At 42.7% G+C, this 65,506-nt stretch overlaps 2 protein-coding genes and 1 long non-coding RNA gene across 4 annotated transcripts in view; 1 reads left to right on the top strand and 2 right to left on the bottom strand.

Annotated features, from left to right (window-relative positions):
* The first annotated feature begins 21,269 nt into the window (after positions 1-21,269).
* On the top strand, positions 21,270-52,096 carry FBXO47 (F-box protein 47). Its single transcript, XM_023204286.2, has 11 exons — positions 21,270-21,443; positions 26,049-26,255; positions 27,013-27,183; positions 32,203-32,279; positions 35,092-35,169; positions 38,324-38,432; positions 43,393-43,569; positions 44,847-44,993; positions 45,652-45,794; positions 49,822-49,981; positions 51,255-52,096. Exons 2-11 carry the CDS (start codon positions 26,075-26,077, stop codon positions 51,368-51,370), a joined length of 1,359 nt encoding a protein of 452 aa, XP_023060054.1. The 5' UTR covers positions 21,270-21,443; positions 26,049-26,074; the 3' UTR covers positions 51,371-52,096.
* Positions 52,097-59,878: 7,782 nt separating this feature from the next.
* LOC111537484 lies at positions 59,879-62,227 on the bottom strand. The gene is made up of 2 exons (XR_002730017.2): positions 61,203-62,227; positions 59,879-60,673 (listed from the first exon to the last, which is right to left on the bottom strand). It is a non-coding gene; the product is annotated as an uncharacterized LOC111537484 (long non-coding RNA).
* A 3,101-nt stretch (positions 62,228-65,328) lies between these two features.
* LASP1 (LIM and SH3 protein 1) overlaps positions 65,329-65,506 on the bottom strand; it is a 52,221-nt gene continuing 52,043 nt past the window's right edge. For both annotated transcript variants that reach the window (XM_023204287.1, XM_023204288.1), the window contains one exon: positions 65,329-65,506. This exon is cut by the window's right edge and continues 3,023 nt beyond it. The gene's annotated coding sequence lies outside the window, so the exon portion shown is untranslated.

Below are 65,506 nucleotides of genomic sequence, written 5' to 3'. Positions count from 1 at the left end.
TCTGTCACCCAGGCTGGAGTGCGGTGGCGTGATCTTGGCTCACTGCAAGCTCTGCCTCCTAGGTTCATGCCATTCTCCAGCCTCAGCCTCCCGAGTAGCTGGGACTACAGGCGCCCGCCACCATGCCCAGCTAATTTTTTTTTTTTTTTTTTTTGTATTTTTAGTAGAGATGGGGTTTCCAGGATGGTCTTGATCTACTGACCTCATGATCCGCCTGCCTCGGCCTCCCAAAGTGCTGGGATTACAGGTGTGAGCCACTGTACCCAGCCAGCCAGGAGATCTTAAAAAAAAAAAAAAAGAAGGCCGGGCGTGGTGGCTCAAGCCTGTAATCCCAGCACTTTGGGAGGCCGAGACAGGCGGATCACGAGGTCAGGAGATCGAGACCATCCTGACTAACACGGTGAAACCCCGTCTCTACTAAAAATACAAAAAAATTAGCCGGGCGAGGTGGCCGGCGCCTCTGGTCCCAGCTACTCGGGAGGCTGAGGCAGGAGAATGGCGTGAACCCGGGAGGCGGAGGTTGCAGTGAGCTGAGATCCAGCCACTGCACTCCAGCCTGGGCGACAGAGCAAGACTCCGTCTCAAAAAAAAAAAAAAAAAAAGAAAAATTAAAGCATTATTTGTAATAACAAAATAAGGTAAACAACTCAGACATTCCTCAATAGTAGAATGGATAAATCATGGTACATTCACTTATCAGAATGCCATATATCAGGAACAATTAATAAGTTTTAGCTACATATATCGATATGGAAGACCCTCCATATTCTCACACTGCTATAAAGAACTACCTGAGGCTGGGCGAGGTGGCTCATGCCTGTAATCCCAGCACTTTGTGAGGCCGAGGCGGGTGGATCACCTGAGGCCAGGAGTTCTTGACCAGCCTGACCAACGTGGTGAAACCCCGTCTCTACTGAAAATACAAAATTAGCCAGGCATGGTGGTGCATGCCTATAATTCCAGCTACTCGAGAGGCTGAGGCAAGCGAATCACTTGAACCCTGGAGGCGGAGGTTGCAGTGAGGCGAGATTGCACCACTGCACTCCAGCCTGGGCAACGAGAGAAACTCTGTCTCAAAAAAAAAAAAAAAAAAAAAAAAAACTACCTGAGACGGGATAATATATTTTCAAAAAGAAGTTTAAGTGACTCACAGTTTCACAGGCTGTATACGAAGCATGGCTGGGAGGCCTCAGGAAACTTACAATCATGGCAAAAGGCCAAGGGGAAGCAACTACCTCTTACTGCAGCAGAGCAGGAGAGAGAGAGTAAGCGGGGAGGTGCCACACACGTTTAAACCATCAGATCTTGTGAGAACTCACTCACTATCACAACAAGAGCAAGGAGGAAATCCACCCCCACAATCCAATCACCGACTACCAGGCCAGTCTTCCAATTCCACAGGAGATTTGGGTAGGGACAAAAATCCACACCATATCGGGGGGTCTTGCAAAAATATTGTGAAAATGCAATATTTAATAAAGAAGCAAGCTACAAGAGTATATATACTGTGTGATTCCACTGAAAAAATGTATGAGACAAAATTAAATAATAAACAGATTAGCAATACTCTACAGGAGGTACAAATTATTTTTAGAATGGTTATGGTACTGCATAAGAACAGAAAAATAGACCAATAGAAGAGAATAGAGCCCAGAAAAAACTCTTGCATATTAAGTCAAATAACTTTCAACAAGGATGCTACGGCCTTTCAGTGGGGGAAAGGACAGTCTTGTCAACAAATGGTGTTGGGAAAAACTGGACATCCACATGCAAAAAAAAAAAAAAAAAAAAGAAGAAGTTGGACCCTTACCTTAGTATGTACAAAAAGTAATTAAAAATGGTGGCTCATGCATATAATCCCAGTACCTTGGGAGGCCAAGGTGGGTAGATCACGAGGTCAGGAGTTCGAGACCAGCCAGACCAACATGGTGAAATCCTCTCTCTACTAAAAATACAAAAAAAAAAAAAAAAAAAAATTAGCCAGGCATAGTGGTGCGCACTGTAATCCCAGCTACTCGGGAGGCTGAGGCTGAGAATCACTTGAACCTGGGAGGCAGAGGTTGCAGTGAGCCGAGATTGCACCATTGCACTCCAGCCTGGGCAACAAGAATGAAACTCCATCTCAAAAATAAATTAATTCATTAATTAAACATAGAATTGTCACATCATCCAGTAATTCCTCTTCTGGGTATACACCCAAAAGATGTGAAAGCAGGGACTCTAATGGTATTTGGACATCCATGTTCATAGCACAATTATTCATAATAACCAAGAGAGAGAAGCAACCTGTGTCCATCAACAGATGAATGGATAAACAAAATGTGGTGTGTACATACAATAGAATATTATTTAGCTTTTACATGGAAGAAAATTCTGACACATACTACAACATGGACGAACCTTGACAACTTTATGGTAAGTGAAATAAGCCAGTCACAAAAGGACAAATATTGAATGATTCTAGTTATATGAGGTAGTTGGAGCAGTCAAAATCACAGAGACAGAAAGTAGAATGGGGGGTGCCAGGGACTGGGGAGAGGCAGGATTGGGGAGTTATTGTTCAATGGACACAATGTTTCATTTGGGGAAGATCAAAAAGTTCTGGAGATGGATGGTGGTCATAGTTGCACAGCAATGTGAGTGTACTTAATGTCACAGACCTGTATACTTAAAAATGGTTGGCCAGGTGCGGTGGTTCATGCCGGTAATCCCAGAACTTTGGGAGGCTGAGGCGGGCAGATCACGAGGTCAGGAGATGAAGACCATCCTTGCCAACATGGTGAAACCTCATCTCTACTAAAAATACAAAAATTAGCCAGGTTTGGCGGCGCACGCCTGTAATCCCAGCTACTCGGGAGGCTGAGACAGGAGAATAAATTGAACTCAGGAGGCAGAGGCTGCAGTGAGCCGAGATCACGCCACTGCACTCCAGCCTGGGCGACACAGCGAGGCTCCGTCTCACGAAAAAAAATAAAATAGTTGGGATTACAGGTGTGCACCACCACAATGGCCTAATTTTGTGTTTTTAGTAGAGACAGGGTTTCACCATGTTGGTTAGGTTGGTCTCTTACTCCTGACCTCAGGTGGTCCACCCGCCTCGGTCTCCCAAAGTAGTGGGATTACAGGCGTGAACCATTGCGCCCGGCCATCATGCGTGATTTTGTACGCATGCTATATTTCTGTTAAAATTTTAAGCACCTATATACATATAAATATTAGGAATACAAACACATGTGGTAAAACTATAATTAAAAACAAAGGAATTTAAAAACATGAATTCTGGATAATGGTTACCTCCAAGGAGAGAAAGAAGAGAGGGGACCTAGGAGGGAATCCCAGTGGACTTCAAAGTTCACAGTGATGTCGTTCCTCACGTTTCTTACACTATAAGTGGTGGGGAACACATGAGGGTCCACTGCATCACGATTCTTTATTACTTTGTATATTTTGCAAATATTCTTTTGATCTATTCAATATTTAATACTTTTTTTTGAGACAGGGTCTCACTCTGTCACCCAGACTGGAGTGCAGTGGCGTGAACGTGGCTCACTCTAGCCTCAACCTCCCAGGCTCCAGTGATCCTCCCACCTCACCTTCCCAGGTAGCTGGGACTACAGGTGGGCGCCACCATGCCTGGCTAATTTTTAAATTTTTTGTGGTAACATTTTTGGTTTTGCTGTGTTACCCAGGCTGGTCTCAAACTCCTGGGCTCAATTGATCCTCCCACGTCAGCCTCACAAAGTGCTAGGATTACAGGTATGAGCCACCACACCTGGCCATAAATGTAATTTTAAAAGAAATTCCTAACAATATAGTTTTTTTTTTTTTTCCCAAGTTTGGGCTTTATTTGTAAATCTGGCTCAGTGTCAACACCAAGACCATCTACTTGATTGGACTTGTCTAGACTGCTTCTTTCCTAATGCCTTTATGGTGCTGTGTGATGACCATAACCCTCAGAAAAAATACTTGTGATGGACAATTTCAATACATAGTGAACTATCATTCTTCTTTATGCAAGTGGCTAAAAGGAGAAAATGGCCCCTTTGCAGGTAAAGTTTTGCCAAGGCTCCTCAGGTACCTTGAAGTGTACAAACCGGGCCACTGTGTCCTTTGGCTGTGTGCAGCCCATTAGCTTCCTTGGCCATTTTCCAACGTTAACAAAGGAACAATACATAAAATACAGCCTCAGGCCATACGTAATCCTAGCACTTTGGGAGGCCAAGGAGGGCAGATCACTTGATGCCAGGAGTTCAATACCAGCCTCACCAACATGGTAAAACCCTGTCTCTGCAAAAAACACAAAAATTAACCGGGTGTGGGGATGCATGCCTATAATTCCAGCTACTCGGGAGGCTGAAGCAGGAGAATCACCTGAACCTGGGAGGCAGAAGTTGCAGTGAGCTGAGATCATGTCACTGCACTCCAGCCTGGGTGATGGAACAAGACTCCGTCTCAATAAATAAAGTAAAATAAAATAAAATAAAACCACATAAGTAGCCTGTCCTGTTTGATAATGAAAACATTTTTCTAGGATAAAGTACCAAGTATCTCTACTATTACATCAGAAAGTATATAGGGCTTGTTATCATGGGAGTCCAGAGAGCTGCTTAGCTGAGTCTCCATTGTCACAAAGGCTCGTCAAATTCAAACTTTGACCTCATCTCCAAAAGAGAGCACAACAGTCTCAAAAATGAACAAGAATGAAGATATCCCTATGACTTTATACAATGAAGATACCCATTATACAGCCTTAAGCATATGTCCCAATACCAGCCCACACACTTTCTTTAGTGCTCTGTGAATTAATATTTCATATGTCCTATTATTACCTTATGACTAGCACAGTTATGCTGCAATGTATTCCTTGGTTTGGGATTCTAACTTACTAAATACAAGTATTTTTTAATGTAACACAAAGTTTATAACACTGCTTTGGTGTTTTGTTTTGTAATAGGAGCTTTTAAGACTTTGGGTTGGTTGTCTTTAACTTTGCAATGAAAAAAAAAATTGACAGGACATGGTGGCTCACGCCTGTAATCCCAACACTTTGGGAGGCTAGGACGGGCAGATCACCTGAGGACAGGAGTTCAAGACCAGCTTGGCCAACATGGTAAAACCCCGTCTCTACTAAAAATACAAAAACTGGCCGGGCGCGGTGGCTCAAGCCTGTAATCCCAGCACTTTGGGAGGCCGAGACGGGCGGATCACGAGGTCAGGAGATCAAGACCATCCTGGCTAATACGGTGAAACCCCGTCTCTACTAAAAAATACAAAAAAACTAGCCGGGCGAGGTGGCGGGCGCCTGTAGTCCCAGCTACTCGGGAGGCTGAGGCAGGAGAATGGCGTAAACCCGGGAGGCCGAGCTTGCAGTAAGCTGAGATCCGGCCACTGCACTCCAGCCTGGGCGACAGAGCGAGACTCCGTCTCAAAAAAAAAAAAAATACAAAAACTTAGCCAGGTTTGGTGGCAGCTGCCTGTAATCCCAACTACTCGGGAGACTGAGGTAGGAGAATCGCTTGAACCTGGGAGGCAGAGGTTGCAGTTAGCCAAGATTGCACCACTGCACTCCAGCCTGAGTAACAGAGGGAGACTCAGTCTCAAAAAAAAAAAAAAAAAAAAAAAGGTGGAGAGAGGGGAAGTTCTGGAAATATTCCAAAGCTTTTTCTATCATAACTTAATATTATATTATATTTTTTATGTCTAATTAAATTTGCAGCCAGGTACAGTGACTCACATCTGTAATCCAAGCACTTTGGGATGCTGAGGCAGGAGGATTGCTTGAGCCTATAAGGTCGAGGCTGCAGTGAGCCATGATTTGTGCCACTGTACTCCAGCCTGAGTGACAGAGCAAGACCTTGTCTCCAAAACTAAAAATAATTTTGCTTACACTGAGCATAATATACATATAAATGAAATTTGCATAGTGTGACATATTTCAAGAAATTTATTTATTTATTTATTTGAGACGGGGTCTTGCTATATTGCCCAGGTTTTAATGCAGTGTATTCACAGGCACAATTATGTGCACTATAGCCTAGAACTCCTGGGCTCAAGTCATCCTCCTTTTTCAGCCTCCTGAGTTGCTGGGTCTAGACTACAGGTGCATGCCATTGCTCCCAGCTCTCAAGAAATTTATTTCTTTTCTTTTCTTTTCTTTTCTTTTCTTTTTTTTTTTTTTTTTTTGAGATGGAGCCTTGCTCTGCCGCCCAGGCTGGAGTGCAGTGGCATGATCTTGGCTCACTGCAACCTCCGCCTCCTGGGTTCAAGTGATTCTCCTGCCTCAGCCTCCGGAGTAGCTGGCATTACAGGCGTGCACCACCATGCCTGGCTAATTCTTGTGTTTTTAGTAGAGATGGGGTTTCACCATGTTAGCCAGGCTGGTCTCAAACTCCTAAACTCAGGTGATCTGCCCGCCTGGGCCTCCCAAAGTGTTGGGATTACAGGCATGTGCCACAGTGCCCGGCCTCAAGGAATTTATTTCAATGAAGAATTTTGCCTAAGAAAGTCAGGTAATCTCTTTGGAACTCAGTTTTCTCATCTGTAAAATGAGAGTGTTCTGTGTCAGCTAAAGTGCTTTCCAGTTTTCTACCTTCAGGATTTCCCCCTGCTTCAGTTGAAAAATCATATTGTCATATACAGCTTTCTGCTGCCACCTTCTGGAAAAATTGCAGCACACATTTCTCCTTGAAAATGAGCTCTTCAGTAACAGTTCCTTTGATACTGTGGCTTGTTTACTTAGTAATTTCAGTCAACTAATAAGAATTATAGTTTTCTGGGTTTACCAAGTTTCAGTGTTTTTGATTTTTAAAAAATTCCACATGAGTCAAGCCTGAACTTTGACCATCTGGAAATTAATGTTTTTAGCAGTTTTTCCCACATGGGAGTATTTTTCATACTTGTCTAGTGCTTTCCAACGACTGACTTGCCAAGTCTACTCACACAGAATTTGCTTCAATAAGTGTCTTTGGTGTTGCACTCCTGAGGTCTGATAAGAAGTATTTAGTAGAACATAAGAAGTATTTAATAGGACAGAAAAAATATTTTATTTAAATTATCCTTTTTTTTTTTTTTTGAGATGGAGTTTTGCTCTGTTCCCCAGGCTGGAGTGCAGTGGCACGATCTTGGCTCACTACAACCTCCGCCTCCCAGGTTCAAGTGATTCTCTTGCCTCAGCCCTCTGGAGTAGCTGGGACTACAGGTGCCCATCACCACACCCAACTAATTTCTAATTTTTATTTTGTTTTGTTTTTATTTTTTGAGATGGAGTCTCATTCTGTCACCTAGGCTGGAGTGCTGTGGTACGATCTCAGCTCACTGCAGCCTCTGCCTTCCAAGTTCAAGTGATTCTCCTGCCTCAGCCTCCCAAGTAGCTGGAATTACAGACACGTGCCACCACACCCAGCTAATTTTTGTATTTTTAGTAGAGACTGGGTTGCACCGTGATGACCAGGCTCGTCTCAAACTCCTGACTTCAAGTGATCCACCTACCTCGGCCTCATAAAGTGCCAGGATTACAGGCATGCACCAATGCACCCAGCCATTCTACAGGTTTTGACAAATGTATAATGACACGTATCATAGAGTTCCTTTATAGTATCATACGGAGTATTTTCACTGCCCTAAAAATCCTCTATCTCCCCCTCACCAGCCCCTAGCAACCATTGATCTTTTCACTGTCTCCACAGTTTTGCCTTTTCCAGAATGTCATGTAGTTGGAGTCATACAGTATGTAGCCTTTTCGGATTGGTTTCTTTCACTTAGTAACATGCATTTAGGTTTCCTCCATGTCTCTTCATAGCTTGATAACTCATTTTTTTTTTTAGCACTGAATAATATTCCATTGTCTGAATGTACCACAGTTTATTTGTCCAGTCACCTCCTGAAGGACATCTTGGTTGCTTCCAAGTTTTGACAATTATGAATAAAACTCCTATAAATACCTGTATGCAGGTTTTTGTATAGATAAATTTTCAACTGATTTGGGTAAATACTAACTAGCATGACTTCTGGGTCATATGGTAAGAGTATATTTAGTTTTGTAAGAAACTGCCAAACTAAGCTGGGCATGGTGGCATTTCCTGTAGTCCCAGTTACTTGGGAGGCTGACGTGGGAGGATCGTTTGAGCCCAGGAGTTCCAGGCTGCAGTAAGCTGTAATCACACCACTGCACTCCAGCCTGGTCAACAGAGCAAAATGCTGTCTCAAAAAAAGGAAAAAAAAAAGCTCAGGAGTTCAGGAGTTCGAGACCAGCCTGGGAAACATGGCAAAACTTCATCTCTACAAAAAAACATTTCAAAAAAGAAAAGAAAGAAAAAACAAACTATCTAACAGTCTTCCAGAGTGTCTGTACCATTTTGCATTCCCACCAGCAATGAATGAGGGTTCCTGTCGCTCCATATCCTTCAGCATTTGGTGTTGTCAGTATATCACACTGTAGTTTAAATTTGCAGCCAGGTGCGGTGGCTCACACCTGTAATCCCAGCTGTCTGGGAGGCTGAGGCAGGTGGATCACTTGAGATCAAAAGTTTGAGACCAGCCTGGTCAACATGATGAAGCCCATTCTCTACTAAAAATACAAAAATTAGCCAAGCATGATGGTGGCAGTCGCCTGTAATCCCAGCTACTCAGAAGGCTGAGGCAGGAGAATTGCTTGAATCCGGGAGGCAGAGGTTGCAGTGAGCCAAGATTGCACCACTGCACTCCAGCCTGAGTGACAGAGCAAGACTCTGTCTCAAAAAAAAGCAAAAACAAAACAAAACAAAAACTAACATGAGGCAGTGCACTTCTTTTGAAAGGAGTCAGGAAAAGATTTTGGGAAAATGAGGTAATGCTTACTCATGGCTGTGCTATTTGTCCCTCTGCCTCGTAATTTCCCAGACAAAACTATTAACTGGCTTAGATATCTGAATACACTTATTTATTACCATCTTTCAGTTTATAATGACACCCACTTAAAAATATCCAAAACTACTTTCCAACCCTTCTCTATCTCTTCCATTTGTGGTAAAATAATATACAACAGTGCATAGTTTAAATATTTTTTCTAATGACACAAATAACATAGGCTGGGATAGAGATAGCTTAGAAAACCCAGAAATGCATAAAAGAAAAAAGAACTTAAACCTCCCTTAATCTTGCAGTGCAAAAATAACTACTGCTGACATATTAATAGTGTCATCATCCTTTCCCGTCTCTTATATACTTATATGTACATTTCCCTCATAAAATAGGATAAGACAGCACATATGATTTTATAGTTGACTTTTTAAGATAGCACTTTCCCAGACGAAATTTGATATGATCCAAATGTAATTACACAGACTGGCTTCATGCCAGGATATTGGGGTGGAAAACCTTGGGAAAGTCTTTTACCTCCTTGGGCCTTGGTGCCCTTGTCTGAAAAATAAGGAATTTTTTTCCAACCCTGAAAACCATTCCTCTGCCAAAGCATGTTTTTGGATGAAATCTTGTCACCATGTCACATTCTCATGTGAGACGGCCCCAAGTGCCACATACCCTTAGTTTGTACACACTTTTATTTGTGGTTAGTATATACTTTTTTCTTTTCTTTTCTTGATTTTTTTTTTTTTTTTTTTTTTTTTGAGGCAGGGTCTTGCTCTGCACGGTGGTGTGCTCATAGCTCACTGCAGCCTTGACCCCCAAGCTCAAGCAATCCTTCAGCTTCACCCACCCAAGTAGATGGGACTACAGGTGTGCACCACCATGCCCAGCTAATTTTTGTAGAGATGGGGTTTCACCATGTTGCCCAGGCTGGTCTCTGAGCTCCTGGGCTCAAGTGATCTGCCCACCTCCCAAATATACTGCTGGGCACTGTGGCTCATGCCTGTAATCAGCTGTGGCTTATGCCTGCAATCCCAGAAGTACATTTTTTCTAACTGCCCCATGCAAATCACTTGAATATGCCTTATTATGTTTGCTAGCAACTTTTATGATTCACCTGACTAGTCTTTAAAAATAATGAGTAAAAAGAAAATATTCTGCTGGGTGTGGTGGCTCATGCCTGTAATCTCAGCACTTTGGGAGGCCGAGGTGGGTGGATCATTTGAGGTCCAGAGTTCGAGACCAACCTGGCCAACATGGTGAAACCCCCGTCTCTACCAAAAATACAAAAATTAGCCGGGCATGGTGGTGCACACCTGTAGTCCCAGCTACTCAGGAGGCTGAGAAAGGAGAATCCTTGAACCCGGGAGGTGGAGGTTGCAGTGAACCGAGATTGTGCCATTGTACTCCAGCCTGGGCGGCAGAGTGAAACTCCGTCTCAAAAAAAGAAAAAAGAAAATATCCATCTTTTTAATAAAAACAAGGAGGACAGGCTGGGCGCGGTGGCTCATGCCTGTAATCCCAGCACTTTGGGAGTCTGAGGTGGGCTGATCACGAGGTCAGGAGATCGAGACCATCCTGGCTAACACGGTGAAGCCCTGTCTCTACTAAAAATACAAAAAATTAGCCAGGCATGGTGGTGGGAGCCTGTAGTCCCAGCTACTCAGGAGGCTGAGGCAGGAGAATGGCATGAACCCGGGAGGCAGAGCTTGCAGTGAGCCGAGATCACGCCACTGCACTCCAGCCTGGACGACAGAGTAAGATTCCATCTCAAAAAAAAAAAAAAAAAAAAAACAAGGAAAGGAGGACAAAAAGTTAAAAACCCATCAATTGTTCAGCTTTACTCTTAGTATTTAAATAAGTAAATAAACAAAAATATAGGATGAAGTCACTATATTTCAATTCAATTCAATTTAAACAAGTATAATTTTGTAGGAAAAAGAGAGAAACTTAGGGACCGAAGTAAAGCAGTATCAGTAAAAGATGAGAAATATCTCAGGATAGAGTAAGATTGAGAAACTTGAAGCAAGTCAAGCTAGAAAGGAAACTACTTTGTCTAAGTAAGGAAAGTTAGAAGTAGATTTGTTTTCAATTATATAAAAGACATAAGTCAATTATGTTTCTTCTCTATCAAGAACAGGAAATTGGCTTAAGTTGTTGTTAGATTAATGTAGACATTAAAAGGCTGTTGATCGGCCAGGCATGGTGACTCACGCCTGTAATCCCACCACTTTGGGAGGCTGAGGCAGGCGGATCATGAGGTCAGGAGATCGAGACCATCCTGGCTAACACGGTGAAACTCCGTCTCTACTAAAAATACAAAAAAATTAGCCGGACGTGGTGGCGGGTACCTGTAGTTCCAGCTACTCAGGAGACTGAGGCAGGAGAATGGTGTGAGCCTGGGAGACAGAGCTTGCAGTGAGCTGAGATCGGTCACTACACTCTACCTGGGCAACAGAGCAAGACTCTGCCACAAAAAAAAAAAAAGGCTGTTGATTAAGGGATGGGAAACAGAAGGTAAAATGTATCAAAAACAAAAAATGTGCTTACCTTTTACATGGACTGCTGTCATACCCTAATATCTGCTCCTCCCTTCTTTTTTTCTTTTTTGTTTGTTTTTTTTGTTTGTTTGTTTGTTTTTTTTTTTGTTTGATACAGAGTTTCCTCCACCTCCCAGGCTCAAGCAATTCTGCCTCAGCCTCCTGAGTAGCCGGGATTACAGGTGCTCACCACCACAGCCGGCTAATTTTTGTATTTTTAGTAGAGACAGGGTTTCACCATGTTGGCCAGGCTGGTCTCGAACTCTTGACCTCAAATGATCCACCTGCCTTGGCCTCACGAAGTGCTGGATTACAGGCGTGAGCCACTGCGCCCTGCTCCTCTCTTCCTATATAATAATAGAATCCACCATTTTTTAGCTGGGCACAGGGCCTTCCAAAATATTTTCCCGTTGGTAGTGACCATGTGTGACTAAGTTCTTGTCTTTGAAGTGTATGTGTGTATGTTCTCCTGTCTTTGAAGAGATGTGCATATAATGGCTTGAGCTTAAGCAGCCACCTTGAGCCATGAGGTAGAAGCCACAGGTTGAGGACGCAGCTCAAAAAGATAGAAGGAGCCTGGGTTTCAGATGATTATGGAGCTGTCACACCAGTCCTGACTGCTTATCTCTGGACTTTATATGAGAAAAATAAGCTTCTATCTTGTTTAAAGTACTGTAATTTGGGATTTTCTGTCACTTTCCTATTATAATTTTAAGTGACATATTCTTTTTCCTTTTAATATTTGGTTTATTAAACTCACACATTAAAATCCAAGTTTTCCCTTAAGCTTCCAAATTCAGATTAAAAATCTGAATATTCTATTTATAAATCTAATAAATTTTAACAACCACATTTAGTGGACTTTGAGCCTACTTAGACCTATTTACAATCACATCTCCAAATATTTTAAATTTTATTTGTCTAAAAACTGCATTTTTTGTTTTGTTTTGTTTTTTGTTTTTGAGACAGGGTCTCACTCTGTCACCCAGGCTAGAGTGCAGTGACATGATCATGGCTCACTGCAACCTCTGCTTCCTGGATTTAAGTAATCCTCCCACCTCAGCCTCCCCAATTGCTGGGACCACAGGCACATGCCATTATGCCTGGCTAAATTTTTGTATTCTTTGTGGAGATTATCTTTTTTCAAATATATATAATTTTTTTTTTTAAATTGAGACAGAGTCTCTCTACATCGCCCAGGCTGGTCTCAAACTCCTGGGCTCAAGAGATCTTCCCTCCTCAGCCTCCCAAAGTGCTGGGACTACAGGCGTGAGCCAATGAGACCAGATTTTTTTTTTTTTTTTTTTTTTTTGAGACAGGTTCTCATTCTGTCACCCAGGCTGGAGGGCAGTGGAGCAATCTAAGCTCACTGCAGCCTCCACCTCCTGGGCTCAAGCCCTTCTCTCACATCAGCCTCCTGAATAGCCAGGACTACAGGAACGCAGTTTTTGTTGTTGTTGTTGTTGTTGTTGTTTTTGGAGACAGAGTTTTGCTCTTGTTGCCCAGGCTGGACTACAATGGCACCATCTTGGCTCACTGCAACCTCCACCTCCTGGGTTGAAGCAATTCTCCTGCCTCAGCCTCCCAAGTAGCTGGGATTACAGAGCATGTGCCACCAGGCCTGACTAATATTTTTAATCTTTTGTAGAGACAGGGGTCTCACCACATTGCCCAAGCTGATCTCGAACTCCTGAACTCAAGTGATCCACCTGCCTCATCCTTCCAAAGTGCTAGGATTACAGGCGTGAGCCACTGCACCAGCCAAAACTGCATTTTTATATATACTCTCTTTTTAATTTATTTTTATTTAATTTTTATCCTACTTAACAGATATAATCTCTTTTTAAAAATGCTTTCTTTTTTTTTTTTTTTTTTTTTTTTTTATAGAGTCTCACTCTGTTTCCCAGGCTGGAGTGCTGTGGCGCAATCTCAGTTCACTGCAACCTCTACCTCCCAGGTTCAAGTGATTCTCCTGCCTCAGCCTCCCGAGTACCTGGAATTACAGGCGTGCGACACCATGCCTGGCTAATTTTTGCATTTTTTTTGTTTTAGTAGGAATGGGGTTTCACTATGTTGGCCAGGCTGGTCTCAAACTCCTGACCTCATGTGATTTGCCCACTTCGGCCTCCCAAAGTGCTAGGATTACAGGCCTGAGCCACTGCACCCAGCCTTAAATGCATTTTTTTTTTTTTTTTTTTTTACAGAGTCTTGCTCTGTCACCCAGGCTGGAGTGCAGTGGTGCGATCTCAGCTCACTGCAACCTACACCTACCAGGTTCATGTCATTCTCCTGCCTCAGCCTCCTGAGTAGCTGGGACTATAGGCACCCACCATCACGCCTGGCAAATTTTTTGTGTTTTTAGTAGAGACGGGATTTCACCGTGGTCTCGATCTCCTGACCTCGTAATCTGCCCACCTCAGCTTCCCAAAGTGCTGGGATTACAGGCGTGAGCCACTGCACCCGGCCTTAAATGCATTTTTAATTGTGGTAAAACACATGTAAAATTTACCACCTTAACTATTTTCACATGTACAGTTCAGTGGTATTAAATACATTCATTATGTTGTGCAACCATCACCACATCCTGTCTCCAGAAACTGAAATTCTGTACCCATTAAACAGTAATTCTGGCTAGGGCGCGGTGGCTCATGCCTGTAATTCCAACACTTTGGGAGGCCAAGGCAGGTGGATCATTTGAGCTCAGGAGTTGGAGATCAGCCTGACCAATATGGTGAAACCCCATCTTTACTAAAAATACAAAAATTAGCAGCTGGGCATGGTGGCGCATAACTGTAATCCCAGCTACTTGGGAGGCTGAGGCAGGAGAATCGCTTGAAACCCACAGGTGGAGGTTGCAGTGGGACGAGATCTCACCACTGCACTTCAGTCTGGGCAACAGAGCAATATTCCATACCCTTTCCCACAAAAAAATATTGTTTCAGTCAAAGGAATCTGTGAAATCTCCTTCCCTGGAGGTTTTTTTGTTGTTGTTTTTTAGTTTTGGGGGTTTTTTTTTTGAGAGAGTCTCCCTCTGTCGCCCAGGCTAGAGTGCAGTGGTACAATGTCGGCTCACTGCAACCTACACCTCCCGGGTTCAAGCCATTCTCCTGCCTCAGCCTCCCGAGTAGCAGGGACTACAGATGCATGCCACTACACCTGGCTAATTTTTGTATTTTCAGTACAGACAGCATTTCATCATGTTGACCAGGCTGGTCTCGAACTCCTGACCCTCAAGTGATCCACCCACCTTGGCCTCCCAAAATGCTGGGATTACAGGCATGAGTCATCGTGCCCAGGCTTCCTGGAGTTTTTATAGAATGTTACAGGTAACCAGCTGTTTTTAAATAATTTAGACTAGCTCTCTTCCTACTCTGCAATTTACAGATGAAGATATGATTTTATCACACAGCACCAGACAAAGGTAAAGAAAATTCTATTAATCAGGCTCGGTGGCTCACACCTGTAATCCCAGCACTTTGGGAGGCTGAGTGAGGCAGGTGGATCACCTGAGGTCGGGAGTTTGAGACCAGCCTGACCAACATGGAGAAACTCCATCTACTAAAAATACAAAATTAGCCGGGCATGGTGGCACACGCCTGTAAACCCAGCTACTCGGGAGGCTAAGGCAGGAGAATCGCTTGAACCCGGGAGGTGGAGGTTGCGGTGAGCCAAGATCAGGCCGTTGCACTCCAGCCTGGGCAACAAAAGTGGAACTCTGTCTCAAAAGAAAGAAAAGAAAAGAAAAGAAAAGAAAAGAAAAGAAAAGAAAAGAAAAGAAAATTATATTAAAGACTTTCATGATATAAAATAATAGTTGTATGCTTGTTTTATTAAGTAAAAATAATTGCAACAGATCTTGCCCATGCATGGCATTCACATTTGAAAGTCAGTTTATATTTGAATCCTTGCAAAATTCTGAGGATCAACTAAAACATCAGTATCACGTAGATTTGGGTGTGTGTGTGTGTGTGTGTGTGTGTGTGTATGTTCCCAAGCCAACTAATTCATCACAGTGGAGATTCCACTGTTACTGCCTTCAAAGACCTCACAACCTAACAGGATAACTAAGTCTTGTGCATAATAACCACAATTCAAGCTGAAATAAAGTGCCCAGAGAGAAGTACCAGCAAAAAATGAATGAAGAGTTCAAAAGAGGAAAAACGTTATCTTATTACAGGGATTTTAAAAGATTTCGGATTCCTCAAGGAGGTAGCCTGTGAAATGGCCTAAGTCACTATGTCTCAGACTTTACTGTGGATCTTATTCAAATGCAGATTCCCATTCACTAGCTTTGAGGTGGTATCTGAGAGTCTTCATTTCTAGCAAGCTCTCAGGTTGTTGGTCCAGGAAACTCTCTCTCAGAAGCAAATGCCCAAGGATATTTTAGGATGGGAAAAGGTGAAAGCAGGAAGAAGTGGTAGCTCATGCCTATAATGCCAGCACTTTGGGAGGACAAGACAGGCAGATCGCTTGAGTCCAGCAGTTCGAGACCACCCTGGGCAACAGAGAGAGACTTCATCTCTAAAAAAAATAGAAAAATTACCTGGATGTGGTGGTACACACCTGTAGTCTCAGCTACTTGGGAGGCAGTAGGATTGCTTGAGCCCAGGAGGGGTTGGGGTTGCAGTGAGCCATGATCATGCCACTGTGCTCCAGCCTGGGCACAAAAGGAGATCCTATCTATAAAAAATAAATAAATAAATAAAAGAAAAGGTAGAGTTGGAAGAGACAGCTTTCTGAGCAGAGAAATCAGCATGAACAAAGCCACCAGGGGTGATAATGGGGGCTTCAGTTTAAGGAGATAAGGCTGGAGACCTAAAAATGCAGCCACAACGAGGCAGGCATTGAATGACAAGCTTACATTTAATCAGAGGCATTGAAAGCTCTGGGGCAAGGGAATGATATAATCAGTAACTAAAGCCCTAACATAAATCCCTGTTAACAAAACAAGCTTAACAAATCAACAAATACATGAAGTTAGCTAATTCTGAGCCCATCAGCAAATATTTCTTCAATCTTCATCTGCTGTTTACGAATACAAAATTACGGGGCTGGGCACAGTGGCTCAGGGGCCAGGCATGGTGGCTCATGCTTGTAATCCCAGCACTTTGGGAGGCCGAAGCAAGTGGATCACCTGAGGCCAGGAGTTCAAGACCAGCCTGGCCAACATGGTGAAACCCCGTTTCTACTAAAAATACAAAACTTAGGCTGGGCATGGTAGCTCACGCCTGTAATCCCAGCACTTTGGGAGGCCAAGGCGGGTGGATCACCTGAGGTCAGGAGTTCAAGACCAGCCTGACCAGCATGGTGAAAACCCCGTCTCTACTGAAAATACAAAAATTAGCCAGGCGTGGTTGTGGGCGCCTGTAATCCCAGCTACTTGGGAGGCTGAGGCAGGAGAATCGCTTGAATCTGGGAGGCAGAGGTTGCAGTAAGCCAAGATCGTGCCACTGCATTCCAGCCTGGGCAACAGAGTGAGACTCCCTCCCAAAAATAAAAATAAAAAATAAAAATACAAAACTTAGCTGGGCATGGTGGTGCATGCCTGTAATCCCAGGTACTTGGGAAGCTGAGAAGGGAAAATCGTCTGAGCCCAGGAGGTGGAAGTTGCAGTGAGCCGAGATCGCACCACTGCACTCACTCAAGCCTGGGAGACAGAGCGAGACTTTAAAAAGAAAAAGAAAAAGCTGGGCATGGTGGCTCACGCCTATAATCCCAACACTTTGGGAGGCTGAGGCGGGCAGATCACCTGAGGTCGCGAGTTCAAGACCAGCCTGGCCAATATGATGAAACCCCGTCTCTAATAAAAATACAAAAGTTAGCAGGGCATGGTGGTGAGTGCCTGTAGTCCCAGCTACTTGGGAGGCTGAGGCAGGAGAATCGCTTGAACCTGGCAGACGGAGGTTGCAGTGAGCCAAGATTGTGCCACTGCACTCCAGCCCGGGTGACAGAGCAAGACTCTGTCTCAAAAGAAAAAAAAAGAAAAAAAAGACTTGGAAGGGGCCTGAGCAAGAAGGCGACCCTGATGTTTAAGTTTCCATAGCCTCATGGTAGATCCATCTCTGTACCTGGCATTCTTTTCTATGTGAAGAATACAAAAGAGATATAAGCCATCTCAAGGGGTTTACAGCATCACTTAGGTGAGAAGGCATACTTAACGGATGCAGGGTGTGAATCTTAAAGTGGAACCCAGAGGGAGATTTAGAAAGGAGGGAGGTCATTTTTAACGGGAATTTTAGCACAAAGAGGTAGGGGGTAAATCTACTGAGGAGGAGATACCTCCTCTGCCCCTGCTGGAGTAGCAGGTTTATTTCCTTGGGAAGGAAGGGATTACATTTTATTCAAGTTGGGTGCTCTGAGCATGAGCCATTGGAAGGCCGAAACTGTATTTATCCTGAGCTACCACTGGACCTGGCAGAAAATAGGCATGGATTGAATGTAACAAATGGATGAATGAATAGGTAAGCAATAGATCGTAGAGGACGCTGATGAAATAGCAGAGAGATTTGAGTTTGAGGTGGCTGGCAAGGCAAAGTTATTATGGGTTATTGAAATAGAACATGACAAGGTGGACCTTTACTGCTTGTACATAAATTGGATTGCCAAATCCAGCAGACACCTGCAATGCTCATGTAACAGACACCTTGCTCAACTAGGTGGCACTTGTCACAGAAGGCTACTCTTCATTCTTGAAGCACCCCCGCTTCAGGATTCTGTGACCCCATACTCTCCTGGTTTTTTCCAGTTCACTTTGTTAGATACTCCTTTTCAACCTCATTTGAGATCTTGCCCTCTTCCCAATGTCTGAGTGTCAATATTCCTCTAATGCTCACAATTATATTCCTCTAATCCTTAAATGTGTATCTCCAGCCCAGACATTTTCCTCCAAAAGCACTCTGATTTTTAAATTCAACTGCCTCCTTAACATGACATCTTACACTTGGATGCCTCAGAGAAATCTCAAATTTACCATTTGGAAAATTAATTATCCACTAGAATTCTCTTAATTCTCCACTAGTTGGCCAGGCAAGGTAGCTCACACCTGTAATCTCAGCACTTCACTGAGGTGAGAGGGTTGCTAGAGGCCAGGAGTTCGAGGTTACAGTAAACTATGATTGCACCATTCCACTCCAGCCTGGGCAACAGAGTGAGACCTTGTTCCCAAAAGAAAACAGAAGAAAAACAAACATAAGGCTGGGCACGGTGGCTCACTCCTGTCATCCCAGCACTTTGAGAGGCAGAGGCGGGCAGATCACCTGAAGTCGGGAGTTCGAGACCAGCCTGACTAACATGGAGAAACCCCATCTCTACTAAAAATACAAAATTAGCCAGGCACGGTGGCGCACGCCTATAATCCCAGCTACTTGGGAGGCTGAGGCAGGAGAATCGTTTGAACCTGGGAGGCAGAGGTTGCAGTGAACCATTGCACTCCAGCCTGGGCAACAAGACCGAAACTCCATCAAAAAAATGGGATTAACCTCTACCCATTTATTGAAGTCAGAAACCTGGGAATTATTCCTATCTCCTTCCTTTCCTTTCCTTCCACCTTTATCCAATCTATTAGGTAAATTCAGTTACTTCTACCACCAAAATATATCTCAAACCCATCCCTCACAGCCACCATTCTAGTCCTGCAACATCCTAACAGATCTTACCCTCCACTCCTAGCCTCATTTATTCTCCACATAAAAGCCAGAGCAATATTTTAGTAATGTAAATCAGATCATAGCACTCTCTGCTTAAAACTCTTCAGGGACTTCCCATGACACTTTGAGTAAAATGTAGATTCTCACCACTCAGGATCCTTGTTTCCATTATGTGCATCTGGCCCACTGCCAAGGAGATGATATTTGGTCAAGGACCTCTAATCAATGTTGGAGACAGGGAAAAAAAAGAATTGGCTGCAGCTGGGCGCGGTGGCTCACGCCTGTAATCCCAGCTCTTTGGCAGGCTGAGGTGGGTGGATCACCTGAAGTCAGGAGTTCAAGACCAGCCTGGCCAACATGGTAAAACCCTATCTCTACTAAAAAATACAAAAAATTAGCTGGGCATGGTGGTGGGTGCCTGTAATTCCAACTACTTGGGAGGCTGAGGCAGGAGAATCACTTGAATCTGGGAGGTGGAGGTTGCAGTGAGCCAAAATCGCACCACTGCACTCCAGCCTGGGAAAGAGAGGCAGACTCTATCTCAAAAAATAAAAAGAAAAAAAGAATTGGCTACAAAAGGATACAAAGCCAGGGCTGGGCGCGGTGGCTCACACCTTTAATCCCAACATTTTGGGAGGCAGGCAGACCACTTGAGCCTCTGAGTTTGAGACTAGCCTGGACAACATAGCGAAACCCCATCTCTACTAAAAATACAAAGGTGGTGCGCACCTGTGGTCCCAGCTACTGGGTGGCTAAGGCAGGAGAATCACTTCAACCCGGGAGGCAGAGACTGCAGTGAGCCGAGATCGTGCCACTGCACTCCAGCCTGGGTGACAGAGCAAGACTCTATCTCAAAAAAAAAAAAAAAAAAAAGGTCGAGAGTGGTGGCTCACACCTGTAATCCCAGCACTTTTCAGGGCTGAGGTAGGCAGGTCACCTGAGGTCAGGGGAAAAAAGATACAAAGCCAAAACGGATGAATATTTGTGACTACATAAAATAACAGCATGCCAACTAATCCTAAATTTCCACTCAGTCTTTAAGTAGTTCCTTATATATTTTGTGTTGGGTATAATGTAGAATTGATCTGCAAATGTAGGAGAATCTTTCCCCCATTCCTTCTTCCCTCAGCCCTTCTGACTGGCTCCTTCTCCTCCAATAATTCTCAAATCGTCACATCAAAGGGACCTTGAGGATCAGTCTATCTAAAGTAGCTCTCCGCCAACACACACACACCCCATCATTCTGTCTTATTTCCCCTGTCACGCTGCTCTCACCGGCACTGCTAGCACTCAACATCTGTAGATGCTCTGTCTGTTCATTCTATCTTCCCCATTAGGCTAATAAACTCCATTAAAGCAGGAAACTTATCTGTCTTGTTCTCTGTTCCATTCTTAGGGCCTACTCGTGTGCCTGGCCCAGAGCAGGCTTCAATAAAGTTACAGAATGAATGAAGAAATAAATTAAGGAGAAATTAATCTTCTAGCCAGGAGGGCCTAGCTAGAAAGATTTGTCTTGACTCCATCTTGAGAGGCTGGAGACAGACATCTTCCCTTGATTCCAGACAGATTTATTTAGAGACCGGGAGCGGGGTGTGTGTGTGGGGGTGGGGGGGTCTCCCTAGGTTGCCCAGGCTGGTCTCGAACTCCTGGACTCCAGGAAGCCTCCCGCCTCGGACTCCCAAAGTGTTGGGATTACAGGCGTGAGCCACCGCACCAGCAAGACAGATTTAAAAAGGAATGTCTAGAGGTTTTTTTTCCATCAAAAGGTTTCATGAAACCCCTCGTAACTTGCCCTTCCGGGGTTAGTGCGGGTGGGAGCGACTCAAAAATTGTCTCAAAACTAGGTGAAGGGAAAGGCAGTGGAGCAGAGACGTGGCTCGCCGCGTTCAAGATCTTGGGCTACACCCTCCCCTCCTCCACACCGTAACGGCTCCAGCCCCTTCCTGTCTTCAGCTTGGCGCGAAGGGTGGCTGAGGCCTGAGTTTGGGCTCCAGGAACCTCGCCCTCGTTAATTATTCATGAGAAGGAGGGCACCATGGGAGCTGGCTCTCTTGCTATTGATAAGGGGGCGGTGGGGGGCCGACTTCCCGCTAGGACTCCTGGGAAGATCTACAATATTCATGAGGGAGGCGGGCTTTACGAGAGCTGAGGCTTCTTGCTATTCATGAGGGGGCGGGCCTCCTTCCCGCGTGGGCTTTTGGGAAGATTCTACAATATTCTAGAGGCTAAGGGGACGCTTGGTGGGCAGGGCTGCAGCTCCGGAGCCTACGGGAGTCTGACCTTCCCGTTTCCTGGCGGGAAGATCTTGAGGAGATATTTTCTTTTCTAAACACTAAGAAATTTGAGGATGGTGGGGCAGAACGACTAAGTGCCACTTTCCTGTGACTCTGTAGCCGGAAAAGTGTCAAAATCTGTGGTAAAAGAGGATTTTTTTTCCCCCAGTATTTTATTGCGATAATTTCATCTTTCATGGACTGAAGGGAGCCAAACGTACCCCGTGTGGTTTGATTCTCCTGTTGGCCAGTTTGTCCTTTAGGCTTCCCTAGTTTGCAGCTTTGGAGATGTGTGGGGGCAGCTGCCCGACAGATTGGATGGGGCCCTTCCAAGAGTTTTATGTTAAAACAGAAATCACTGTGAATGTAGTTTTTATCTTAAAGGTGTGGGGGGCGGGGAAGTTCATCCAATTGAGCCTTTCGCACGCGGACGAAGTTAGTGGGACGGAACAGGGGGCATGAAGCATCATTCTATTATTATTATTTGGGGCTGTGATTTTTATTTTCCTGAGGCGTGAGCGGAAACCAAAAATAATTTAGGATTATACCTTTAGAATTTTCACAAAAGCCTGCTTTTTCCCTGCGAAACGCCCAGCTCTGAGTGAGGAAAATAAGGAACTATAAGTGGAGACTTCCGTTTTAAAAGAATTTGGGCTTATCGTTTTTAAATTTGTATTTATATTTATTTTAAACATGTATATAGTTCATAGTTGATACAGTGAAGTCCCGCCTGGTGACAGTCTTTGAAGAGCCCACGGGCCTAAGCCCCGCTTTCCACATTCCTCAGAGAAACAGGACGAAGCCAAGGCCAGATTTATGTTACTGTAATAAAAATGCTTTAAAACGCCTACTGTGTTGGCCGGACGCGGTAGCTCACGCCTGTAATCCCAGCACTTTGGGAGGCCGGGGCGGGCGGATCGCGAGGTTAGGAGATGGAGACCATCCTGGCTGACGTGGTGAAACCCCGTCTCTACTGAAAATACAAAAAATTGGCTGTGCGTGGTGGCGGGCGCCTGTAGTCCCAGCTACTCGGGAGGCTGAGGCAGGAGAGTCGCTTGAACCCGGGAGGCGGAGGTTGCAGTGAGCCGAGATCGCGCCATTGCACTCCTGCCCAGGAGACTGCAAAACGCCATCTCAAAAACAAACTAAATGCCTACTCTGAAAAGTTAAAGTTACAAACAACCTTATGGAGTCAACAAATTAAGATTCTTTTACTTGGTGGAATGACACATAGTCATTAAAATATGATTACTTGTAGAAGAATATTTATTAGCTTGGAAAGAGAAATCATTGAAAAAAGCAGATTGCAAAGTAGTATAATGATCCCTCTTTTTTGTTAAAAAGAAGTATATGTAAAAGGTTGAAATTATATAAAGTGTTTATAAGTGAACTTAATTTTTTCTTCGTTTAGCTGTATTGTGTAAAGTTATTATTTGTGTAATTTTTTTTGTTTTGGTTTTTTTTTTTTTTTTTTTTTTGAGACAGAGTCTCGCTCTGTCACCCAGCCTGGTGTGCAGTGGCGATCTCGGCTCACTGCAACCTCCGCCTCCCAGGTTCAAGCGATTCTCCTGCCTCAGCCTCCGGAGTAGCTGGGACTACAGGTGCGTGCCACCATGCCCGGCTAATTTTTTGTTTTGTTTTGTTTTGTTTTTAGTAGAGAAGGAGTTTCACCGTGTTAACCAGGGTGGACTCGATCTCCTGACCTCGTGATCCACCGGCCTCGGCCTCCCAAAGCGCTGGGATTAAGGCGTGAGCCACCATGCCTGGCCTGTTTGTATTATTTTAATGATAATTTTAAAGTATCTCCTAATTTAAGTGTTCACTGAATTCTGTCCCCAAGCGATGTGGTATGGTTTCAAAGGAGGTTCAGAGTGTACTTTTCACTAAGCACTAAATTTCTTTGTTATGTTTTCAAATGTGTAACCAATTTTAAATTGACGTAAGTTGATATGTAACCTTTCAAGATGAATAAGTAACAATGTTACTTTAGCAATTCTGTAGGAAAGGAGAAAATGCCTTTTGGCCAGATACAATTATATATCTTTGATGAAAATGTCTTAGTTGTTACTTCAGAAACAAGGAGCCTTCTGTTGGAGTTGTAATTATGCGTATATGTATATATATACAAAAGACATTGTTTTCTGAATTAGAACCATAGAGTGACACAAAGTCACTGTGTGGTACACGTGTTGAAATAATTATTTAGTGTAATGGGCGGGCGAGGTGGCTCTCGCCTGTAATCCTAGCACTTCGGGAGGCCAAGGCCGGTGGATCACCTGAGGTCAGCAGTTCCAGACCAGCCTGACCAACATGGTGAAACCCCACCTCTACTAAAAATACAGAAATTAGCCAGGTGTGGTGGCACATGCCTGTAATCCCAGCTACTTGGGAGGCTGAGGCAGGAGAATCACTTGAACCCGGTAGGCGGAGGTTGCGGTAAGCTGAAATCGCATTGTGTCACTGCACTCCAGCCTGGGCAATAGAGCAATAATCCGTCAAAAACAAATTATTTAGTGTAAGTAAATAATCAGTAATTTTAATAAGTTACGTTTAATGAGTTTAAGAAATATTTATCTTTGAAATCAAGTTGCATAGGCCCTTTCTAAGATTCATCAAGGACTATTATTTTTTGTTTGTTTGTTGAAACCAAGTCTCACTCTGTTGCCCCAAGCTGGAGTGCAATGGCATGATCTCAGCTCATTGCAACCTCTGCCTCCCGAATTCAAGCGATTCTCGTGCCTCAGCCTTCAGAGTAGCTGGGCTCACAGCAACCTCCGCCTCCCAGGTTCCAGCAATTCTCCTGCTTCAGCCTCCCAAGTAGCTGGGATTACAGGTGCACACTGCCATCTCTGACTAATTTTTGTATTTTTCGTAGAGATGGAGTTTCACCATGTTGGCCAGGCTGGTCTCAAACTCCTGACCCCAGGTGATCCACCCATCTCCGCCTCACAAAGTGCGGAGATTACAGGCGTGAGTCACCTTTCTCAGCCAGTGACTGTTATTAATAGAAGGTGGAATTGAGGAAAGAATTATTACTATTCATGTATTTATTCTAGTCTTATGAACACACAGTGGCTCATGCCTATAATCCCAGCATTTTGGGAGGCTGAGGTGGGAGGATCACTTGAGCTCAGGAATTCAAGACCAGGTTAGGCAACACAGGCAGACACTGCCTCTACAAAAAATTATTTTCTTTTTTTTTTTTTTTTTTTTTTTTTTTTGAGATGGAGTCTCGCTTTCTCACCCAGGCTGGAGTGCAGTGGCATGGTCTCTGCTCACTGCACTCCACCTCCCGAGTTCATGCCATTCTCCTGACTCAACCTCCTGAGTAGCTGGGACTACAGGCGCCTGCCACTATGCTCGGCTAATTTTTGTATTTTTAGTAGAGATGAGGTTTCACTGTGTTAGCCAGGATGGTCTTAATCTCCTAACCTTGTGATCTGCCCACCTCGGCCTCCCACAGTGCTGGGATTACAGGCATGAGCCACCGTGCCCGGCCAAAAAAAATTTTTTTTTCTTTAGCTGGGCATGGTGGCTCTGTGCCTGTAGTCCCACCTACTCAGGAGGCTGAGACAGGAGGATTGTTTGAGCCCAGGAGTTCAAGGCTGCAATGAGCTCTCAGCATGCCACTGTACTCCAGCCTGGGCAACAGAGCAAGACTGACAAAAAAATAAAAACCAACAAAGAAAAGAAGAAAGACTTTAATTCACTGCTTATTTGAGTACTATACAGCACATAATTGGTAATAGTAATGCCACCTACTTTTTTGTGTTGGGATTACAGACGTGAGCCACCACACCCAGCCTATATTCTTTTAAAAAGTCAAAATATTAATGTAGCTTTAAAATTTCATAGTAGGCCGGGCGCGGTGGCTCAAGCCTGTAATCCCAGCACTTTGGGAGGCCGAGACGGGCGGATCACGAGGTCAGGAGATCGAGACCATCCTGGCTAACACGGTGAAACCCCGTCTCTACTAAAAATACAAAAAACTAGCCGGGCGAGGTGGCGGGCGCCTGTAGTCCCAGCTACTCCGGAGGCTGAGGCAGGAGAATGGCGGGAACCCGGGAGGCGGAGCTTGCAGTGAGCTGAGATCTGGCCACTGCACTCCAGCTCGGGCGACAGAGCAAGACTCCGTCTCAAAAAAAAAAAAAATAAAATAAAAAATAAAATTTCATAGTAATGTTTTTCTATTTCTTTAAAACTGAGTACTGAGTTTTTTTGTTTGAAACAATAAAAAAAGAGATGAAAATAGAAACTTTAAAACTATTTAAATTTTAGCTGTAATAAAGTAAGTGGGGCCAGGCTCAGTGTCTCATGCCTGTAATCCCAGAACTTTGGAAGGCTGAGGAGGGCAGATCACCTGAGGTCAGGAGTTCGAGACCTTCCTGGCCAACATGGCAGAACCCCCCTCTCTACTAAAAATACAAAATTAGCTGAGCATGGTGGTGCTTGACTGTAATCCCAGCTGCTCAAGAGGTTGAGGCAGAAGAACTGCTTGAACCCGGGAGGCGGAGGTTGCAGTAAGCTGAGATTACGCCATTGCACTCCAGCCTGGGCCACAAAGCAAGACTCCGTCTCAAAAAAAAAAAAAAAAAAAAAAAAAACCAAAAATCTTTTGTAAATACGGAGAAACAGCTATTGCATATCATACTATCACCCTCTTTGTTAAAAAACAAAAAACAAAAAAAACTCTTCCTTGCTTTAATTTCTTTTCTTTCTTGTCTCTTGTACTTTGTTTTTCTGACCAGGATAAATTTATGAGACAAGAAGAAGAATGGCATCCAGAATAAATACCAATTTCACTTTGATTCCCAACCGGAAACTTAGACGTAGTAATCGTCAAACCAGCTGTTATTCCAAGACCCTTGGCTCAGGCTTTCAACCCATATCAACATTTGGAAATTTTAAAGCCTTACCATTGGAAATATTCCAGATAATTTTAAAATATTTGTCAGGTGAGGTTTGGGAACTTATGAATAGCCTACAAAAGACACGAGACTATTTTAATTTTTCCCAAGAACTAATTTGTCATCATGGGCCATGCTAAAATGTTAATGACATTCATGTTAAGTGTTTATTTTCTAAAGTTTCATTATTGTCAGATAAGGAGTACAATGAGAAAGCACAATACTTAAATTATTATTATTATTATTATTTTGAAATGGAGTTTTGCTCTTGTTGCCCAGGCTGGAGTGCAATGGTGTAATCTCAGCTCACCACAACCTCCACTTCCCAGGTTCAAGCTATTCTCCTGCCTCAGCCTCCCGAGTAGTTGGCATGCACCATCATGCCTGGCTAATTTTGTATTTTTGGTAGAAAGTTTCCCCATGTTGGTCAGTCTGGTCTCGAACTCCCGACCTCAGGTGATCCGCCTGCCTTGGCCTCCCAAAGTGCTGGGATTACAGGCGTGAGTCACGCGCCTAGCCCTAAGTTAATTTTTTTTAATCTTCCTTTGAACACAGCAATGCTTAAACTCTTGAAAACATGCCTGTAATTATGACATAGTACCTTGATTGGTAAATCCAAACATGTTTCTAATTCATTGAGAACTGGATTTTAAACAATTTTAAGATTTTTCCCTTTTTACCCAATGAGATGATGATGGTGATAGTGATGATGATTTAGTTAACCTGTAAGTTAATAGACTGTGTTAATAGTGATGTTCTTGCGTTTAAGCCATTGATACATACACATATATATTTCTTTTGGTAGTGAAGGATATCAGCATGCTAAGCATGGTGTCCAAAACAGTCAGCCAACACATTATTAATTATATCTCAACCTCATCAGGAAGCAAAAGACTTTTACTACAGGACTTTCATAACCTTGAACTGCCTGACAGGAGACAAGACTCTGCTATACTGGAGCACTACAGATCTCTAGGTAACTTATGTAATGAGAATTGCAACAAGTAAAGAACTGTGCTTAATTAAGAGAAACTTAGTATACAATTCTGTAAGGCCAGTAGGAAATGGAATATATTCCAAAATGTGCCTGTTTCTATGATGCTTTTACTCTTTAGTGTGAGAACACTCCCTTAACCAGTTATCTTTAAAGGTGAGAAAATGCATTTTGATGTAAAGTGTCAATTCTTGTGATTTCATATAGACACAACGTCACCTATGCTTAACGTCTAGTGGCTTATTAGTTTAGGAAATTGATGTATTTTCTATGTGTCACTTCCTGTAGATCGAATGAATTTTATCTCTTTACCTCTTTTCCCTTTCAGCCATAATCTAGTCCTTAAAAATAGAAATTTAAACACATTGTTATGGAAGATTATTTATCCTCTCACCAGAAACTGTGGTTTTTTAAGTACATTTAGTAAGTCATTAAGCTATAATTAAACTGACCTTATCAAAGCAAATTCTGTATCATCTTTCTTCCTTAATTTATAATCATTTATGTTTTTTACTCCATTCATTGATTTCATTGTCCCTGAGAGTGCTGAAGTAAAATTCTAATTTTGACTTGACTAATAACACCGATTTAATTATGAAACCACTTTGTAATTCATCATAGCATGGCAATAAAACCAAATATCAAGATGGTGTGATTTAAATAAAGGCGTAACAGTAAGTTAAGTGAATATTGCCTTTTAGTAGCCCAAGGATGCTTAGATTTAAGATAATAAGAGTATGTGGATATGTAAATACATCAAAATGTATTTGATGATTATCTGTGTATTTGAATAAGACCAAATGAAAGAAAAGAATGTGATCTGATTACAGTGTCGTTGGTTTCAGTATTTATGATTAGGCTTACTAAAGCCTGTAACAGAATATGGAAACTACTTTTTCCTACTTCTCATTATAAATGTAATTTTTCGGCTGGCCACAGTGGCTCACACCTGTATTCCCAGAACTTTGAGAGGCCAAGGCCGGCAGATCACCTGAGGTCAGGAGTTCAAGACTACTCTGGCCAACATGGCGAAACCCTGTCTCTACTAAAGATACAAAAATTAGCTGGGCATGGTGGCACATGCCTATAGTCCCAGCTACTTAGGACGCTGAGGCAGGACAATTGCTTGAACCCAGGAAATGGAGGTTGCAGTGAGCTGAGGTCACGCCACTGCACTCCAGCCTAGGTGACAAAGTGAGACTCCGACTCAAAAAAAAAAAAAAGAAAGAATTATTTTTAGTTCATCATTAGTTGTAGAGGAAGTGGTACCTGGGTAATACAGTAGAGCTTATACTTTGGTTTTGATCTGAAAGAAATATTTCTCCCTGATCAAGTCTCAATTGCTTAAACTAACAGAAACACTAAGATGATTACATGTATAATTCAGTAAAAAGTACAAATATGTGTTGATCTTAATAGCTTTTTAAAATGGTTTTATTCATGTAATGATTTCAACTTTCTAGTTAATTTTGATGCAAACACTTCATTTATGATTAATTCTTTAAGTAAATGTTTGATATACTTACCATTTTCTCATGTTGTCATTCTTACCTGATCTGTTATTGTTTTCACTATTTTTTTTTTTTGAGATGGGATCTTGCAGTATTGCCCAGGCTGGCCTGTACTCCTGGGCATAATCGATCCTCCTGCCTCAGTCTCCTGAGTATCTGAAACTACAGGCATGTGTGACTGTATCCAGCTTATTTTCAGATATTAAAATAAGATTTTCAGAATGCTGTGCTTTGGGCCGGGCTCAGTGGCTCATGCCTGTAATCCCAGCACTTTGGGAAGCCAAGGTGGGAGGATCGCTTGAGCCCAGGAGTTCAAGACCAGCCTGGGCAACATAGGGAGATCCCATTTCTACAAAAAATTAAAAAATTATCTGGGCATGGCGGCCCAGCTGAAAGCTGAAAAGAGTCATGAGATTCAGGTATATATTTTCTTTTTCTTTTTTTTTTTTTTTTGAGACGCAGTCTCGCTCTGTCGCCCGGGCTGGAGTGCAGTGGCCGGATCTCAGCTCACTGCAGTGGCCGGATCTCAGCTCACTGCAAGCTCTGCCTCCCGGGTTTACGCCATTCTCCTGCCTCAGCCTCCGGAGTAGCTGGGACTACAGGCGCCCGCCACCTCGCCTGGCTAGTATTTTAGTATTTTTTAGTAGAGACGGGGTTTCACCGTGTTAGCCAGGATGATCTCGATCTCCTGACCTCGTGATCCCCCCGTCTCGGCCTCCCAAAGTGCTGGGATTACAGGCTTGAGCCACCGCGCCCGGCCTGATATTCAGGTATATATTTTCTTATCATAAATCTTATTTTTAGTCTGAGGACATTTGCCCTCGTAGGAATGTTAACAATGTATTGCCATTTTAGGAAAATAGAACGTTTAAAGTTAGAGGAAACAAATTAGAGGACAAAACCTGTTGTCCCAGCTACTCAAGAGGCTGAGGTGGGAGGATTACTTGAGCCCCAAAGGTCGAAGCTGCAGTGAGTCGATTTTGAAAATGCACTCCGGCCTTGGCAACAGAGTGAGACCCTGTCTCATATTCATACACACACACACACACACACACACACACACACACACACACACACAATGCTTTGAAGAATTTTTTTTTTTTTTTTTTGAGGCAGTCTCACTCTGTCACTCAGACTGGAGTGCAGTGGCATAACCTCGGCTCACTGCAACCTCCGCCTCCTGGGTTCAAGCGATTCTCGTGCCTCAGCATCTCCAGTAACTGGGATTACAGGCATGTACCACCATGCCTAGCTAATTTTTGTATTAGTAGAGACAGGGTTTCACTATGTTGGCCAGGCTGGTCTCAAACTCCTGTCCTCAAGTGATCTGCCCTCCTCAGTGTCCCAAAGTGCTGGGATTACAGGCGTGAGCCACCGTACTCGGCCAATTGTAAGTTTTAATTTGCTTCTTCATGTAAAACAGAGCAGATGGCCAATGTAGAAAGAACATTACATCTGACTCTATTTAGGGAAGAACTTTAAAAAAGTTAGTCTCTAAAGGGTATAGCAGAGCACCTGTGGTTTTCTTTTGTTTTGTTTTTTTTTTTAAACAGCCGGTATTGGATTTTATGGTAAGTTGTGATCCTTAAAAATAGGAGTTTTATATTAGACAATCAGCATACCAAAATAAGGCTGGATGCAGTCACACGTGCCTGTAGTCCCAGATACTCAGGAGGCTGAGGCAGGAGGATAAATTGTGCCCAGGAGTAGAATTCTGAGAATCAATGCCTAGAATTCCTTAGTTATGATATGGTGTGAATTGGATACCAAAGCATGAAAGGGAAAGAACTCAGCTTAAAAACTAAACACTGAAAAATGTTTTTTTTTCTTTTCCCTTAGTTGTCAAGTATGAAAAATGTCTTTATATACAAAAATAAAGAGGGTTTATGTTTAAAACTCAATTCTGTTCATGTGTTACTCAAACATAGCAACTTCTAAAAATAAGTTAGATTCCTATAGATTCTTCAGAATTATATAAAGTAATTATAATCTTATGTAAAAAAGTAAATACAGAGAAGATGAAAGCAGAAAAACGTCATGAGGTTCAGGTATATATTTTCCTACCATATATCTTATATTTAGTTTGCGGACATTTGCCCTCATAGGAATGTTAACAATGTATTACCATTTTAGGAAAATAGAACGTTTAAAGTTAGAGGAAACAAATCATACACTTCCTGTCACTGTAGCTCACGTTACATATCTCACTGAGAAATTGAGGTTTTTTTTCTTTTTAAAGTATCTGTACACAAAATCCTATACATTCTTAGCATGCAAGTCCCATAAAAGGATATCTTAGAAGGAATAAGTGGATATTTCATCCTAACTGGATACTTTCTGTGGAAAAAAAGAAAAAATCTAGCCTCTGAAATTTTAAGTGCTTATGACTTAAATTTTTGTATTTGGAGAGAGGGATATAAAACCTGTTTTCTCAGCCCAATGCAATTTAATCTCAGTGCTTTGTGAGGCCAAGGTGGAAGGATTACTTGAGCCCAGGAATTCAAGACCAGCCTGGGCAACAAAGCAAGACCTCGTCTCTACGAAAAAAAAATGTTTTTTAAAAAATTATCTGGGCTTGGGCTGGGCACAGTGGCTCACACCTGTAATCCCAGCACTTTGGGAGGCTGAGGCAGGCAGATCATGAGGTCAAGACATTGAGACCATCCTGGCCAACATGGTGAAACCTTGTCTCTAAAAATACATAAATTAGCTGGGCATGGCGGTGTGCACTTGTAGTCCCAGCTACTCAGGAGACTGAGGCAGAATAATCACTTGAACCTGGGAGGTGGAGGTTGCAGTAAGCAGAGATCGCGCCACTGCACTTCATCCTGGCAACAGAGCGAGATCCTGTATCAAGAAAAATAAAATAAAATCAGCTGGGCTTGGTGGCACATGCCTGTGGTCCTAGTTACTTGGGAGGCTGAAGTGGGAGGATCACTTGAGCCCAGAAGATCAAGACTGCAGTAAGTCATGATGGCATGCCACTGCACTTCAGCCTGGGTGACAGAGTAAGACCTTGTCTCAAAAAAAAAAAAGAAAAGAAAAATCTGTTTTCTCATTCTTTCCATGTTTTAGATTAATAACTCTTAAAAACATTTTCCTTTGTGGATATGGATATGAGGTTAATTTCAAGAGATGCTGAAATCTGCTTTCTATGGAATAAAGGCAAAATAAAATTTCTCTAGCGTGTCTTTATTATTGTATCTTTTATACTCTATGTATTTTTCCACGTGTCCTATAGAAGCAATTTAACAATTTTTTGCAAGATTTTATGCCAAGGCCTCTTAGATGAGCATCAGAGTCACTTGTTAAATACCATAAATGGAAAGTGTTTTGCACCCTTCCTCCCAAACTTTCTCTTAAAAACCGTATCAACTCATAGTCCACTGTGATATACCATACTTGACTTTCAGGAAACATTATTCTGTGCTCTATTGATATTCTTAATTGTATTATTGTCATTTTTTCTTACGTCTCTTTGCTTTCTTAGGTCTACTGTTTAAAAGATGCACATTGCTGCTACCCACCAAGGAAAGGCTAAAGTACATTCACAAGATACTCACAGAAGTAAGATCATACTTCTAAATTAGTTTACAATCTTGATTTCCAGTAAAGATATTATATTATTATCTCATGCTCATTTTACTCTGTATTAGTAGAATTTCATGAATTAGCACTAAAAAATTGATTTATGATAGTCTAATACTTTACCAAGTACTTAGAGTTTATATAATGTCAAAATGTAGTAGTCTTTCACTTATAAAACCATTTTCATATATAACTAAGCACATCATTCAAGTTTATTCGGTTTCTCAGAGTATAAAGTGTATTTTACACCACATACAAATCCCAAGGAAGTTTTAAAGTAGTGATTTAGATATTGTATTAAAGTGAAATAATTTCTGAATGTTGAAATTTTATTGTTTAAATGTATAGAAACATAGGAAAGTGTTTTTAATATATAAAACAACAAACATTTTATGATAATAGACTTGGAAATGTGTATCAATATGTTTGGGCATAGTCTCTTTATAAGACTTTCATATACAAATCCAAGCATACATCCAACTCTTGATGGTTCAGTTCAACACAGTGGTATCTACTCTTTCTGATACACTGACTTTTTCTTTTTCTTTCTTTCTTTTTTTTTTTTTTTTTTTTTTTTTTTTTTTTTGAGACAGAGTCTCGCTCTTGTCACCCAGACTGGAGTGCAGCGGCATGATCTCGGCTCACTGCAACCTCCACCTCCTGGGTTCAAGCTATTCTCCTGCCTCAGCCTCCCGAGTAGCTGGGATTACAGTCACCCACCACCATGCCTGGCTAATTTTTGTACTTTTAGTAGAGACGGGGTTTTGTCCTGTTGAGCAGTCTGATCTTGAACTCCTGACCTCAGGCGATCTGCCCACCTTGGCCTCCCAAAGTGCTGGGATTACAAGCATGAGCCACCTTGCCCTGCCAACTTTGTGTCAGCATTTACATTGAGTTCTGGTCTGTATTATTATTGCAGTTTCCCAGATGACCTTTCTGTCATCCAATTCATTACTCCCCAAACCATTCTGTATGCTGAATCAAGATTACTCTTCCTAAAGTATCACATTCATAAATATGTTTCTTTTTTTTTTTTTTTTTTTTTTTTTGAGACGGAGTCTCACTCTGTTGCCTAGGCTGGAGTGCAGTGGCACTATCATGACTCACTGCAACCTCCGCCTCTTAGGTTCAAGCAGTTCTCCTGCCTTGGCCTCCCGAGTAGCTGGGATTACAGGCGTGTGCCACCACGCCTGGCTAATTTTTTTTTTTTTTTTTTGGAGATGGAGTCTCGTTCTGCTGCCCAGGCTGGAGTGCAGTGGCACGATCTCAGCTCACTGCAACCTCTGCCTCCCAGGTTCAAGTGATTCTCCTGCCTCAGCATCCCAAGTAGCTGGGATTATAGGCGTGTGCCCCCATGCCCAGTGAATTTTTGTATTTTTAGTAGAGACAGAGTTTCACCATGTTGGTCAGGCTGATCTCGAACTCCTGACCTCGTGGTCCACCCACCTCGGCCTCCCAAAGTGCTGGGATTACAGGCATGAGCCACAGCACCCAGCCAATTTTTTGTATTTTTAGTAGAGGCGGGGTTTCACCGTGTTAGAATGGTCTCAGTTTCCTGACCTGGTGATCCACGGCTTGGCCTCCCAAAGTGCTAGGATTACAGGCGTGAGCCACCACGCCTGGCCAACATAACTTTCTTTCTTTTTTTTTTTTTTTTTTTTTTGAGATGTAGTCTCACCCTGTCACCCAGGCTGGAGTGCAGTGGCACGATCTTGGCTCACTGCAACCTCTGCCTTCCGGGTTCAAGCAATCCTCTTGTCTCAGCCTCCCAAGTAGCTGGGACTACAGGCACCTGTCACCACACCCAACTAATTTTTGTATTTTTAGTAGAGACAGGGTTTCTCCATATTGGTCAGGCTGGTCTCAAATTCCTGACCTCAAGTGATCCACCCACCTCTGCCTCCCAAAGTGCTGGTATTATAGGCATCAGCCACCGCGCCGAGCCTCATAACTTCTTGTATAAAACCTTTTGCAGGGCATGGTGGCTCATACCTGTAATCCTAGCACTTTGGAAGGCTGAGGCAGGTGGATCACCTGAAGTGAGGAGTTCAAGACCAGCCTGGCCAACATGGTGAAATCCCATCTCTACTAAAAGTACAAAAACTAGCCAGGCCTGGAGGTGTCTGTAATTCCAGCTACTTGGGAGGCTAAGGCATGAGAATCGCTTGAACCCAAGGGGCGGAGGCTTCAGTGAGCTGAAAATCATGCCACTACACTCCAGCCTGGGTGACAGAGCAGGACTCCATCATAAAAAATAAAAATAAAAAATTATTGTTATTATTAAATAAATTGTGAACTTCCTTGAGAGTAGAGATTTTTTTTTTTTTTTTTTTTTTGAGATGGAGTCTCGCTCTGTCACCCAGGCTGGAGTGCTATGGCGCCGTCTCGGCTCACTGCCAGCTCCGCCTCCAGGGTTCATGCCATTCTCCTGCCTCAGCCTCCGGAGTAGCTGGGACTACAGGCGCCCGCCACCACGCCAGGCTATTTTTTGTGTATTTTTAGTAGAGACGGGGTTGCACCGTGTTAGCCAGGATGGTCTCGATCCCCTGACCTCATGATCCGCCCGCCTCGGCCTCCCAAAGTGCTGGGATTACAGGCATCAGACACTGCGCCTGGCTGAGACTTTTATACTACTATTATAATCTCCACCTATGAAACACAATGCTGATCAGAATAGGTGCTGAAAAAATTCTTGCTTATTTCCATTAAATTTGAATGTCAAACCATTGTTCCACCATTGTCAAACTACAGTTTCACCGACAAGAAGGTATTAACATTGTTCTCTTCATAGGTTTCCTGCTTTAAATTCAATGGCTGTGCAGCTCCTATGCAGTGTTTAGGATTAACATGTTACGGCATGTTTTTACAGGTACATTTTTTTTAATCAGAGAAGAAAAGGGATACCTTTGGAACTGCTAACAAATAGAATATCCAGTCTCTCTTTTCATAGGTTAATAAAGTTATTATAATCTTAAAAAGAGCAAAATAAAATAAAGATTTGAGAATGTATTAATCTAATAATGTTTGCTATCTCAGATTTTTGTTTTGAATTTCTCAGTGGTCAAAAATGTTTGACATTTATTTATCCCCCAAACCATTCTATATGCTGAATGAAGGTTACTCCTCCTGAAGAATTGGTGTCCTCAAAGCTTCTACTAGTTGTAAAGATTAGAAATATTATGGGGTGGTGTGTGTGCATGCGTGTGTCTATATCTATCTATATAATGAGTTTAATCTTGGGCTAGTTATTTAAGGTGTGATATTAGTAATCAGTTGTATTAATTCAAGAACATTTTGACTGATCTTTTATATTGTAAACAAGATAATAATTAGCATTTACTCAGCTTACTATGTGCCAAACACTGTTCTAAGTAGTTTACATGTGTTCATTAATTTATTTTTATTTATTTATTTTTTTTTTTTTTGAGACGGAGTCTTACTCTGTCACCAAGCCTGGAGTACAATGGCATGATCTCAGCTCACTGCAACCTCTGCCTCTCAGGTTCAAGTGATTCTCCTGCCTCAGCCTCCTGAGTAGCTGGGATTACAGGTGCCCGCCACCACGCCTGGCTAATTATTTGTTTGTATTTTTAGTAGAGACAGGGTTTCACCATGTTGGTCAGGCTGGTCTCGAACTCCTGACCTCAAGCAATCCACCCACCTCTGCCTCCCAAAGTGCTAAGATTACAGGTGTGAGCCACCACACCCAACAACATGTATTGACTAATTTACATTTACAACAACCTTGCGAGGCAGGCACTGCACCCATAAGAATCTTGCTGTGCTCAGCCTACCAGCCACCAACTTGTACTCACCCAGATTCCAGGGGTCTAAGCCCTCCTACTAATCCTCTTCCAAGACAGATTTTTCCTATTTAATTTTGTTTTTTACTTGTTTCTTTCTTTCTTTGGGACATGTAATACATATGTATATATTTATGTATGTTTACAATGGTACACAATGTATAAAGTAAAAAGTCAGTCTCTCTCCTTGTCCACTGAGTTCCCTTCACCAGAAGTAATCAGTTATCAGTTTCTTGTATGTCCTTCCACAGGGAATAAGATTAATTTTAATTAATCTATTTATTTATTTATTTTTGAGGCAGAGTCTCGCTCTGTCACCCAGGCTGGAGTGCAGTAGCACGATCTCAGCTCACTGCAGACTCCGCCTCCCAGGTTCAAGCAATTCTCCTGCCTCAGCCTCCCGAGTAGCTGGGATTACAGGTATGCGCTACCACACCCAGCTAATTTTTGTATTTTTAGTAGAGACAAGGTTTCGCCATGTTGGTCAGGCTGGTCTCAAACTCCTGACTTCAGATGATCCTCCCGCCTCAGCCTCCCAAAGTGCTGGGATTGCAGACATTAGCCATCACGACAGCCAGATTAATTTTTTTTTTCTTTTTTGAGATGGAGTCTCGCTCTGTCACCCAGGCCAGAGTGCAGTGACACAATTTCAGCTCACTGCAACCTCGGCCTCCTGGGTTCAAGTGATTCTCCTTCCTCAGCCTCCCAAGTAGCTAGGATTACAGGGGCCTGCCACCACACCTAGCTGTTGTGTGTGTGTGTGTGTGTATGTGTGTATGTGTTTTTAGTAGATACAGGGTTTCACCATGTTGACCAGGCTGGTTTCAAACTCCTGACCTCAAGTAATCCACTTGCCTGGGCCTCCCAAAGTGCTAGGATTACAGGTGTGAGTCACTGTGCCCAGCCAATAAAAGATTTTTGGTTGTTGACATTCAAAAGTCATAAATAGCCAGGCACAGTTGCTCACACCTGTAATTCTAGCGCTTTGGAAGTCTGAGGCAGGCCAATCACCTGAGGTCAGGAGTTCAAGACCAGCCTGGCCAACATGGTAAAACCCTATCTCTGAAAAAAAAGTCATAAATAAATGCTCAGAATTGTCACGTTGAAATTGGATCATTCTCATTTATAAGCAATATCATAAATGACAACTGCGGGTGTCAAAGGGATTCTACTCTAGTCTTAAAGCCATAGCATGGTTGTAAGTCAGATATCTAAACTGTGTTCAGGGTTTTGGTTATTTGCCTCACGTTGTCAAAGTTCAGGATTCAGTACCATTTAAACCTTCTCAAACAAACAAACAAAAAAGTTCTGTCCGTTGCACTCCAGCCTGGACAATATAGTGAGATTCCATCTCAAAAAAAAAGTTATCTGAAAAGATACTTCCTTTCCAACCAAAAAGAAACTGAATTTTGGAGCTTTCCAAGTTTTGTTTATGTTAATTTGTTATTAATTTGATAGTTCCATAATGGGTAAAAGTTGCACATCACCTTGATCATGTGCTAAAAACAGTTACACTCATAAGGCAGTAGTGACTTATGTTCTTCTTGTTGTTTGTTTGTTTGTTTGTTTGTTTGATAGGGAGTCTCGCTGTGTTGCCCAGGTTGGAGTGCAGTGGTATGATCTCGGCTCACTGCAACCTCCACCTCTGGGAACAAGTGATTCTCCTGTCTCAGCCTCCCAAGTAGCTGGGACTACAGGTGCGTGCCACCGTGCCCAGCTGATTTTTTGTACTTTTAGTAGGGACAGGGTTTCAGCGTGTTAGCCAGGATGGTCTCAATCTCCTGACCTCATGATCTGCCACGTTGGCCTCCCAAAGTACTGGGATTACAAGTGTGAGCCACTGCGCCTGGCCTGTTTTGTTTATTTGTTTGTTTTTGTGACAGAGCTTTGCTTTTGTCACCCAGGCTGGAGTGCAATGGCATGATCTCAGCTCACTGCAAGCTCCGCCTCCCAGGTTTGAGCAATTCTGACTCAGCCTCCCAAGTAACTGGGATTACACGTGCCCGCCACCATGCCTGGCTAATTTTTGTACTTTTAGTAGAGACAAGGTTTTACTGTGTTGTCCAGGCTGGTCTCAAACTCCTGACCACAGGTGATCCGCCCACCTTGGCCTCCCAAAGTGTTGGAATTACAGGCGTGAGCCACCACGGCTGGTGTGACTTATGGTTTGACTTGATAGTCTGAATATCCGTAATGTTTTCTTTATTTTATTTTCCTCAGACCTTAACAGCAGGTTGGGATGAACTTGAGTGCCATCGCGTTTATAATTTCTTATGCGAACTGACTAATCTCTGCCGCAAGATGCAAATGGCTGTCTGCAGCAAACCAGGTAAAAAACTACAATTTGCATATAATTTACAGAGATTAAAATAGAAAAAATAGAGTTTTAAAAATGTAATTAAAAGTAATTTTGGCCAGGTGTGGTGGCTCATGCCTAAAATCCCAGCACTTTGGGAAGCCAAGGTAGGAGGATCACTTGAGTCCAGAAGTTCAAGAGCAGCCTAGGCAACATAGTGAGACCTTGTCTCTACAAAAAATAAAAAATTATCCGGGCATGGTGGTGTGTGCCTATGGTCCCAGCTACTCAGGAGGCTGAGGTGAAAGGATCACTTGACCCTGGGAGGTCGAGGCTGCAGTGAGCTGTGATCACACCACTACACTCAGCCTGGGCAACAGAGTGAGACCCTGTCTCCATAAATAAATAAACAGTGGGCCAGGTGCCATGGTTCACAACTGTAATCCCAACACTTTGGGAAGCCGAAGCAGAAAGATCACTTGAGGCCAGGAGTTCAAGACAAGACTGGGCAAGACAGCAAGATCTCGTCTCTACAAAATTAAATAAAAATTAGCCAGCCGTGATGGCATGTACCTGTAGTCCCAGCTACTCAGGAGGCTGAGGTGGGAGGATAGCTTGAGCCCACTAGATTGAGGCTGTACTGAGCCAAGATCAAGCCACTGCACTCCAGCCTGGGCAACAAAGACCCCTTTTCAAAAAAATAAAAATAAATTGTGGCATACATATATAGCAAAAGGACAAAGAAATGTAAGGGAATGATAAATACTGAATAAGACAGTGAGGTAGAAAAGCAGTATGAGATTGGAGAAAGAGGGTTTCAACTGTATTGATGATCTTTTATTCATTAAGCTAGCTGGTAGATACAAAGGAGCTCATTATAGCATCCTGTAAACCTCTCTATATACCAGAAATATTTCATATTTTTAAATTATAGAACCTTATATCGAGCTGTTTCACTCTGAGAAACTCCCACAATGTGCAGAAGGAGACATGTATATGAATAATCATGGCAGGCAGAGGGCAGTGACTCATGTTTATAATCTCAGCACTTTAGGAGGCCAAGGTGGGAGGATGACTTGAGCCTAGGAGTTAGAGACTAGCATGGGGGACATAGTGAGATCCCCATCTCTACAAAAAAAAAAAAGAAGTAGGCAGGCATGATCCAGTCACTGCACTCCAGCCTGGGTGACAGAGGAGGCCCTCCGTCTCAGAAAAAAAACAAAACAAACAAAACAGGTGAATGGATAAACAAAATGTGGTATATGCTGCAATATGGATGAACCTTGAAAACATTATACTAAGTGAGAGAAGCCAGGAACACAAGGACAAATATTGTATGGTTCTACTTACATAAGATACCCAGAACAGGCAAATTCATAGAGAAAGAAAGTAGATTTGAGGTTACCAGGAGCTGAGGGCAGGAGGGAGTGGGGAGTTACTGCTTAGTGGTTACAGAGTTTGTGTTTGAGGTGATGAAAAACTTTTGGAAATAGACAGTGTGGTGGTTGAACAACAGTGTAAATATAAATGATGCCACTGAATTGCATACTTACAAATGGTTAGAATGGCAAATTTTATGTGATTTATATTTTACCACAATATAAAAAAATTGATAATATACTATAAACCATTGAATTGCACACTTTAAATGGTTGAATTGTATGGTATATAAATTATATTTCAATAAAGCTGTCAACAGAAAACAGTGATAGGCTGGGCAAGGTGACTCACACCTGTAATCCCAGCTACTCAGGAGGCTGAAATGGGAGGATCACTTGAGACCCTGAAAGTTGAGGCTGCAGTGAGCCATGACTGCTCTACAGCATTCTAACATGGGCAACGGAGTGAGACACTGTCTCAGAAAAGCAGAGAAATAGTATATACCATTTTACATTCTGTTAGGATGGCTAGAATCAGAAAGTTCGATTTAGATAATAAGTGTTAGTAAGAATGTGACAACAATCCTCATATATTGCTGGCGGGAATGTAAAATGGTGCAGTCACTTTGCAAAATAGTCTGACAGTTTCTCAAATGATTAAACATAGAGTTACATGATACATCAGTTTCACTTCTAGGTATATAGCCCCAGGATAAATGATACATCAATTTCACTTCTAGGTATATAGCCCCAGGATAAATGAAAACGTATGTCCACCGAGAAACTTGTGCATGAATGGTTTTGTTGTTATTGTTTTATTTTGTTTTGAGACAGGGTCTGGCTCTATCACCCAGGCTGAAGTGCAGAGGTACGATCTCAGCTCACTGCAACCTCCACTTCCTGGGCTCAAGCAATCCTCCAACCTCAGCCTCCCGAGTAGCTGGGACTACAGGCACATACCACTATGCCCAGCTAATTTTTTGGTATTTTTTATAGAGATGGGATTTCACCATGTTGTCCAGCCTGGTCTCAAACTCCTGGGCTCAAGTGGGCCTGTCTCACCCTCCCAAAGTGCTGGGATTACAGGTGTGAGCCACCATGCCTGGCCTACATGAATGTTAATAGCAGCATTATTCATAGCAGCCAAAAGATGGAAACATCTCAGATGTCCATCAGTGGGTCAATAGATAAACAAAATGTAGTAGTACATCCATACTATAGAATATTATTTGGCCATTAAAAAGAATGAAGTGCTGTGGGGGTTGGGGGAGGGAGAACATCAAGAAGAATAGCTAATGGATGCTGGACTTAATATCTAGGTGATGGAGGGATGGGGGCAAGGGGAGGGATAATATTAGGAGAAATACCTAATGTAGATGACGGGTTGATAGGTGCAGCAAACCACCATGGCACAAACCACCATGGCATAAACCACCATGGCACATACCTATGTAACAAACCTGCACATTCTGCCCATATATCCCAAAACTTAAAAGTATAATAAAAATAAATAAATAAATATCTGGGTGATGGGATGATCTGTGCAGCAAACTACCATGGTACACATTTACCTGTGTAACCTGCATATCTTGCACATGTACCCCTGAACTTAAAATAAAAGTTGAAGAAAAAAAAAAAGAATGAAGTGCTGATACATGCTACAACATGGATGAACCTTGAAAACACGGTATTAGGTGAAATAAGCCAGTCACAAAATGCCACATACTGTATGTTTTCATTCATATAAAAATCCAGAATAGGGGCCGGGTATGGTGGCTCACACCTGTAATCCCAGCACTTTGGGAGGCCAAGGCAGGTGGGTCACCTAAGGTCAAGAGTTCGAGACCAGCCTGGCCAACATGGCAAAACCCCATGTCTACTAAAAAATACAAAAAAATTAGCCAGGCATGGTGACAAGCGCCTGTGATCCCAGTACTCAGGAGGCTGAGACAGGAGCATCGCTTGAACCTGGGAGACAGAGGTTGCAGTGAGCCGAGATCGCACCACTGAACTCCAGCCTGGGTGACGAGTAAGACTCTGTCTCAAAAAAAAAAGAGAAAAAGAAAAAAATCCAGAATAGGGAAATCCATGGAGATGGAAAGTAGAGTATTGGTTGCTTAGAGCTGGGGGTGGTAAAGGACAGAGAGATAACAAGATGATAGCAAAAAGAACAGCATGTCTTTTTGAAACAATGAAAATGTTCTAAAATTGACTATGATGATGGCTGCACATATCTGTGAGTATAAAAACCATTGAATTGCACACTTTAAATGGGTAAATTGTATAGTATGTGATTTATATCTCAATAAAGCTTTTGAAAAAGTAGTCCTATGTTAATCTGAATTTTTTGAGATGGATTCTGGCTCTGTTGCCCAGGCTAGAGTGCAGTGGTGTGATCTCAGCTCCCTGCAAACTCTGCCTGCCGGGTTCACACCCATTCTCCTGCTTCAGCCTCCCGGGTAGCTGGGACTACAGGCGCCCGCCAACACACCCGACCAACTTTTTTGTATTTTTAGTAAAGACGGGGTTTCACCGTGTTAACCAGGATGGTCTCGATCTCCTGACCTCGTGATCCACCTGCCTCGGCCTCCCAAAGTGCTGGGATTACAAGCGTAAGCTGCCGCGCCCGGCTGTTAATCTAAAATTTTTGTAGCCAAGTGTGGTAACTCATGCTTTGTAATCTCAACACTTTGGGAGGCTAAGATGGGAAGGTCTCTTGAGGCCAGGGGTTCAAAACCAGCCTGAGCAATATAGTGAGACCTCTGTAGCTACAAAAAATTAGCCTGTGGTCCCAGCTAGTAGGGAGGCTGAGGTGGGAGGATTGCTTGAACTCAGGAGTTCAAGGTTGTAATGAGCTATGATCAATCATGCCACTGAACTCCAGCTTGGGTAACAGAGCAAGACCCCATATCTATCAACAACAGCAACATGACAATTTTCTTTTTTGGGGGGACAAAGTCTAGCCCTGTCACCCAGGCTGGAGTGCAGTGGTGAGATCTCAGCTCACTGCCATCTCTCTCTCAGTTCAAGTGATTCTCCCTGTCTCAGCCTCCTGAGTAGCTGGGATCACAGGCATGTGCCACCACTGCCACCTGGCTAATTTTTTGTATTTTTAGTAGAGACAGGGTTTCGCCATGTTGACCAGGCTGGTCATGAACTCCTGACCTCAGGTGATCCTCCCACCTCAGCTTCACAAAGTGCTGGCATTACAGGCGTGAGTACCGCACCTGGTCATAAAATTTTCATAGAGGAAAATGAAGTGACTCTTTCAGTACAAAGTATATTAATGATGTATGTCTTTGACCTTTCTCTGCATTTATTTCTTTTTAAATCCAAAATTGTACAAGAGTCTGGTAAGCTTAAGCATGTCTTTTGATTGATTGACCCATTATTCAAAATATTGATTATAAATCAGGAAGGTAAGAGTAAATAAGTAGATAGACAAATTATGAAGTTAGGGGAGTTTAAGAATAGATAATCTCTTGGTTACTTCCTGTTTAGAAACCTAGTTTACTATCACTAACCATAATGATTAATAAGTTGCTTTGATCACTATTCAATATGCACAGCAGCCTTTCTACAAAGAATGATTTACAATTCTTTTGTCTTCATAGGAAGTGCCCGAAAACTTGAGTTAAGGATCAGACTCTTCTGTAGGAATGTGCTCCTTGATCATTGGACACATCAAAGTGATTCTGCTTTTTGGTTGACACGAATATTAAAACCATGGCCAATGGTGAATCAGGCAAGATTACTGTATATCATCTTTGGGCCAATATCTCCTCAAGATGGTAAGCACCCATTTTTCAGGGGTGTAACATAACTGGTTCATTATTTTTACTTTAGGAAGCATATATATATTTAGGAAGCATATATTATACACACACACACACACACACACACCACACGCACGCACACATGCACACAGTGATACAATCACGGCTCACTGCAAACTCTACCTCCCGGGTTCAAGCGATTCTCCTGTCTCAGCCTCCCAAGCAGCTGGGACTGCAGGTGCGTGCCACCATGCCCAGCTTATTTTTTGTTTTTTTGTTTTTTGCTTTGAGACGGAGTCTCGCTCTGTCACCCAGGCGGGAGTGCAGTGGCGCGATCTTAGCTCACTGTGACCTCCGCTTCCCGGGTTCACACCATTCTCCTGCCTCAGCCTCCCGAGTAGCTGGGACTACAGGCGCCCGCCACCACACCCAGCTAATTTTTTGTGTTTTCAGTAGAGATGGGGTTTCACCATGTTAGCCAGAATGGTCTCGATCTCCTGACCTTGTGATCCACCCACCTCAGCCTCCCAAAGTGCTGGGATTACAGACGTGAGCCACCACGCCCGGCCAATTTTTTGTATTTTTAGTAAAGACGGGGTTTCACCGTGTTATCCAGAATGGTCTCCATCTCCTGCAGGGTCCCACTTTGTTACCCAGGTTGGTCTCAAACTCCTGGGGTCCCACCTTGGCCTCCCCAAGTGCTAGAATTACATACATGAGCCTCTGTGCCTGGCCAAGAAGCATACACACACACACACACACACACACACACACACACACACACACACACATATATATATATATATATATATATGTTGTCCCACCTACTCAGGAGGTTTGAGACAGTCTCACTCTGTCACCCAGGCTGGAGTTCAGTGGCCCAATCTCCACTCCCTGCAACTTCTGCCTCCTGGGTTCAAGCGATTCTTGTGCCTCAGCCTCCTGAGTAGGTGGGACTACAGGCATGTACCACCATGCCCAGCTAATTTTTATATTTTTAGTAGAGACAGGGTTTCACAATATTGACCAGGCTGGTCTCGAACTCCCAACCTCAAGTGATCCTCCCACCTCGGCCTCCTAAAATACTGGGATTACAGGCATGAGCCACCACACCTGGCCAGAGGTGTTCAAATCTATACTATTACCAGAATTGATTTCTTGTTATAAAAGTTAAAATGAAAGTAGCTTGTATAAGTAATGGGATTCCATTACGCAATTCACTTTCCTTTTTGAACAAGTCTTTATCACAAAGCCAACTATTCTGTCATAGCCTCATTTTTGTTTCAATTCAGGACAGGTGGTTTGGCAGAAAATGATAGAAGAACCTACAGATGAATTCAGTCTGAAAGGTTTGGCTGATGCCATTAAGTTACTATATGACGCTAGCACTAAAGAGTGGACAGCAGATGATGTTATCAGTCTTGTAGATGAACTATCAGGTAAAAAATATATATTTACTAACATAGAATAATAGAAGTTTATTGTTAAAATGCAGTTATAAAATTGTAACAAATGATGTGTCTGTTGGAAATCATTGAATGCTCTAAAATATTTAAAGAGTTTGGCATTATGTTTGAAAAGAATGCATATAATGAACTTACCTTCCTTTGCTTGCCAACTTTATAAATAAACATTTATTATTATTATTATTTGAAAGCCTCTTCGTTTAATTAGCTCAATTACTCCCATGTTGTAAATTTTCAGAAACACCGTCCTAGGTTCTGTAAGAAGCCCTCTTCTGCAAGTAAAGGAGAGGTAAAACAATTATTCCTATTCCTGCATAATCCTTTAAGATTCTAAAGTTTACAAGGATGCTTTCCTTGCACAGGGTTAGACCACTTTGCCTGCTGACCTATGTGTAGGAGAATTGCTTTGATTATATTATTAGTATATTTGTAAGAGTCTTCATGACATGGCAATAACCTGTCTCTAACTGAATGTCATAATTGGAAAACTAGAGCATTTTTTTTTTTTAGCATTTCCCTCGGCACTAATTGTATTTCCAATAAAGTGATAAAATATTGCATGTACTTAATGGTATTTACTATAGCTGTTGTGTGATTTCTCATTAAATAATTGTTCTTCCTCTAATAAAAGTGGTTCCCCGTGAGTGGCTTCTAGAGAATAATGCACGTCTCCTAATGCTAAGTGGAAACAACATCTGTTTCACTTTCATGGCTAGTAAAGCTGTGAATGGACGGACCATTGAACTGGCAAGGCTCATAGTCTTTTTGGCTTTGGTAAGCAAAAATAACATTTCTCTAACAAATTGTTTAACACTACAACTGACCTACCAGGGAGCTGCCCTTAAGGAACTGAAATGTGGACAAAAAACATTTCGTAAAAATGAGTATTGAAGTATATATTTTTAATGTTTCTTTTTCAAAATATTAAAACATTTGTTTTGTTTTGTTTTGTTTTGTTTTTTGAGACAGAGTCTCACTCTTTTGCCCAGGCTGGAGTGCAGTGGCGCAGTCTCAGCTCACCGCAACTTCCACCTCCCATGTTCAAGCAATTTTCCTGCCTCAGCCTTCTGAGTAGCTGGGACTAGAGGCATGCGCCACTATGCCTAGCTAATTTTCGTATTTTTGGTAGAGACGGGGCGTCACTATGCTGGCCAGGCTGGTCTTGAACTCCTGACCTTGTGATCCACCCACCTCGGCCTCCCAAAGTGCTGGGATTACAGGCGTGAGCCACTGCACCTGGCCTAATATTAAAACATGTCATGAACTATAATATTTGGAATCATCCCTTCTATTAACCTCTCCCCTCTTCAAGTCTGAATTTTCATTATACAGTTCTGCTAAGTTATATTCTTTTTTTAAAAAATCGGTTTTAGGCCGGGCGCGGTGGCTCAAGCCTGTAATCCCAGCACTTTGGGAGGCCGAGACAGGCGGATCACGAGGTCAGGAGATCGAGACCATCCTGGCTAACACGGTGAAACCCCGTCTCTATTAAAAAATACAAAAAACTAGCCGGGCAAGGTGGCGGGTGCCTGTAGTCCCAGCTACTCGGGAGGCTGAGGCAGGAGAATGGTGTAAACCCGGGAGGCGGAGCTTGCAGTGAGCTGAGATCCAGCCACTGTACTCCAGCCTGGGCGACAGAGCCAGATTCTGTCTCAAAGAAAAAAAAAAAAAAAAAAAAAAAAAAAATCGGTTTTAAGAAAAGCATCCCATTTGATTTACTTCAAAATAATCACTGTGGGGGTGGGTTGGATAGAGGACTTGGGAATAAATGGAGATAGAGTTGAAATAAGATTGATAATTGTTGAAACTGGGAAATGAGTACTGGGAGTTTATTATATTATTCTCTCTAATTTTGTATAGTCAAAATGTTTCAAAATAAAAAGTCTTGAAAATATATTTAGGCTGGGTGGGATGGCTCACACCTCTAAACCCAGCACTTTGAGAGGCTGAGACGGAAGGATCACTTGAGCCCAGGAGTTCGAGTCTAGCCTGGGCAACATGTCGCAACCTATCTCTCCAAAAAATACAAAAATTAGCTGGGTGTTTTGGCAATGTCTCTGGTCCCAGCTACTCAGGAGGCTGAGGTGGGAGGATTGATTGAGCCTGGGAGTTTAAAGTTACAGTAAACCAAGATTGTGCCACTGTACTCCAGTCTGGGCAACAGAACGAGACCCTCTCCCCTCTCTCTCTCACACACACACACACAGACACACGTGCATACATATATATGAAATATTATATTTAATATTCATTTAACACAAATTTGTATTAAGTGCTTACTATGGGCCATAAATTATGAGATTCTTGAGCCCAGGAGTTCGAGAGCAGCCTGGAAAACACAGCAAAACCCTGTCTCTACAGTAAACATTTTTTAAAATTGGCCAGGCATGATAGCTCATGCCTGTAATCCCAGCACTTTGGGAGACTGAGGCAGGCAGACCACCTGAGGTCAGGAGTTTGAAACCAGCCTGGCCAATGTGGTGAAACGCCAACTCTACTAAAAGTACAAAAATTAGCCAGGTGTGGTGGCGGGTACCTGTAATCCCAGCTACTCAGGAGGCTGAGGCAGGAGAATCACTTGAGCCCGGGAGGCGGAGTTTGCAGTGAGCAGATCATGCCACTGCACTCCAGCCTGGGTGACAGAGTGAGACGCTGTCTCAAAAATAATAAATAATAAAAAAATTTTAAAAATTAGCCAGGAGTTGTGGCATGCGTGCCTGTGAGCTCAGCTACTCAGGAGCTGAAGTGGGAAGATCACTTGAGTCTGGGTGGTCAAGGCTGTGGTGAGCCAAGATAGTGCCACTGTACTCTAGCCTGGGCAACAGAATGAGATCCCATCTCAAAAAATAAATTAAGTAAAAGGCTGGGTGCAGTGGTTCATGTCTATCCCAGCTCTTTGGGAGGCTGAGCCCAGAGGATCACTTGAGGCCAGGAGTTCAAGACCATCCTGGGCAATATAGGGAAAGCCTCAATTCTACAAAACAAAATAAAACTAGCTGGGTATGGTGGTGTGTGCCTATTGTCCTAGCTACTCAGAAGGCTGAGGCGGGAGGATCACTTGAGCCCAGGAGTTTGAAGCTGCAGTGAGCTATGATCACACCACTGCACTTCAGTTTGCATAGCAGAGGGAGACCGTGTCTCTAAAAAATAAATAAGTAAATGAATAAGTAGGAGTTCATCAGGCAGATAGAGGGTGGCAGCAGGTTATTCAGGGCAGAAGAAAAATGGGATCATGTGACTGTATTCAGGACACTGTAAGCAGTTGAGTATGATTTCTGAAGGGTAAAATCTGCGGAAGAGTAGAAGGAGGTGAGATTAGACGTGAAGGGAGAGGCTAGGTAAGAAAGGGTTTTGTGGGCCATTCTGTGGAGCTTCAATCCGTTTTCAAATAGGGAGCTACTGAAAAGTTCTATGAAGGAGAGAAACATAATTGGCTTTGTGTTTTTGGCAAATCGTTTTGGCAGCACTATAGCAAATGTAATGGAGAGAAAATCACTAGGGGTGGGGAAGCCTTCTCTAGAAAACCTTCTCTTATTAACATGTCCATTCTGATCATTAAAGTTCTCTGAATTGCTTCTGATTTGTCTTCTCTATCTTCATTTACTATTAGTGTCCTTAAGCCACTGTATGTGTGGGATAGGTCATCTCCCAAAATAGACTGCAAGCTCTTTGAAATCCAGTACTGTGTCACTTATTTCTTTCATAGTTCCTAGTACAGTATTTTACACATAATAAATAGTCAATAGATCTTTCCTATCACAGTGCTATTATTTAGTTACACTACTGTACAGTTTATTTTAATAATGTGCATTATTTATTTGGCTATGTGAGTTAAATTGGCAATTAAGGATGTTAGTAAAGAAACTTTTTACTTTTCAGTCAATTTTAGCAGGAACATGTAATATTTACTTTAAATATTTATCTTTTCAATAACGAAGAAATTTAGGGAAGAAATTTATTCCCTAAAATTATCAAGATGGAAAGTCGACAATACCATACAATTCTCTTGCTTATTGAAATTGCCCATTTGTCTGTCACCCTCATTGAACTTCTTGAAAATAGAGCCGTGTCTTCATGGTTTCTCATTGTATCTTCAGCTCCTAACAGGTGCTCAATAAATGTTTATTGAATGAGTAAATGAGCAGAATTCTTTTTTTTCTATGTTCATTAACTGTTTTTTATATATATTATATGTATTTATTTTGTGTGTGTGTGTGTGTGTGTGTGTATGTGTGTGTGTGTGAGACGGAGTCTGGCTTTGTCCCCCAGGCTGGAGTGCAGCAGTGTGATCTCCGCTCACTGCAACCTCCGCCTCCTGAGTTCAAGTGATTCTCCTGCCTCAGCCTCCTGAGTAGGTGGGATTATAGGCACCCACCACCACACCTGGCTAATTTTTGTATTTTAGTAGAGACAGGGTTTCACCATGTTGGCCAGGCTGGTCTCGAACTCCTGACCTCAGGTGATCCGCGCACCTCGGCCTCCCAAAGTGCTGGGATTACAGGCATGAGCCACCGTGCCTGGCCTGTTTTCAATATTAGGTATTGCATTAGTAAATAATATTCTATGATAATCTTAAATTAGGCTTGTATTTACTTCATACTTTTTTCCCATTAAAATCATACCATTTGAAAGCAAAATAGTATTAGTTACAAGGGCATTTCCCATGTGTAGACTCAGTATGGTGTCAGGTATCATAAATTATGTAAAATCACAAACTATCATTGTTCATCATTGTTCACCATTTTCAAATTCTATAGCTTTCTTCACATGAAGTTTACAATGCTTTATATGTCTAAATCAGGTGTGCGAGAAAGAACTATATTGCATGGATTGGACAGTTAAAATGATGCAAAAAGTCTGCAAAGTCTTTAGCACTCCAGTGGAAAGAAATAACTTCCTGCAGAATGTGGCAAATGCATTTGCATGTGTTATAATGGAAATGCTGCAATCAATTATGTCTGGTGAGTAGGAATGTACTTGGTGCACAGGTGTGCATAAAAATGTGCTCTAGTCTCCACCTAAAATGGAGATATTTTTCTCTAACAGTCCTAGAATAGAAAAAAAACTATTTCTATGTTGACTTTAAAAAAAAATTAACAATAAATGGAGCAGACTTCTTGTTTGTTTTTCCTTGCAATATATTTAGTTCCTGGCTTTCATCACTTTAAAAATCTAGTATTGGTTTTAATGGAGAATATAAAGTTGAAGAGTCTGCTCTGAAAGGAACCACTTTCAATTTTGCACAGCAAAAAAATTTAACTTGCTCACTTACCAACTGTCACTAGCATAAAAATATATTTGTAAATACTATTTTACAGCTTTATTAAGTAACCAACATGATAATTAACTCTATTTTACATGAGAAAACTAAGGCTTAAAGAAGTTACCTGACTTACCAAGGTCTCAAAGTTAGAAGCAATAAAGCATGGATGAGCATCCTTTTCTTCTGACTTCTAATCTACTTTTCTTATATAATTCCATGATTTCAGTAGTTAACCTGACTTAGTAAAGTCACTAACAAAAAGCCTTCTGTTTAAATATTACTAGGGAAGGCCGGGCGCGGTGGCTCACGCCTGTAATCCCAGCACTTTGGGAGGCCAAGGCAGGCGGATCACGAGGTCAGGAGATCCAGACTATCCTGACTAACACGGTGAAACCCCGTCTCTACTAAAAATACAAAAAAATTAGCCAGGCGTGGTGGTGGGTGCCTATAGTCCCAGCTACTCGGGAGGCTGAGGTAGGAGAATCGCTTGAACCTGGGAGACAGAGCTTGCAGTGAGCCGAGATCGCACCGCTGCACTCCAGCCTGGGCGACACGGGGAGACTCTGTCTCAAAAAAATAATAAATAAATAAATAAATAAGTATTACTAGGGAAAATTAGAACATCTTATGTTTCAAATAAATTGTATACTTACAAGGCGGACAGATCACCTGAGGTCAGAAGTTTGAGACCAACCTGGCCAACATGGAGAGACATCGTCTCTACTAAAAATAGAAAAATTAGCCAGGTGTGGTGGTGCATGCCTGTTATCCCAGCTACTTGGGAGGCCGAGGCAGAAGAATTGCTTGAACCCAGGAGGTGGAGGTTGCAGTGAGCCGAGATGGCACCACTGCACTCCAGCCTGAGCAACACAGGGAGACTCCATCTAAAAAAATACATTAATTAATAAAATAAATTATATACTTAAAATTTTAACTGTCATTTTATTTTCCCTACTATGTATGGCACATAGGAGACCGTGATGAAGATGACAGAAGCTTTCTGAATTTGTTCCATCTTGTACATGCTCAGGCTAACTTCCATAAAGAGGTCCTGTATTTGACCATGAATACTTCTCTGTCTGCCTAAATCCTCAAAAAGCCTTGCCTTTAGAGAACCTCACTGAACTAATGATTAGAGGAATGGTACTTTTTCACTCAAAAAATAGCATCCATGGGACTTTTTATCATCTAAGTAAGCTAAGAATTCAAAAGCTGGATAGAATTTTAGAAGCAACTACTTACATCGTTATTAATATAAAAATAACAGGCAAACTCAAGAATGAACTGAGATTTCTCTGGAAAACAAGCTCTGCCTCTCCAGGTTTTAGTCAACCTAACACCAAACCAAAATAGAATGTTAACTGTTCAAGAATCTGGGACCGGCCAACCTGTATGTGTGGATTTTTGAAGCAAGAGAAAATTCCATTTTATAGTTAGACCCAAATTCACTAAATAGTATGTGTGTTCACTTTGTTTAAGTTGTATAGACATAGCCCAGAATGTTTTGTGAAGATTTGCAATATGGTGTTTTGGAATGTGTAGAATATAAATCACAGTTTTTACTACCTTCTTGGCATATGCTTACAAAGAACATTATATTTTGTTCATGTTTTACATGAACTAACGGATAAAAAAGCATACATATATGTCTGTGTGTGTGTATATATATATATATAGAGAGAGAGACAGACATATATTTCCTTCTGTAAGATAATCATACAAAAGGTCTATACATACAGGAAGGTGTATATTGTCTCAATACAATCAAATCTTTTACTGGGGATTCAAATAAAATATAGCAAATAAGAGAAAATAGCTATTCTGCTGCCGGAATAATCTTTACAAATAGTTTTTACTTCTTCCTAAAGCTTTTCTCCCTCTCTTAAAAAGTGAGATTTGGCTGGGTGCAGTGGCTCACGCCTGTAATCCCAGAAATTTTGGAGGCTGAGGCAGGAGGATCCCTTGAGTCCAGGAGTTGAAGGCTACAGTGAGTTATGATTGCACCATTGCACTTCAGCCTGGTGACACAGTGAGACCCTGTTTCTAAAAAAAAAGAACTCCTGACCTCAGGTTATCCACCCGCCTCAGCCTCCCAAAGTGCTAGGATTACAGGTGTGAGTCACCATGCCCGGCAATACTGAATATTTTTAATATTTTAGTAAATGGATTCTAGATTTCATTTCCTTAGTGAAAGAGATTTGGCATTATAAAGTTTCCTTGAATTCCTTGAATGATCCCAGTCTCCATAGCATTATTTTTAGCAAGTTTACAAAAGAAGCATGTAAAACATATTTGGTCTGGGTTTTGAATCTTCTTTATACACTTGAACTGACAAGACTGCTGCTGTAATTAAAAAAAAACCTCACATTATTTATTTCATTATTCTTAATAATTGTGAGATTATTATATCATCCTTACCAAAAATTTGGAACATAAAAAGTTTGATTCATTCTTTGGGTGCAGGAAATAAACTGTGTCATTCTGCCACCAATAAAAAGCAAGCTAACAAATTGTCCATTCAATTGTTAAAAAATATAAATAACATTTATGACCAAATTTGCAGTTTTTTCAATTCGGTGGTCCATTCTTTTTTGCCGAATACCTTTGTCATGAGGAAGTGTAATGTCAAATTTTAAAGGGGAAATTAACTTTTAAAAGCATATGTTGTTCTTACCAGTATTATCAATGTTTAAGTGATGGTATAGGCAGTCATATTGTCACAGAAAAAAAGAGAATTTGGAATATGAATAGTTTAAAAACATTAGGAGACTGTCAATTTCTAGCTAACTCTGGAACAGTCATAACAACATAACTATGTAAAGTACCAACAAGTCAGATAATTTAGCCTGTACTGTTTTTTGAGATGGAGTCTCGCTCTGTCGCCCAGGCTGGAGTGCAGTGACCAGATCTCAGCTCACTGCAAGCTCCGCCTCCCGGGTTCTGGGAACTCCAGAGTAGCTGGGACTACAGGCGCCCGCCTGGCTAGTTTTTTGTATTTTTTAGTAGAGACGGGGTTTCACCGTGTTAGCCAGGATGGTCTCTATCTCCTGACCTCGTGTTCCGCCCGTCTCGGCCTCCCAAAGTGCTGGGATTACAGGCTTGAGCCATCGCGCCCGGCCCTCCTGTACTGTTTTTTAAAGTAGAAGATTGGCTGCTGGGCGTGGTGACTCACGATCCTAGCACTTTGGGAGGCCGAGGTGGGCAGATCACAAGGTCAGGAGTTCGAGACAAGCCTGGCCAAGAGACCAGCCTAGCCAGTGTGGTGAAACCCTGTCTCTACTAAAAATACAAAAATTAGCCAGGCATGGTGGCGGGCGCCTGTAATCCCAGCTACTTGGGAGGCTGAGGCAGGAGAATTGCTTGAACCCGGGAGGCGGAGGTTGCAGTGAGCCAAGATCACACCATTGCACTCCAGCCTGAGCGACGGAGCAAGACTCTGACTCAAAAAAAAAAAAAAAAAAAAAAAAAAATTGGCCTAAATTAGCAGACCTTGGCGCCCAGCTCCTTTTTCCTTTTTGTAATGATTTCCTCAGCCTCCTTTGACTTTGATTTGTAGAACGATTTTTTACTCCCTGTAGAAGGCAAGTTCAATAACACGTTATTATCTTTATCTTTATTATTATTTCTACACACACCATGCACCATAATAGTACTAACAAACTAAAGTTTCTACCTTCCTTAGAAACTGATTGAAAATGTACAACTTGTGATAAACTCTCTGTACCTTGTGAAACTATGAAACTTTAACACTTTTTTGTAGGATTCCTTCTCATGCCAATTATGAGATACCCAACAGAAGGTGCAGCTGGAAATACCATCTTATGTCAATGAATAACAAATACTAACTTCTTTGTGATTATTACTAAAAGGTTAACCTCTTTATGCAAATAGTACTCAGTTGTATGATTACAGATTTTTACGTCAATAAATATTGTGAAAGGTAAAAATAAGGCTATTACAAAAGCCTCTTTGGTTATTGGATATCTTACTAACAATGTGACTTCTGTAGCACTTCCACCAGCAGGTAGCTGTGAAACCTGTAAGAAATCAGGATATGGACATATGCTTCTTGGTTTTTGAGGCATTACTAAGCTAGGAAAGGTGACCTGAAAGATAGCTGCATTGAACAGTCTTCTCCAGGTTAAAAAAGAAAAAATTTCCAAAGGACTAAGATTGCATTCTTTTCATCAAGAAAACAGATATATTCCATTTAAGGGCAAGATTGAAAAAAAAAAAGAAGAAAAATATAACTCCAGAAAATTCCTCAAATAACTAGAGACTGAAAAAAGAACCCTACAAACCCCAATGATTCGCCCTTTGAAAGACTCTTAAAATAATAATAGTAATACTTGTAGACATTCTGAGATCACTGCTTTCTTAAAGGTACATATAACTGGAAAATATGCATTGCTATTTCAGAAGTATTGTATTTATGGTAAAATTTCTTTGATACTAAATATATGATATTTGCTAAATTTTGTTTATTTACTATATTAATAAAACTATGTTAAAATTGAAAACATTCCAACTTGTTCAGAGTTTGTCATTATGCAAGTCATTGAGTTTTTTGTGGGGGAACTTATCTTCATTTAAGCTGTTAATTATAGAATGGCGTAAACCCAGGAGGCAGAGCTTGCAGTGAGCTGAGATCCGGCCACTGCACTCCAGCCTGGGCGACAGAGCAAGACTCCGCCTCAAAAAAAAAAAAAAAAAAAAAAAAAAGAATAAAAAAAGCTGTTAATTATATAACTCTACCATGATCAAAAAAATGAAATGTCTTAATATAAATGAATATTGTAATTAGGTGTATATTTATGTATGTGTATACTTACACTTAATATTAACATAAAATTAAATAATTTCATTTACTAGCAATAACTCATAAACAGTAATCTATAGAACAGTATTCTGCACTGTTCCGCTATTTAATTCAGTGATTAAATCCATAAGCAATGAATACTCCAATTACTGCTAAACTAGAAATGCTACAATTATCATAGCTTAATACCAGTTTCAAAAAATAAAATATGTAATTAAATATTGTGGATTACCTGCAATTTCCTATGACTATAAGATCTTACAGTGTTTTTTTGAGACAGATTCTGTCACCCAGGCTGGCGTACAGTAGTGCAATCTTGTCACACTGAAACCTCTGCCTCCCAGGTTTAAGTGATTCTCCTGCCTCAGCTTCCTGGGAAGTTGGGACCACAGGCACACACCACCACGCCTGGCTAATTTTTGTATTTTTAGTAGAGCTGGGGTTTCACTTTGTTGGAAAGGCCAGTCTCAAACTCCTGACCTCAGGTGATCTGCTCCCCTCAGCCATCCAAAGTGCTGGCATTACAGGCAAGAAGCACAGTGCCTGGCCTCTTACAGTGTTTTTTTGTTTGTTTTTTGTTTTGTTTGTTTGTTTTTTCGAGGCATAGTCTTGCTCTGCCCTCCTGGCTGGAGTGCAATGGTGCGATCTTGGCTCACTGCAACCTCCGCTTCCTGGGTTCGAGCGATTCTCCTGCCTCAGCCTCCTGAGCAGCTGGGATTACAGGCATGTGCCACAATGCCCAACTTTTTTTTTTTTTTTTTTTTTGTATTTTTAGTAGAGACGGGGTTTCACCATGTTGGCCAGGCTGGTCTCGAACTCCTGACTTCATGATCTGCCCACCTCGGCCTCCCAAAGTGCTGGGATTACAAGCATGAGCCACCACGCCCAGCCTGTTTTTTGTTTTTTGTTTTTTTTTTGAGACGGAGTCTCGCTCTGTCACCCAGGCTGGAGTGCAGTGGCCAGATCTCAGCTCACTGCAAGCTCCGCCTCCCAGGTTTACGCCATTCTCCTGCCTCAGCCTCCCGTGTAGCTGGGACTACAGGCGCCTGCCACCTCGCCTGGCTAGTTTTTTGTATCTTTTAGTAGAGATGAGGTTGCACGTGTTAGCCAGGATGGTCTTGATCTCCTGACCTCGTGATCCGCCCGTCTCAGCCTCCCAAAGTGCTGGGATTATAGGCTTGAGCCACCACACCTGGCCAGTTTTTTGTTGTTTGTTTTGAGACAGAATCTCGCTCTGTCGCCCAGGCTGGAGTTCAGTGGTGCAATCTCGGCCCACTGCAGCTTCCACCTTCCGGGTTCAAGTGATGCTCCTGCCTCAACCTCCTGAGTAGCTGGGATTACATGTATGTGCCACCTCGCCCAGCTAATTTTGTATTTTCGGTAGAGATGGGGTTTCACCATGTTGGCCAGTCTGGTCTCCAAGTCCTGACTTCAAGTGATCTACCTGCCTCAGCCTTCCAAAGTGCTGGGATTACAGATGTGAGCCACCACCGTGCCTGGCAGTCTCACAGTTTAAATTTTAAGTACAAAGATGTTCTTAAACATTTCTAAATGTATCTGCCTTAGTGTGTTTGATTTTATAATGGACGTTGTGTCAATGGTTTTTTCTGTTACCCTCTTAATATATGACTTTGGTTTTATTTTTGTTTAAAATAGATGGGTGCAAAACTGACTTAGAAGACAACACTCTAGACTTTGAAAATATTTATAGTTTGATAAAGCCAAAGCATGTAATTTACAAAGACAATTTTCCACTTCAGTTGTGCTTTGATGCCTTACTAAGGAAAAGTCCCATTATTTTGAGTAATTTAAAATCATAATGACATTTTGGCCAGGCATGGTGGCTCACACCTGTAATCCCAGCACTTTGGGAGACTGAGGCAGGCAGATAGCTTGAGGTAGGGAGTTCCAGACCAACCTGGCCAACATGATGAAAACCCGTCTCTACTTTAAAAAATACAAAAATTAGCCAGGCATGGGGGTGCATGCCTGTGGTCCCAGCCACTCAGAAGGCTGAGGCAGGAGAATCGCTTGAACCCAGAAGGCAGAGGTTGCAGTGAGCCGAGATCATTCCATTGCACTCCAGCCTGGGTGACAAGAGCGAAACTCCATCTCAAAAAACAAAGATAAAATAAATAAAATACATCATTCTTCCCCACAAACCCCGTTTTCATCAAGAAAGCAGGTATTAGTGTAATGATTCTTAGCATTGTCACTTGATTTTTTCTAAGTAATTTATTCAGAGTGGTTTTTATTTCATTGATATTTTATTGGACAAAATTACCCTATGACACAGATTTATAAAATTTATACAAAACCTTATATTACAGAAGTAACTTTTTTTGGTGTTTTATTATGTTTTGAGATGCCAAAATACAAATAGTTTAAATGGGCCGGGCGCGGTGGCTCAAGTCTGTAATCCCAGCACTTTGGGAGGCCGAGACGGGTGGATCACGAGGTCAGGAGATCGCAGACCATCCTGGCTAACACGGTGAAACCTCGTCTCTACTAAAAATACAAAAACTAGCTGGGCGAGGTGGCGGGTGCCTGTAGTCCCAGCTACTCGGGAGGCTGAGGCAGGAGAATGGCGTAAATCCGGGAGGCGGAGCTTGCAGTGAGCTGAGATCCGGCCACTGCACTCCACCCGGGGCAACAGAGCGAGATTCCGCCTCACAAAAAAAAAAAAAAAAATAGTTTAAATGTAAAATTTAAACAACTATCAAAATAATACAGTAAAACCCTGTTATAAGCTAGCATACTGTTGCATAAATATAAGCACAAAGTCATACATTTTTTCCAAAATGTATTGATTTATTTTTTTAAATCCTATTTTACAAATAACTGAAGAGATGGGTAATCTTCTCTCCTTACATTGTACCCAATACCAGTGGTATATGTCACCAGTGTATGAGTGAAATCTGCTGATTTTTTTTCACAAATTGATTGGTTGGTTCAACTTTATAAGAATACAGACTGAGAAGCCTTGATGTCACAAAAGACTGGAGCAAGCTTGGTTAGACTATACCTTAAAGATCTATACCATCATAACTAACTCTAATTTGAACTTCTCCAAAATACTGGCACTTGCCTGAATTACCTAGGTAAGGATGTAGAGCTGCTGTCTTGGCTTGAAGAGAGAAATTATAGTTTGAAACACTAAGTTATACTGGAGTTAGAAGAATATTTTAGTGAAAAATGTCACATCAAGGACTCCACTGAAGACCATTCCTAAATATATCCAGGTTCACAGTCATGCTTCTTGCATCCATGTATGTCAGATTACCTATCTTTTTGCAGTATACCACAATGCAGTATCATACTTGTTAATATTCCTGAAACAGTTCAGGCAAATTATCACTGACATAATATATATTTGGAGTAAATAAATATGGCCATTTTCTCATCAAAATCTGGCTGTTGGTGCAAAAAAAAAGGGGGAGTTTTGCAGTTAAATTTTCACTATAAAATGTCATGTTGGGGAGAATATTCAGAAAAGGGGGACTACCAGTGACCTATTAAGAGTTTGTTCCATGGGAATTCTGTTCTCAATGATGTAGTTTCCAAAGAGATAATGCGACCTTGGCCTAACACTTTCATTTGACAGAATAAACAGAAGACTTAAAGCTTATGTATTTATTTATTTTTATTTTATTTTTTATTTTTGTGGCCAGAGGGGTCTCGCTATGTTGCCTGGGCTGGTCTGGAATTCCTGGCCTCAAGCTATCCTCCTGCTTCTACCTCCCTAAATGCTGGGATTATAGGCGTGTGCCATAGCGCCTGGCCTAGCCCTGAAGTTTAAATGACTCATGCAAAGTCACATAATCTGTTGCCAAAACAAAGCTTCCAGAATAGTGTTTTTTCTTGTCCATAATTCTTATGTTTTATTATTACTAATATTATTATTATTATTGAGATGGAGTCTCGCTGTGTCACCCAGGCTGGAGTGCAGAGGTGTGATCTCAGCTCACTGCAACCTCCACCTCCCAGGTTCAAGCCATTCTCCTGCCTCAGCCTCCTGAATAGCTGGGATTACAGACACCTGCCACCACACCAGGTAATTTTTGTATTTTTAGTAGAGACAGGATTTCACCATGTTGGTCAGACTGGTCTCAAACTCCTGACCTCAAGTGATCTGCCTGTCTCGGCCTCCCAAAGTGCTGGGATTACAGGCGTGATCCACTGTGCCTGGCCTTGTCCATAATTTTTTAAATGCAACTTTTCCATTTTAATTGTGACATATAATGCCTCAATTTTTGTTTTAAAACATGGAAATTGGACACCATGTTATTACTAAAAGCTATTAATTTAACCTTTCTCCTTATTTATTTATTTTTTTATTTTATTTTATTTTATTTTATTTGAGTTGTAGTCTCACTATGTCTCCCAGGCTGGAGTGCAGTGACATGATCTCAGCTCACTACAACCTCTGCCTCCCGGGTTCAAGCGATTCTTCGGCCTCAGCCTCCCAGGTAGCTGGGACTGCAGGCGCGCACTGCTGCGCCTGACTAATTTTTGTATTTTTATTAGAGATGGGGTTTTACCATGTTGGCCAGGCTGGTCTCCAATTCCTGACCTCGGGTGATCTGCCCACCTCGGCCTCCCAAAGTGCTGGGATTACAGGCGTGAGCCACCGCGCCTGACTCTCCTTGTTTATTTTTAAGTGAGGAGGGAAAATTAAATGTAGAACAATTACGACAGACTTGTAAAAGGAATAAACACCCCAGATTTGCAAGCCAATTCTACTCTGAATCCCAAAATATATAGTATCTTCAACTCTAATGGGTCAGAGAACTATGTGGAAAGTTGTTTGTTTTTTTTTTTTTTTTCCAGAAAAGATCTTTGACAAAGCACACACACACGCACTCATTTTGGGGTAAGAGATTTTTCCAAATAAGTATAGCCATCTTGTTTCTATCATTTATAATTCAATCAGCTGCAAGTATGAGGACTATATAACCATTTCTCCCTTTAAATGAGAAACTGGGATACAAGTAGTTTGAGGTAGGGAAGAAATGATAAATTTTAAAAACTCAAATGACAAGTTCTTCCTGGCTGGAGAGTGAGACAAGAGAAACCACAAAACCCCAGATTGTGCAATCTGTAAAGACAGTGATAAAGTGACTACTTCATAGGTGAAGATGGACAACTTTAACTTCCCCTTGAGTTTCACAAGGGAGCCCTGTGTGTGAGAAGGAAGGAACATATTTGAGTGTAATGTGCAGTTGCATTTAGATCTAAGGAAACTTAAAATGAATTTAAGTTTCCTTAAATTGAGGAAATTTAAGTTTCCTTAATTCAAAATGAATTTTTGAGCAGTTCTCCACAGTAACTTTAATAAGTCTCCATTTCAACTTTCTGTTCTCAATCCCCTCTATCTACAGCTCAAACACATGCAGTATCTGCCAGCCATGTCCATGAATTCCTGATGTCCCAGCCAAGTGCCTCTCAGCTCAAAAAGCCCCTTGCTTGCCAGGGGTCAGCCATGTCTGGAAGGCTCTGAAAGAGGTCTGCTGGGCAGTGGGACTGCTGCTGTGGATAAGAGGCCCCTTGTTGGACTGGAGAGACCAGGAGCTGTAAGAAACCCAGAAATAAAAAGGCTTAGATGGGGACAGCTGCAAAGGTATCAGCTCCCAGGTACCAGGAGCTCCTCCCTCCTCTCCACCAAATCCCACAGTTGAGACATCTCCCCGAAAGCCCCACCCCAAGTAAAATTATTTGCTGTCTCACCCTCAAATAAGAATGAGTCAATAATTAAGTAATGCAATTATACAAGCATAGTTGTAAACAACTATGTTGGAAGTATGCTGACATGCAAAGATGTGTTTTATCTTTAATTACTGGAAGAAAATAGCTTGAGTTTGAGCACCTAAATTGAAGAAGAAATTAGGGAATAATAGTCCCTCCCCACCACACCCATCACTCCCAACCCATTCTGCCTAAAAATCCTTTGCATTGTAGATTTTATTTGTAATTTTTAAACTCTTATTTTAAATTAGGTCCCAAAGAAAGAAGCTGGCATTTCTTATTCTTTTCAGAGTGGTCTGAGAAAAAAAATAGGAAAGCAAACTCTTTCTTTTTTTTTTTTTTTTTAAATCAATACCCGAGATAACAGCCAGCAGCAAAAATCCACCGGTGCATCAGCAAGCAGGGCACTCGGCCATTCAGCTCCATCCTTCCCTCTGAGCTGTTCTCCAGCAGGCTCCAGCTGCAGCTCCAGGCCACTAGAGCAGATAGATAATGTAGGACAGAATGACCAGGCCTATGATAGCAAAGAACATCAGGATGAAAATATCCAGCATTGTGGATTCCTAGGCCGACCAGGCCCCTGGATTCTGGTGAAACGTGAGCTCTGAGCACGGAGGTTGCAGTCGGTGGAGAGAAATGGCTCCTCTTCCCTCCACGGCTCAGCCCTTGTTCTTTCCCCTCCCCCTTCTGGGGGCCTGAGACTGAAGGATGCTGCAGCTCCACCAGCAGCTTCCTGCCCCCCCACCAACCACAGCCAACCAATCACAAAGCCTGGGGGTGGATAGCCAAGGAGCTGCCAGATTTAGACCCACAGAACCGCAGAATCAAAGGGGCTCAATTTCTCCCCAGTAACCCAATCTGACCCCTTTGCATCTAAGTGGAGCCTGCATGCTCTGGATGTAGGAGGAGATAGGATCCTACCCAGCTCCCCCGGGAGTGAATCCTCCTGACTGCCTTCTTTGCCTTTCCTCTCACACACCTCGGGCAGATTATCTCAGAAAAATCACGGTTGGGTATTGGGTGGGCCATTGGCAACTTCTAAAGGTCACATTATGGGGAGACACAGACAAAGGACTCATATGGATCTCAGTGGGCTTCCCTGGGGGATGAAGCTAACATTTATACATTTCCTGCATTGGGCCAGATATTATACATGTGGTGCAATTTCAACCACCCTACGAGTCTTTCATAGATGGGGGTCAGAGATGGCCAGAAATATACCTAATTCTTCATAGCTTAGACGTGTCAGAGACCAGCCGGGCACCGTGGCTCGCGCCTGTAATCCCAGTACTTTGGTAGGCCAAGGCAGGTGGATCACAAGGTCAGGAGTTCAAGACCAGTGTGGCCAAGATGGTGAAACCCTGTCTCTACCAAAAATACAAAAGTTAGCCAGACTTGGTGCCGCCTGCCTGTAATGCCAGTTACTCGGGAGGCTGAGGCAGAGAATTGCTTGAACCCAGGAGGTGGAGCCGAGATTGTGCCACTGCACTCCAGCCTGGGCTACAGAACAAGACTCTGTCCCAAAAAAAAAAAAAAAAAAAATTAGCCGGGCGTGGTGGAGGATGCCTGTAATCCCAGCTACTCTCGAGGCTGAGGCTACAGAATTGCTTGAACCCGGGAGGCGGAGGTTGCAGTGAGCTGAGACCACGCCATTGCACTCTAGCCTGGGCGACAGAGCGAGAGTCTGTCTCAAAAATAAAATAAATAAATAAAATAAAAAGTAAAAGGCCGGGTGTGGTGGCTCATGCCTGTAATCCCAACGCTTTAGGAGGCTGAGGCGGGTGGATCACCTGAGGTCAGGAGTTCAAAACCAGCCTGAGCAACATGGTGAAACCCCAGCTCTACTAAAAATACAAAATTAGCTGGGCGTGGTGGCGCATGCCTGTAATCCCAGCTACTCGGGAGGCTGAGGCAAGAGAATCGCTTGAACCCGGGAGGTGGAGGTTGCAGTGAGCTGAGATTGCACTCCAGCCTGGGCAACAAGAGTGAAGCTCCATCTCAAAAAAATAAATAAAATAATAAATAAATAAGAAATGTCAGAGACCAAGATTCAAAACTAGGCATGCAGACATCAAAGTCCATATTCTTCCTCTTGCCCCACACTACTCCCCCTCTTGGTCTGGAAGGCCTCTACACCCCACGCGCACTGCTCAACTTGCAGAGGGCGCACTTACAGGACGGGCACCAGAGACCCCTCCTCCACTCACTCCTTCGTCTCTTGCAGTCATTACCCACTGTTTTGTTTTCCTTCTTTTTTTGTAGAGACGGAGTCTTGCCATTTTGCCCAGGCTGGTCTCAAACTCCTGGACTCAAGCAATTCTCCCATCTCAGCCTCCCGAAGTGCTGGGATTGCAGGTGTGAACCACTGCACCTGGCCTAATTTTGTTTTCTTTGGTATCCTCTTCTAAAAGCTCAGCATAGTGTTACACACAGAGAGGACACTGCAGAATTCTCAGGGGGCATCCCTGAAATTAAAAAAATTCAAGTGGTTTCTTCTGAGGGAGAAAAGAGAATTGTTTCATTCTTTATTTTATTTTTATTTATTTATTTGTTTGTTTATTTATTTATGAGACGGAGTCTCACTCTGTCGCCCAGGCTGGAGTGCAGTGGTGCGATCTCTGCTCAATGCAAGCTCCGCCTCCCGGGGTCACGCCATTCTCCTGCCTCAGCCTCCCGAGTAGCTGGGACTACAGGCGCCCACCACCACGCCCGGCTAATTTTTTGTATTTTTAGTAGAGACGGGGTTTCACCATGTTAGCCAGGATTTTTGTGTCTTTTTATAAGCCTCAATTATTTCCTATTAAATTAAAAAATTTCCTAGGATGTCTCTGAGGCCTAGTCTCCTTGGCCCCCATCCTAAATAGTATTTTTTTTAAAGGCCTGGGGTTAAGATATATTGGTAACCTCTTGGTAATGCTAGACCTCTAGAACTTAGGCCACTGTCAGAAGTAAACCCAGAAGCCCCTCCCATTGGCCCACTCCCAGGAGGCAGAGCTTTCTGTGAGCAGGGAGTGGAGACTTGGCAGCAATGCCCCCCAAAGCACTGTTCCCTCAAATCTGAAGGTGAATGAAGCCTCCTGGGGAGTGGAGTAGGCCAACATGAGGCAAGCTTTGCCAACAAATTCCCTTCTATTGGGAAAGTATTAGGCTGCCTGCGCCCCTGGAGGGGAGCAGGTGTCAGTGCTGTCTCTAATTAGACCACCCAGGGCCGCCTTGGATGCTCCCCACACTGCCCCAGCTCAGTGGACTCTGGCCATGTCATTCTCCAGATTACAAATACTCAGCTCAGGAGAGCCCTCCTCCTCTCCACCCTGCTGTGACTCTGAGGCTGGAGAATGCTTTAGTTCTGAGCCCCAAGAGAGAAATGCCCCTCAGGCAGCTGGACCTGAGGCTGACTGGCAGCACTGAGCAGGGCCAGACTCACCTCTCTACCACTGTCCTCTTCCCAAGCCCACTGAGCAGGAGGGGAGGCCGCCTGGCCTTCTGGCCAGTCACAGACCCTGGGCACCTGGAGCAAAACATGGAGCCCAGGAGACACGCATCTGAAGGACACAGGCACACGGCCTGCCACGGCCAGATGGCACAGCACCAGATTGTGAGCAACACATGGGGGTCTCAGCCCCACTCTGCCACTAGCTGTGACTGCCACCAATCTGCTTTGCCTTTCTGGGTTTCAGTGAGCCCCTCTATAAGTAGTTACTTCTCTCACAGGGTTGTGAGGAAGAAGGAAGAAAGGGGATGTGTATTAAAGATTACATTCAGAAGGCACTGTGAATAGTGCTTTGGGTTACCAGGCCACCTTACAGAGAGCTTTATCCAGGTCCCATCCCACTGCGGAATGCCCTATCCCTGTCATATCATTCCTTAAACGTATGGAGCTCATACTCTCTACCTGGCAGCGGCAGAGTGCTAGAACTGCTCCCCAGCCGAGCTCATTCATTAATTCAACAGCTCCGTACCTGCTCCTGAGCAAGTACCAGGGATTTAGACATGAATTAGACTCATCGCCTGCCCCAAGGGCTCTGGCTAGTGGGTAGGCAGATACATCACTGAGGAAGTGACACAGTAAGACAAGACGGAGCTCAGGGAAGCTTCCGGGAGCATCACTAAGTTGGGCAGAGAGGAATGAGCGGGTGAGAAGCCACAAGCAGGTTGGTGGGGAGTTCTCAGCAAGGAGGAACTAGGGGCCGAGGGCTTGTCAGACAGCAGCAAACTATCCTTTGGCGTCCAGACAAGTCATTCTCTCCCTGAGGGGCAGCAGAGCTCCCAGGAGGGCCATAGGCCCGTGCCCCCAAGCAGACAGAACACACACACACAGCAGTACGTTACAGCTAGACACACACACACGCACACAGCAGCACCTCACAGCTAGACACACACACACATACAGCAGCAGCACCTTACAGCTAGACACACACAACAGCACCTTACAGCTAGACACACACACACAACAGCACCTCAGAGCCAGAGAGGAAACCAAGTCCGCAGGTAAAAATTATACTTTTATTTGAGTCACCAGGAGAAAGATTCACTTGTGGTTCAAGTCAAATGTTCAGAATCATAACAGGCCAGAAAGATTTGATCCCGAGCACAAGCCCACGAGGGAGGGGACCAAAACAGACCGAAATGAGACAACAACCCCATATAAAAAGATGAACG

Source organism: Piliocolobus tephrosceles, chromosome 16 (genome assembly GCF_002776525.5).
Source record: "Piliocolobus tephrosceles isolate RC106 chromosome 16, ASM277652v3, whole genome shotgun sequence".
Lineage (NCBI taxonomy): Eukaryota > Metazoa > Chordata > Mammalia > Primates > Cercopithecidae > Piliocolobus > Piliocolobus tephrosceles.
This window is presented reverse-complemented; position numbering and strand designations above follow the sequence as displayed.

What these genes read in the sequence shown, in the direction of transcription:
- FBXO47 (XM_023204286.2), top strand. Translation starts at nt 26,075, where the DNA reads ATGGCATCCAGAATAAATACCAATTTCACTTTGATTCCCAACCGGAAA. An exon ending in GGAGCACTACAGATCTCTAG is followed by an intron (nt 27,184 to 32,202) that starts GTAACTTATGTA and finishes TTGCTTTCTTAG; the next exon opens with GTCTACTGTTTAAAAGATGC. An exon ending in TTCACAAGATACTCACAGAA is followed by an intron (nt 32,280 to 35,091) that starts GTAAGATCATAC and finishes TTCTCTTCATAG; the next exon opens with GTTTCCTGCTTTAAATTCAA.